General features: G+C 30.0%; 2 protein-coding genes and 1 pseudogene across 2 annotated transcripts in view; 2 read left to right on the plus strand and 1 right to left on the minus strand.

Moving 5' to 3' along the window:
* Window positions 1–24622: 24622 nt before the first annotated feature.
* On the minus strand, window positions 24623–28045 carry LOC113851890 (annotated as a pseudogene).
* A 29023-nt stretch (window positions 28046–57068) lies between these two features.
* On the plus strand, window positions 57069–57341 carry LOC113853105 (mini zinc finger protein 3). Its single transcript, XM_027483559.1, has one exon. The coding sequence runs from the start codon at window positions 57069–57071 to the stop codon at window positions 57339–57341; it is 273 nt and encodes a 90-aa protein (XP_027339360.1).
* A 13630-nt stretch (window positions 57342–70971) lies between these two features.
* Window positions 70972–72089, plus strand: part of LOC113851906 — a 4670-nt gene continuing 3552 nt past the window's right edge. Inside the window, exons 1-2 of the mRNA XM_027482208.1 lie at window positions 70972–71408; window positions 71478–72089. The exon at window positions 71478–72089 is cut by the window's right edge and continues 22 nt beyond it. Coding sequence (XP_027338009.1) covers window positions 70972–71408; window positions 71478–72089 — 1049 coding nt within the window. The remainder of the gene's footprint in view (window positions 71409–71477) is intronic.

A 72089-nucleotide genomic window follows, 5' to 3' on the forward strand; every position in this document is an offset into this window, starting at 1 on the left:
TTTTTCGCTCTAATAAAGGTATTAGTTAAGTTAACCTTGTGCACTGCAGTGAGAGAACTCTAAATTACTTTTTATGACACTTATTTATTTATACTCAAGTCACAAAATTTATTCTCCAGTAACCTTATATTAAAAAATAGTTTCTTAAATTACTTTATTCAAAAAAAAAGAAGAAAAAAAGCCAAGGTCGGTCGCGGTAACGGCTGGTGTGCCTCAAATTCAGTAGTAGCAAAAGGTTAGCCGTTAGCATTTTGGAGGCTCCACTTGTCAAAAATTTATTGGTACGTTGTTGTTTATCGGATGTTATCTGGTGTGAACTGAAACAATGTATCGTACGACTTTTAGGATAATCTGTCAAAATTATTGGTCGGTAAGATAAAGCTCCCTTTTCTTTCTCATTTATCGCTATTGTATAAAATTAAGAAATATAATTAATATTATAATTTTTATGAAAATTATTAATTAATAATTATACATTTAATATTTTATATTAATTAATTATAAAAGATGAAATTAAAATACATTTAAATTTTAATTATTATTATAAAACAAAACTTAAAATAAAAGAATGTTAAAATGTTAAATAAAAGAAAATAGAAACAATAATTTCTCTTACCAATAAACTTAAATTAATTATTTTTATTTTAAAAATTTGTATAGATTAATATATTTTATTTTAATGAATAATTCATTTTTTTTTCGATTTTAAAATCCCAACTTTATAAATTTAAACTTCTCATGATCAAATTCAGAGAAGCCTTTGGTTAAAATTCTAAATACATAATAAAAATTATTTAAGGTTTTGTTTCACCTTTTATCACGCTATCAAAAATAAAATGTTTAAATTTTATTTTATTATTAATAGCATAAAAAGTATGATAAAAAAACGAAAGAAATATACTTCAAAAAGTTCGTTATAATTATTCATATTTTAAAAACGCATATTTCATCTTTTAAAATACGACTCTAATTTTAATGATAAAATAAAAGATAATATAATGCCATAAAAATGAAATTAGTTATTATATTTGTGTTTTTTCTTTTAATTTTTTTTAAAGTTTTAGCTTCTTTATATTTATAATTATTTTTATATTTCTATTCTTTGTGGTTGACAGAAATAGATAGCCTACCAAGTACAGCCTGGATCAGAAACTCGCTAATTATGATAAATCAAATCACCCAATAAATAAGGGTTGCAGCATCCCTACCCTTTTGTGATGGGGTACAGATATATTATCGTTTAAATAAATAAAAACATTTTTTTTTTATAAAATATTCATTTACATATTATTATTATTCTATTAAATAAATTCATTTCTAAAGTATCAAATCAATTAATTGTTTAGCTAAATTAGTTATACTTTACACTTCAAAAAATAAGTTAGAAATACTAACAAAAAGATTAACGGTCAACTTTAACTTAATTAGTCCTTATTCTAAGTACTGAAAAGTCTTATAAATTTTCACAAAACTAAAGAGTCCATCTTCTCCTGAGTTACTTAAAGGTTAGGCTAAGAAGAGCTACCTTATTTTAAAAAGTATTAATTTGAAAAGAAATAAAATTATTTTGAAAATTTTACTATATTCATATTTTATTTTTTTATTTATATATTAAAAATCTTAATTAATATAAAAAAGAAAAAAAATTATTTTAAAAATTATTTTGATTTGACAAAGTTCAATTCTCGTTCCTACGTATCTCTAGAAAAATTAAAATTTTGTAATTCTATTTAAATATTATGAAATTGGTTGATTAAATTATGTTTAGTTAAAAAAAATTATTTTAAAATGAAAATTATTTTATAAGAATATAACATTTAGAATAGAAGATAACACACTTATACACTCATTATACAATAAGCAACATAAAATGAGAAAGAAAATCACAAAACTATATAATAAATCGTTGCAAAAAAAAGTACAGTAATTAAGGTGATGCATTTAAATTTATAAAAAAAATATTTGAATAAGTATTTTAATTCTAAATTTGATATCAAAGAAATCTAATATAGTTTAAGTTATACATAAATCTCTCAAAACTTATTCATGAATTGAAATCGATATAAATCGAACATCAATATCGCAAAATATTGTATAATAAAGAAGGAAAAATAAATTTAAATAATTAAATATTTTGGTCATTTAATTTATTAAAGTTAAAAATATGATTTAAATTTTTTAAATATAAAACTGATTTTATTTAATGAAAGGAGAAATATTTTAAAAAACAAATAAAAATATTTAAAATAATTAATAAAGACTAATTATTTAATTGAGAGAAATTTAAATATCATTTGATAAGTTTGTATTGCATGGAACTTAAGATAACGTTAGTAGTCTTAACGATTTAAAACGCTTCAAAGTAAAAATGTTACATCATAACGTTACAAATCATTGTATTAACATAATTATCAGCTTAATTTAATAAATCAATTAATATTTTGATAATTAAAAGAAAAATATCTAACAACTATATTTTGATGCGTTACATGTAAGTCTTATCAATTTATAATACATAATAACAAAAAAGCTACACATTAATGTTATAAATTGATGTAAATTATATATTATTTTTTATTTATTTACTATAAAATTAAATTGATAATGTAATTTGTTAATCATCAGCAATTTGAAATTATGAAATACAATAAAGGATAATAATGCTAAAGAACCAATAACATGAATAAATGATTAAGATACAAACAATAAAATAATATAAAAAATATGGTGAAAATAAATAATTTATACTATGATTAAATTAATTGTAATAATTAATTATTATTATTATTCCTGCAAAGGATACAATAGTTCACTGTAACTTCTGTTCTCGTGTACTACTATGACGTCCTCGTAGAATATTCCAGATTCTCCTTGTCCATAGGGGGAGGGTACCTGCAATGGCACTCCGACGGTCAAGTAAGTATTCGGTATAAAGTAATAAATGCTATTAAATATTCTCTAGTCTGCTTTACCTATCCTTCTTACTTTCCTTTTATATGCATAATATTGGGTTAATAGGCTTGATAAGTCACCCCTAAATTACCTTTTGATTAGTTTGATAATTAAATCTTCTTTATTTGATTAATAATCTTAATTAGCCTGTTAATCTATTTTGATGTGACTGAGGGGAGTGTGAGTATCGTCGGCCCAAGGTGAGGCCAAAAGGGTTAAGTACCTTCTGGCCTAAGACGAGGCCAAAAAGGTGTAGGTGTCCTTTGGCCTAAGATAAGGCCAAAAGGGTATTCAATTTTATGTTTAAGTGAAAATAATCGAGTTGTGTCTTATTCAGTACACTTGCCTCCCAAGCCCGAGGAAGTATGACGTAAGGGCTTTAATTAATATATTAACAGAAGTAAGGTTTCAACGAAATTAGGTGTTGGAGCTATGCCACCTTGGCGCCTTTTGTCTAGAGATGAGGCTGACGGGATATTAGGTACCTTTTGTCCAAGGATGAGGTTGAACGGGTGTTAGACACCTTTCATTTAAGCATAAGGCCGAATGAGTGTTAGGCGTCTTTCCTCCAAGGATGAGGTTGAAGTGGTGTTAGGTGTCATTCATCCAAGGATGAGGCCAAAGGGTGTTAGGCGCCTTTCATCCAAGGATGAGACCGAAAGGGTGTTAGGTGTCATTCATCCAAGTATGAAATAGACAAGTTTTATTTTCATGTTTACTTGTGTATTAATGGTAACTTTCAAAATAACGTTTAAAAATGAACATGTTAAACATGATTAGTATCCACGATATTTGTAATTTTTTAATGCCTCAGACCGAATACGTTATAGGCAGCAATCATTCGTTACTAGACAATAGCTGAGTGAGGTACGTGTCAGTGAACATTCAAACAGAATGGGTACTCGTAAATGTAAATTTTACCTTAACCGAGAGGGGTTGTTAGGAGAAAATAATCAAACTTTTAACCAAGCAAGGTACTTGGGAATATAGATACTAACCAAGATAGGTTATCCAGAAAAAGTAATTGAATCTTAATTGAGCAAGATATCCGAGAGATATTAATTCAACCTTAGCCGAGTGAGGACCTGGGAGGAAATATTGATTCAACCTTAGTCAAGTGAGGTACTCAAGAGGTAATATTTAATTCAACCTTAACCGAGTGAGGTACTCGAGAGGAAATTTTGATTCAACCTTAGTTGAGTGAGGTACTCGAGAGGGAATTTTGATTCAACCTTAGCCAGTGAGGTAAACCAATCTGCTAGTTGTCCTTGTTGGTGAGTATATGCCAGGTGTAGTGAAAACTAAGTAATTGAGCATTTAAATATGTGAATATGCGACAACAATGTAATATATGCATCACCGAATGGAAATGGAATCACATGATACTGGTTCACATATATGAAATTACCTTCTAAAGTAAAAGACTAAACTAGCAACCACCATTCATAGTCTAATGAATATCCTTGATAAAGTGAACTAATATTAACTACAACTGCTATAAAAAGAAATGAGCAACATGAAATTTCAAACATCAATTGCAGTATACAAAAAGTCAACAAAGGAAGAATATATTGTCAAATGAAACTTCACGTAGAAACAAGAAGGGCTGGGGAATATGTTGTACAGAAATAGTTCAAAAACACCAAGATGTGTCAATATTTCCTTTTAAATGTTTGTTTGTCCAAGTTGTCAAAGAGTTCAATTCCCTCAAGCAAAGTATCAAGTTTTGAGTCTTCTTAAAAAAAAATTGACAATAAGAGAGCTTTTGCCTCCACAAGTGAATCTTCCTGACTCCACTCAAATAGTCAGCATCCAAGTAGCTTCTAACCACTAGGATCTCTTACTAAAATCTAAAACTCTTCAACTTTAACATTGAAGTGTTCCAAACATTTAGAAATGAATTTCAATCCAACTATACCACATTAATCGCATTGCTCACCAGCTTCCAGAAACAAATCTTAACCCAAAAGCCAACCAGCTTCAAGCTTAACATCGGTTCAATCCTCCACTAAGCTACCTACCTCCCTCCCTCCCCTCTTCTACCTACCCCCTTTAATCTTCAAGGTTCCAAATACACAAAATTAAACCACCCCAAAAAGAAAAAAAAATAAAAATATAAAAATAGGACGAAAAGATAATGACAGCTTCCTTACATTTTCTTCCTATTCTGGTAAACATATGATAAAATGTCAGCAAGTAAAATGAAATCGTAAAAGGGTACCTCTGAGGAACAAGAGTTGCAGCCACACCGTTGTGCAGGCGGATCTCGGAGCTGTCGGCGGCAACCACCGAGGGAAGATTAGCATGAGTGGTCAAGAGAAGGTTCCGGTGGATCAAAAATCCAGTGCCAGAAACGCCATTGGAAGTTGCAGTGTTGGTGATTGTGGCCATGGCTTGGCCTTTTCCTGAGAAAATAGCAACTTTCATTCTTTCAGACTTGCTCACCCCTTTGCAGAAACACCATGATTCTCTCAGACTGAGACCACCCATGGCAATGTGTGTATTATTGGAGTAATGGGTATCTCCAAAGACTTCAACTTGGATCTAATCAGCGTGGCTTCTCAGTTCCAAGAACATGTGGTAACTAAACTAGTCAACAATGAAGAAGACACAAGTAATGTAGTAGAAACAGAAAAGTGCAAGTGCAATTTCAACTAGAGATTGGAGTAACTCTCTTCCCCCTTATCCTAGGACTTTCAATGTTGTCCTTGAACCTTGATGCTGATGAAATGGAACAAGAACATGGCTTTATTAAAGCTTGATAAGAAAGATATTATGCCAAAATATAACATACTCAGTCACACAGACCGCAAATACAAAAGTTGCACGTATTATTATTATTACTATTCCTAATGTTTGTTTAGGAAGAAAAAGAAAAAATGAATTTTTTTTAATCAGACTCAAGCGATTTTTCTTATGCTTTTATAAAAAATAGATTAATGATTTTTTATAGAAATAATTTTTATATAATTTAACATTAAATGTATAAAAAATATTTATTACACTTTTATATTTTTAATACAATTGATATGTTTTAATAAAATCTATCTTAATTTTTTATACTTAGGAAAATTAAATTTTTTATTTATAAAAATAAATATAAAAATTTTATTTTATTTCTATCACTCTTTTCTCTTATTTTCTTCTTCGCTATTTTATTTATCATCTTAACAAATTAAATTGTTGTTGGGTTTTCATTTTACAGGGAACAGAAATGAATAAACAGAGTAAAATAAAATGTTGAGACAACTATGCCTATGGAATTCCCATGTGGAAGGTGACTGTGCAAGTACAATCACGACTCAAACAGCATTCGTTATATCGGATTTGATTTAACTTCGTTGACTTTTATGGTTCATTCAGTAATCATATATTGCCCATAGGACTCCAACTCATCACTGGCTGATGATTATGAAAATAATCATTTAAAAGTAAATTCTTTTAATGATTAATGGTTCGATTCAGTCACTTTAAGATTATACTTAGTATTATGATTTATGGGACTTAATAACAATATTAACTTATTGGCTAATAATAACTCAGTAATTGATATCAATTTTTAATATTATTTTTTCTTCTGGATGAAAACAAGTTATTTAATATTTAGGACGTATATTACACTTTCTAATATTTTATTTTGGAAGGAAATCAGCAAATACTTTAATATCATTATTTTTTTCATCTAATACCATTTTATTTTTTATCATTATATTTTTTTTATACTTCAGATAAATAGTATCGTAATTTATAATATTAGATTTTAATATTTTATCGTTGGAAGCGTGTATTGTTTTTATGTTTTTTATACTTGTTGCAATTTTGTACTATATTTAATATTTTTAATTAATTCTTTATATTAGTTCAAAAAGTGTAAAAATTATATTTTAATTGACTAAAATTTAGATAATGAGAATTAGTATGAGAGGATTTAGATCCGCATCATGTATAAAAATAATGATAAACATTATTGGTATTGAATAAATATAAAAACATATATAAGATAGAAAGAAAAACTACGGAAGATCTAAATTATCGAAAGTTTTTATTATAATAAATATAAAATTAATTAAATAAAGCAAGGGAATTCAACAAAATAGGATATTATGTAAATATATAATTATAGTGTTTTGGGTGTAAGGAACAGGGTAACTGTGCAAAGCTCGATGACTCATTCTCTATTTTATTTGATAATGTAGAATAGTAGATGTTAAGAATATTCCCTACAATGAGAATTTTCGGCCATTTATGTGTTTTTTGTTGAGTAGGTGTTATATGGTAATCATCGTCTAAAATGTTTTATTACCTTTTTATATTTTTTATTACTTTTGTTTTCAAAGGTTGATCTCAAAACCATCTTAACAATAACAACACATCACAAGCCTAAATCAACCATGAAAATCTCTGTCAAAATAGAAATAACACCGAGAATATGTAGATACCTTCTTGTTACTATAATCATATTTTGAAATAACACATTATCGGACCTTGAGTTAAAATTTATACAATTGATACGCAAGGAATTCAAATTAATTTTTTTTTTTAATTTTCCAGTGAAACGTAAGCATGACAATTAAATTTAAATTTGTGTGTTGTTTGACCTCAACTAGACTTAGATAAAAAAAAAATATTCAAATTTAGCTAAATTTTGAGTATGAGTTTGGATTTTTCTTGACTTACAAAAGTAGGTGTAGATATAGTTCAAGGGATTTAACTAGTTGAAAATGTCTCAAAATTATATCAAATGTGAAATTTAGTAAAATAATATTTTTACTTTTTTAAAAAAACATAAATTTCTTTAATTCAAAATTTTTATAAAATAAATCAAGTTTACAAATTTTATACAATATAAATATTAATTACCTCATTACCTCACTGTATTATAATATAGAATATATGATTTAAAGCATTCATTATGAAAAAAATTTACATATATTATTTTTATGACAATATTATAAGAAATGGATAAATTTAATTTTTAAATAAAAATATTATTGAACGTGTTTTTTTTTTTATTAAGACACCTAATACAATTTGATCATAATTCATAAAAACTACATTCAGTCCTATTTATAAGGATCAACTATAAAAAAAAATTGTCCTAATTATAAGAAATAAAAATTTATTTTTAAATATATTAATTACTAAATTTCTTTTATACATTTAATTTATTATAAAGTTATATTAATGAAGTACTCACCTATTTCTTACATAAAAAACTGAATTATTTAATATGATGAACACTTTTAAAATAACATTAATATTTATAGTATATAATTAATTTTATTGATATTAGTGAATTAGTTGCTTTTTTCTAACAAATAGAACCGGAAATAGTATAATAGAGTTGAAACTTTACTCTCACTTTTTGTTTCCAACAACCTCTTCAAGCTATTAACTCAATCAAACTGACGATTTGTTGGCTTGGAAAAAATTGTAAAGCACAAAAAGTGAAAGGTTATCTTACCTAAATATTATAAATTCCCTATCCAATAACTAAAAATTTATTTAATAAACTTTTACTTAAATTATTATTTAAAGAATTAACAAAAGAGTGGAAAGAATAGGAATTGAGCAGTTATATTTAAGCCAAATAATAAAAAATTGAACGAATAAAAACTCTTATAATATTTCTCTAAACTTCGAAGTGAGAACCAAAATTAAAAGAGAAATCTTAGGGTTTGAAGATTTGAATAACCAAACTAAAATCTTGACAACAATACAACATTATATGTGTCTTTTATATTATTTTGTTTGTAAAATGGTCTTCTTGGTTGTGTATAGGCTTGAAAGGTTTGAAAAATGTATTTTTACCCATATAGACTTATTTTATTATGTATTGATAATTCCTAGCGAAAAAATTTTATATTTTATAATATCTGGAAAGAATATATATCAAAAATTGAAAATAGTATATATTTGAGTTTTAGATCACATCATTTTGACTTTTCATTTTTTGAAAAATAATTTATAGTAGCACATGTAATATTTTAAATGGGTTTCAATTATGAAGTGAGAGCCTTATTCTAAATTGATTATCTTACTTTTTTATAAAATCTTTTTTGATAATTTACCTCTTTAAAAAAATTTAATACTTTCTTTTATACGTAGAACAATCGTTATTATTAATTTTATGCGGAGAAATAATTAACTAATAATTTAGTTAAAAAAAATATTAATATCTTTTAATATTTAAAATATTAAAAGAATCACAACCATTAATTAAAAAAATATAAAATATTCTCTCAAATTTATAAATACAATAGCAATCACTCGTTATTGCTCCTTTTTCTTTTGTCAACTTGAACACTCGTTAATGTAACAACTCAGAGGGTTTTGGCTTAACAGCCTGTGCTTTAATCCAAAGTATTTTGCTTTCTATTTATGAAACAAGTGGCATATTATGCCTTTTTGCACATTTCAAAGCATTATCTCCTTTGCTACAAATGTTCTTCCTCCTCTCTACAAATTCAAATCCTTTGTTGTATTCTTTTTATAATTTTTTCTCATGTCTCGCTTGGTGAGCACGTTTCAAGCTGTTCTTTTGCACCCAAAAGCTACTCCATCATTTGCAACTCATTCATTGGCGATTCTGCATTTTTAATATCATTAGCACACTTTCATTAACCATTATTCCCCTGCTTTGCTTTACAATTTGTGAATATGAAATTAAGGATAAGAGTTTATTCTCATCCACTCTATTGTTTTATTTATTTGGAAAGGCTGATTTTGGATGAAAGAAAAATGTGAAAAACGGGTTTTGTGATTTTCTTTTCCTTTTTCTTCAATTGGATAATTTGTCTAATAGGGAGGGAGATGCAAGATAATGTGTGGGTCCCGCAGGCATGGTATTATTATTGCAAAAGTATATGTTGTTGTAATTTTTTATTCATCTAAATAATTAAATATTATTTATTTTATTTTTTCTTCTTGTTTTTATCTATCTTAACGACATATATTTTTAATTTTTTTTATTTTACATTTTTTAGGTCTAAGGAAATTAACAGTTAGTGGTCCTTCAACTAGCTAGTAGGCACACGTTCATTTGCCCTTGGAGTTAGTCATATTTAAAGCCTCTTTCAAGAGCAATAGTGCTTCTACGGTCTAGGCTGTCAAATCTACCATCTCCTTTAAGAAATTGATATGCGAAGTCAACGAAAATTGATAGTGGATATGTGTTTGACGGATTTAGATAACCCTCTAGTCAAGATTCATTTATTGGAATGAATTTAATTAAGGATGAATTCACATAATAAAATTTGAAGCTCACATAAACTAACAGGAATGGAGCGAAACAAGTTTGGAGAATTCAAGAGAAAATCATGACGACACAAGTTGTTTTTTAATTAACGATAGATGTCAAGTGATAAAAAATTTATAAATTGAATTCACTTAAATAATATTTATTTTATTTAAATTATTTGATATTTTCTTAAGTGAGTTTAAAAGAATTTAATTAACCTTAAACAAAGAGTATTGATTGAGAACTTTGTTATTTGCTTAAGCGAAATCAAATCTACTTAAGTAAATCTCAAAATTGCTTAAACAAACTTGATTCAGCTCAAGCAAAAATAGAATCGCTTTTTAGGTTGTGGAGTGATAATCTCTAACACATACTCCTTATCTTTCATAGGCTAAACTTGATCTTTCTTAGAATTTTTAGCATAATCTTCATTATATGCTCCTTCTTGCTCTTCTGATCCATCTCTTAGGCCCCCTCATTTAGCATTACTACATCATAATGTGAAAGTTTCATCTTAGTTAGGAAGGGCTATCTTCGAGTCATGAGACATTTACTACAAACTTTTCTGGTGTAGGCTATGCGAAAGTAGAAGTCTCTTCATGATGTTCATATAGAGTGAACTTATGGCCAAATTGTAAAACCCTTATTTTTATTTCCTTGTTTTTGAGAATAATAGAAATTCTAGTACAGGATTTTTCACTTAAGCGAGACAGATATTTTTGAACTAAGCTTTCTAGAGCGTTCTCGCTCAAGTGAGATAAGTCTCGCTCAAGCGAAAGAGGATAATATCGCCCTAACTATCCTCTTGCCCAGGCAAGAGTATAGCTCGCTCAAGCAAGAAGTAACTTGCCCAGGTGACTTCGCAGGAAAATTTGGTAGCTCTCTGGATCTATTCTCATACAAGCGAGAATACCTCTCGCCTAGGCGATGTAATGCTCCAGATTTTTGTAATAATGTGTTCATTAATATAAATTCGTGAGTTGTTATTTGGATGTGTATATATAGGTATATGTGGCGTTTGGATGCATGGTTTGATTTATGTGATGACATGAATGTGTGTTGTGTAGAATATGAGTATATGTGAGTATGTAAGTGTGTGATGATTTGAAATGTGAATATTGATTTGTGTATTGAACAGGATTAATTGGAAAAATAGCCTAATTGTGTGCTGCAGGGGCATTCTTGTTGTAGCGAGAAGATTCTGGCTATAACAAGAAGGTCATAAGCGAATGGTATGACTCTGTTGCGTTCTTATTGTAGCGAGAGGCTCCTTGCTGTAGTAAAAAGGCAATAGAGGAGGGTGCATTTTTTGGTGCAGTCTTACTGTAGCGAGAGGGTCTGCTGTAGCGAAATTCTGTAGAATCTAGAGTGTAATTTCCTCTGATATTTTCGCTGTAGCGAGAATATCGCGACCAGAAGGGTATTTGAGGGATTAGGGTTCGAGGAAATGTATTTTTCACATTTTATTTTCCTTCTTCTGCGATTCTCTTGACTCAAAATCCTATTTCACCGATTAAACTGCTTCCAAAATTGTTTGGGAGTTAGATTGAAGGTTGAAATCACGTTTGGAGCGTTTGGAGGTAAGTTTTATAGGTTAGGATTTTGATTTTTGTCCCTTTCTTTCATTTTCTCGATTTCTCATAGAGTTTTATGTGTTTAGGATGAAAATCCATGTGAGGAGCTATTTTACCGTTGATTTATTTTGTAGGTCTTCAATCCAAGGTAAGGAAGAACTCCATCCTATCTCATTGTACTTAGAATTTGTTTAATTTACTATGTATTGGAATGTGATGGAAATAAAACATAGAGAGATGTGTATTTGGATGAAATTGACTTGATTGTAACTGGGTGTAGTGGAAATTTTGTGTGGAACTTAGTGTTATTGGTATTGAGAAATGTTTGCATGATGGAGTGACTTGGTTGCAATAAGATTGTGATGAAAATGTGGTGTAATTGAGTGTAATATGATGAAATATGTGCAGACATGCCATTATTGACAATGAATAATATAAAATAAGTGAAAATGTGTGTGAATGACATGCTGAATGTGATTGAGTTTGAATTGATTGGAAACTATGATGGTTCAGCGATACACTGGAAGTGTGGAAGATAGGGGTGGTAGAAATACCTTGAGAAAAAGGAGGTGATGGTGACACCAACAGTGAGCGTAGGTGCACCACAGGCCACACACTCTTCCTGACTTGGTCTCTAACTAACACCTTTGCTTAAGGGGCTTAATACTGCACACGTTGTATCCGTGGAGCGGGAGCTATCTGGCGGCCATAAATGGTGTGAACTGAGTAAGTCCATGAGGTTGAGAGCATAAAAAAACTAGTGATCACAGCGCCATAGTGAGCGTGACTAACATGTAGTGAGCGCACGTGAGTGTTCCATGTAAATTGTTTGATGGTGTAGTGAGCGCATCGGTGTGTGAATGAGAATGGAATGATGAAATGATTACTTGTGTTTGTTGATAAATAATTTGAATTCTGTTAGAAAACGTATGGAATGGGTAAGGTGAGACTCTATACTTGTGTATATGTGTGTGATAGTGTAGTGTACTCACTTTTATATTTATTTTTCAGGTGCCCAAGACAATCAGCACCAAGCCAAATGAAGGGATGAATGAAATTACTATAGGACTTAAAAAGCTATTTTGAAAATTATGATGTATTTAGCTTAGTCCTGTAGCAATCATTTAATATAAACTTGTAATCTATCCTTATTTTTAAATACTTTATCGAACTATGTATTGGGAACCATTTGAATAAATTTTTTTATTATTCCCATTTTTGTGAAATGTATTTATTTGAAAATTAAATTAAGGTGTTGCAAGCGAGAATATCAAAAAAAGGCTGGAAAAACCATCATATGATTTTCTCACTCAAGCGAAAATGTACTCGCTCAAGCAAGAACTCGCTCGCTCAAGTGAGAACGCGTGGGTTTAAAGGGTATTTAAGGGAGTTCACGTTGAGAAATTTTATTTTTCACTAAAACCACCTCTCTCTCTCTCTCTTTCTTTCTCTGTTCTCTTTATTCTCTCCCTCATCCCTATAGAGAAAACCTCTAATAACTCTAGATCTCTCTCAAATCTAAACTCAAACGTCTATTCCATTGAATCTAAGGAGAATTCTAGTCCTTGAGTAGTGTTCTGGTCAAGAACAGAGTTTTTCTCTAGAGCCCACAAAGAACTAAGTTTAAGAGATCCATTTCTAGGTAAATGGAGTACCCAAACCCTAGATTTCTATTTATATACATATCTATATATATTGATTTTGAAAGAATTGAACCATCTCATTCCAAATAGAAAATCTATAAAGTTTTCTTGCAACTATATAGTGAAAATAGATTTTTGGTATAAAAAGAGTTTTTGATTTATTTAAAATCACTTAAAACATAGTTTATGGTTAAAATCACAAACGAGAATAAGTGTAAGAAGTTTTATAGACAAATTACTTTATAATATATATATATATATATATATATATATATATATACATGTATGTATAACTGATACTGTAAGTCATTATCTTTTTGAATAATATATGTGTTGAATGATAAAAAAAAAGTAGAAAATGTTAAACTTTAGAATAGAAGACTTTATTAAGATCAAGAGAGGTATTCTTCGGCAAATTATTTATGAATTGCGAGATTAGTCTGAGTTCGAAGGTGTTCAATTTTCAGTGTATTGTATTGGGCTTGTGATGATGTGTTTCCTATTTTATAACTATATGCATGATTTATTGATCTAGTTTGATTGATGAAAATTGTTTGGCTGTTTGAATGATGAAACGTGTTTTGCCATGTATATATGAACTAGACTAAGTTTAGGTGTATGAAGTATTAGACATGTTTTGTTTAATGAAATTATGAGAAAGAGATGAAAGAAAATATGTTATAAGTGAAAGATAAAGGAAAGAATTGGTGGGAATAATTGAGAATTGCTGAGAAGAATATGAGAAAAAGAAAAAGGAATAACCAATATGTGTGTCATAAAAACACTTATTAGTGCAATTATAATATGTGTTATAATACATTGACGGGTGAGATTATAACATATATGTTGTAATACATTGATTAGTGTGTTTGTAAGACATGTATTGGACAATATTGATTGATATAAATAGTGTGATTTTGATGTGCCAATGTTGAAATACCATATGGATAGTTCAAGGATATACTAGGGGTATAGGGTCTAGAGTTGATTATGAAAATCTGGAAGAATCAAAGTGGTAAATATTGCTCACTGATGTGTACACGATTAAAAGTAGGATGCATTTACAAGTCTCACATTCATTTCTTTTCTAAACTCCTACCTATACCTTTGCTAGGAAGGCCGTGAATGCCCATGTTGTATCTGTGTATGGTTTAGCTTACCGGTGACTATCCATGCTGTGTGAGTTCTTCGTAATTAGGGAAAGTGTGTTGGTAGCAATTTAGGGGCCCGATAGTACCTAGAATACTATTATAATGAAGTGTTCAAATTTGAAATGGATAAAGTATCACGAAATTATTGATTGGCTAATGATGTTTGGTTAAGTGTGGAGTAATGTGCATAAATGACTTTTGGTTGATTAAAATTGTATAAATAAATAAAGTGGTATGAGTTCAAGAATTGAAATTGATTGGGTTGATTACATAAGAAATGAAATATATATGGTAAAATGACAAATGATGTATATAAATAATTTTGTCTAGTTAAATTTGTTAAAAATGGAATCTGTATATTTTGTATATATTATATTAGAAAATGTTTCTACATTATTTTGATTATTTTATAAAATAAGAATTTTAGTGGAGCGAGAGATGCTCACCCTGACAAACATTTTCAAGTAAAAAAGAAATAAAGAAGCTCTATCCGTTAGGATCATACTCTCAAGGGATGATAGGAAAGGAAATGCTTATAGGATTTAAGTTTATAAGGAAAGCTGTAATAATATTGATTTGAGTTTATATTCAAAGTTATTTATAATATGTAATCATTGTAAATGATGATTCAAGGTTATATGTAATATTCAACAATTAATTGTTTGAATTTTAATTTATATCAACTTTAGTTAGAAATTTATTCTTCTAAAAAATAGTTTGTTTGTATCATGAATTCAATATATATATATATTATATATATATATTATATATATAAAATTTGAAATTCTAGCTTTCATTTTATCCATAAATTCAAACTATGAAAATACATTTTTATTTCATTATGAATGAGACTTTTATACCTACAAAGTTTTAAAATTTGTTGACTTTATCAGTTTATATTCATATGTTTGTGCAACTTTTCCAAATCTTTCAAATCCTTTACGAATTTCATGAAGTTTACTTCAAAATACTATGTATTATTAGGGAAAATTATTTGAATTATACTAAGAATGTTACACAAACAAACCAATGATCCTTTCATACCTTCAATTTGTAAAAAAAGACTTGTAATAACAATTTCAAATATAAGTTAAAATAATAAATGATACAAGAGTTACTTGTAAAAAGAATAATTCAGTGCATGTACAACTAATATTTTGTTGCCATCTACTACTATATGTGAGTGAGATGGCGTGAGATAGGATTCCATTAGTATCATATCAACCATGGATGTCGAGGATAATGGTCATGCTCTAGATGTTGGTAATGAGGAGGGTTGAGAAGAAGGTCCATTAGGCTGCTCCAGTGGTTGGTGTAATAATTTTTTTTATGAAGTGTCCATTAATGGATTTCTTCAATTTGATTGTTGATTTGGAGCAGTCATGACACTTTGGGAAGCACATAGAGCAATGATAAGAGCTAAGAATCCTAAAGGTTTTGTGGTTGTTGCAAAAATAAAGGGGGTTAAAGATGATAAAAGGATAAATTTCTTCTAAAATAATTGTGGCTATGTTCATAATTAACTTCTCTATTATGTTGTAAATGAGATATGTTCAAGACATGCAAACATCTTAGGTATGAGTGGTAAAGACTATGTTGGTAAAGAGTAAGGATGTCCAAATTTGGGGCAAAGTGTTCAAACTTCTCCTCTTGAACCTCATTGACTTCTTAACACAATTGTCTTATATGATCTATTATGGATGCATAAGGTGTCAGCTACGGTTGCATCCATAAATCTTATATTTTCTTTCTATGTTGCTGGTATTAGCAAAACTCCCTTTCTGCTAAGGTCATGGGGTTACCTAATAGGTAGAAATAATGTCCCTTTCATAAACCACCAGCCTCTAAACCCAGGACTTTCTCTCTATCTTGTCTTAGGTCAATGGTTATGCATTTGCGTAAAATTCTTTGACTATTTCTTTATGAACTTGGTTAAGGAGATTTTTCAAGTACTACAATTTCCTTATGATTATTCCTTGCTTAGAGTCTTTATACTATCTTTCCTCTAAGACCACCTTGCACTTAGGTAATAATTATTCCCTTGGTTGCAAATCAAGAAATCTATGATATTTTGTGCTGATTTTGAACCTAAAACTAACCCATTAAGGTTGTAAAATTGTGGCAATGGTTAAGTTGGTGTTTGTGTTGACTATTGTTACTCATTAATAAGTTCCTCATTTTGTTGGGAACCTTAGCCAATTCATGTCTTTGTCTTTTTCTTTGAGGGATGGACTTCTTAGGTGTTATCCTAAAATAATTGCAACAAAATTTGCAATAATACAGAGAATGTTAGATACTTCATACTGAGAGAAGAGAGGAATGCATTTAGGAATTATCTTATAAAGCCTCAACAATTTGATACTATGTTAAATTCACTTAAGCGAATGAAGACTCGCTGAAGCGACTATTTACTTAAGCTATATTTAGTTTGCTTGAGCAAATTTATGTCAATCAACAAATATAGTTTTGTGTGAAATTTGCTTAAGCGGGCCTTTTACTGCTTAAGTGAATTTCAAAGAGTAATGCCCAAAATACAGGAAAACCACAACAATCTTAGATAATTCATATTATCTATTTTTATCATACTTATTATATTATACTAAGACAACAATTCTAAAATGAATTTTGAAAATTCATGACCTATTAGTAATGGTTTAAATCACAAAAATTTTTACATCACATATGTCAACAAAAAGATAAAGTAAACATAAGAAAGGGATAATGAGATAACATATTTAATGACTTTGTTGTGTTTGTGGGGAAGAAAATGATTGAGATTTGAGGTAAGAGGAGAGTTTATAGAATGTAAAGAAGAGTAATTTTTTCCTCTTTAATTTCACTTTTAAAATCTTTAACTATCACAATATTCACTTAAGCAAGTGATACCTCGCTTAAGTGAGTGTTACTTATGTATATTCACTTAAGCGAATTTTTGCTCCATATTTGTGCTTAAGCAAGAGTTGTTCACTTAAGAAAATAAAGAATCACTTCATCACCTCTAAGTTTAACTAACCAAAATTGTGAGATTTTGGTGTCAAAGATAAGTATAGTGACATATTATTGACGAAATATACTTTAAGGTCTTTTATTCTATGAAAAACTCATACAAAGCATCTTCTATTAAGCATAGGGTGAGGAAAGGATCTATTTGACAAACAAAATTAGAATCTCCTATGCAATTTTCATCTTACAACATCTTGAAACACATTTATTTTATTCATTTTCTTTCGATTCTTAAAACATTTATGTTAGCTTAAAGGTACAATAATATTTGCTATTTTGTTTTCATTTTAGATTAGTTGATAGAGGAATCATTACATTGGATATTTTATCTTCATTTTGTTAGAATATAGATCAAATTACTAGTCAAAATGTCACATGGAAGCCAAGATTGGGTTAAAGTTTAAAAGTCTTGAAGAAATATTAGAATTTTGGAGTGAATAAAGATAGTAGGTTTCAAAGTTAGAAAATAATACTTTAACAGGTGAAAGGTAGATGATGTGTTTATTGTAAAAAGGGATGCCAAAAGGAAGATAATAGATATGCATAAGTTACTAAGCACTAACCTAACACTAGAACTAATTAGCAAGAATAAGACTTGTTTACCATAATCACTTGTTACAACTTCTAAAAACAACACATATGCTTACTACACATTGTAAGATAACTTAAGTCGAATCTCACAAGATTGTGACAGAAGTCATCATTTCAACGGCATAGAGCTAAAGCTGACTATACTTCTTCAACCATTATCTTGAATCTTAAATGGAAAAATAACGTTTCACTAAAAATTGAATTCAAATAATAAATTCAAAGTACACTTAGATAACAATTTACATGTATTCACAACATTTCACAAAAGCATAATAATGTGCATTGTGACGTGTTTCACTAAATAACAAAATATACAACAAACTTAAAAAATAAAATATAGTCAATTGCCTAAGACATATCATTTCATTATTGATGAATTGAATATATATATATATATATATATATATATATATTCCCTTTATATTTTAGTACATAAACCATGTATAATTGAATTGATTAAGGCTACTTCTACTTTTTGAGTCTTGATTAGGCCTTAATTCAATTATTTTAACATAGCACATATATTGGCATTGTTTAGTATTTGGGTTATAACTTGAGCTATAGACTTCATTTTAATGTGATTATTGCTTTATACTTAAGAGATGGACCTAGAAGTCCCATGAGAAATAAAAGGATGGATCTTGACATTTTAGAGCCAGAATTGGGTCTAAATAAGAAGTTAAAGAGGCAAAATGAAAATTTTGACCAGTATACAGTGTTAAAGTTATATCTTGGTTTACAAATATTTGATTGGACTCATTCCATTAACGTTTGAAAGCTAACATCTAGAGCTTTAATTCACCTTGAGACAACAAATCCAAACAAATACAAATCCTAAAGTGAAATCAAGGAGCTAGTTACACATTCATCTTAAGAGATTAGGTATTTAACAATTAGGATATCTCTTTCCTTAAATTATGATATCTTTTTAAATTTCAAAATCGGTACAATTTGATTTTCTAGATTTTTATTAAGATTGCTTATTATTAGGATTAGAATTTTTAGTTATTTGATTATTTTTTAAAAAAAAATTAAACTTATTAAAGGGAGAAAGGAAAAGAACACACATATATAATTTTCTTTTATTTTTGTGTCTTTTTCCTTATTCCCTCAACTTTGGATTTTAGTGTTCTTCCATTTATAGAAGAGAAAGTTTCATTATCTAAATAAGGATCAAAGAAATGTAACATTCTTAAGAATCAGTTTTAACATTTATTTTCAATTCAAGTTTTCTACTATATTCTCTTTTATTTAATTCATGAATTAAATTTATTTGTTCTAATTATAATTGAGAAGTAATTGATTCATCATTATTTGTTTGAAGTATATGAGTCAATTTTAAGAAATCAGGGTTAATTAAGTAGTACAGAAATTAATATATTTTAATTGAATTCTAGAGATTTTTAAATTTTAATGATTTTGTGTTCACTTGGTTTGGATTTACGTTTTATTTGAATTCAAATTTTAACCACCAAATTAAAATATTATTAATTTTAGATTAAATGATCGAGTGTCATTACTTTTTTCTTGATTCTTGAATAAGGTGTTTAATTATTTCATTAATTTACTTTTTTTTTTTATGATACTTGAGAGATGACTTTGATGGCTTATCTCATATTACAATAATTAGTTATATTTTGAGTACTATGACCGTGAATTAATTACCAGGAGCAATCTTAAACTAACAAATACAAAACTACTTTATTTTACCAGTCCTAAGTAAAGTGTCGCAACCGGGCAATCGCAACGGTACGACGGATGACAAACTCGTTCCAAAATATCAGAGGAGTCGCCACCAAAGTTTATTTTTAAGAAAAACTTTGGAAAAACTTAAATATAATACGATCTTTGAAACCAAAAAATGAGTTCGGGAGTCATTTACGTGTAGGGAAGGTATTAGCACCCTACAACGTTCGTTTAAAAAACGGTTACCTAAAATTAATTGTACAAAATTATTTTAATTTTGAAAAATATTTATTTAACCCCTAAACATTAATTATTTTATTTTAGAAGAAGAAATATTATTTATTGAAATATTATTCGGGTTATTTTAAAAAATATTTTGACTTGACGGGTACGGTTCCCGCTCCTACGTATCCCCGGATGCAATGGGGAACTCAAAGCCACGTAGTTCTATCTAAAAATTATGAAATTAGTTGATTATAATTAAGTTTAGTAAAAGAAAAATTTATTTTAGAATTAAAATCATTTTTCGTAAAAATTATAATGTTTAAGATACAAGATAATGCAGTTATACATGTACCCTACGAGAAAACAACACAGAAAGTGAAGGAAGATCACACAATTATACTGCAAATCATTAAGAAATATTTTATTCGTAAATGGAGTATTTGAATTTTAATTTTGATTACGATTAATATTGAAAGAAATTTAAGATAGCGTAAGCTATACATAAACTTCTTATAATTTATTAGACTATCGAAGGCAATGTAAATTACACATCGATATTATAAAAATTTATAAAATGAATAAATTATAGTAATTTAATTTATCAAAATTTGAAACATGACTTAAGAAAATAAAAAATAATAATTTTATTTGAATTGATTAAAGAAGATACTCATTTAATAAAAAATATTAAAAATTTTATTTGATAGATTTATATTATATAAAACCTAAGGTAACGTTGGTACACATAGATTTTGACAATTTATAACGCATAAAGGTAGAGTCGCTACACATTAGCATTATAAATTATTTCTTAATAAAATAATTTAGATTTAAATTAGTTGATTGATTTGTAGATTAGTGTTTAGAAGAGAAATACATCTTGCATTATTATTAAAGTGATTAACTAATTAATTAATGACAATATGTGATAAGTTAATATTGCATAAAGTCTTGGTAACGTAGGTACACATAGACTTTATCAATTTATAATACATGACGATAGAGAAGTTATACGTTAGTATTATAAATTGATACAATTATATTATTATTTATTAATTAATTATAAAAAAATAAGTAATTTAGTATTCACAATATAAAATAAAATAATCATAAATATAAAATTAAATCGCATTAATATGATACAAATATACAATAAATAAAATAAAAGATAACAATCCTAAAAAATAAGATATAAATAATGAAATATAAAAAAGGAAATAATTTAAAAAAAATTAACTCAGATATGATATTGTAAAGTAAACGGTATCAAGAGATTTTAAATAAATAAAATAATTTAAACAAAGTTAACATAAAAAAAATAAAATAAATAATAAAAACTCATTCATTAAATAAATTAATAATTATCATAATAACAAATAATAATGATGATGAATAAATAAATAAAACTAAAACAATAAATTAGATGTTGAACTAAATAATGATAAAAATAAAATAAATAAAAAAATTTGGACAAAAAAAAATAAAAAAATAAAAAAGGATAAAATAGTCTCAAATTTTAAATTTTCAGATTTGAGAGGGAAGGACTTTAGGGTTAGGGGTGTGCTTTTCTCCAAGAAAAACAAAAAAAGGTTATGAAAGGGTGGAGGTGAGGTTAATGGAGGCCATGGTTTTGAGTGGTGAAAGTTATTGAGAGTAAAAGGAAAAGGAATGAGACAAGGTAGGGAAAGAGTTTTTTTTTTATGGTGAGTTTTGTGTTTGTGGATGATGATAGATGGAGGAATGGGTGGAGAGGTGGTGAGACATGGATATTTGAAATGGTGGTTTAAAATATATTTTTTTTATTTGAGATTGATTTGATATAGGAAATGTTTATTCAAAATATAAATATGTATGAATAAGAAAAATGTGTAAAATGTATGATGAAGCTTACTTGATATTCTTGAAAATTTTTGCTTGCCTCTTGTTCTTCCTCCTTTCCACTAACCTTTCTTTCTCTCTATTTTCTCTTTTTCTCTCCCCGTTTTAGAAGGCCTCCTCTCAAATTTTTTTTTAACCTCCTCTGATGTCTCTCCCTGCTTCATGGTCCTTTTTTCCTTTTATTGTTAGGGTTTTCACCAAAAGGCCCAAAATTCTGAATTTTTCCTTTTTTATGTATAAAGTAACATTGGTTCAAGAATTTAATTATTTGTCATATTCTATTTTCCTTTTAAAAATTAATTTTGAAATTTTCCTATTTTATTAAGACAAATTTATTTTTTTTTAAAACCTTTTGATTCCATTCTTCTTTTGTAATATTAAAATTCAGATTTTTTATTTTTTTATTTTTTCATTTTTATTTAAAAAAAATTAAATCAAAATTTTAGTGTTCACAGTTGCCCCTCTTTACTCAGTTTTTATCAAAAAATATGTATGAACAAGTTTCATATTAAAGTGATAAAAATTGAGTAAAGAAATGAACTAATTTTGGTTTAAAAATGATAAGATACATAAAAAAAAAGTCAACACTAGAAGCTATTAGAGAAACCATGATTTTTGATGGTTTGTGCTTAACAAATAATAACAAGAATTATGAGACAACATTATGCTTTGACTAAAAACTAAGATTGCCCGGCAGATAATGGACTTTAGCCAAAAATAAAAGTTGCACGTAAAGTAAATCAAGTTCTAAACTTTTGACAATAAAGTAAAAGGAACCAGTCAGGTTCTGCAGTTTTGACAAAGAAGTGAAATGTGCTAGTTAGATGCTGAGTTTTTTGAGAGAAAAGTAAAATGTGTCATTTAGGTTCCGGACTTTGATAGAAAAGTGAAAGGTGTCAGTCAAGTTCTGAGACTTTAACAAAAAAGTGAAATGTGCCAGACAGGTTCTGGGCTTTGATAGAAGAGTGAAATGTACCAGGCAGGTTCTAGGCTTTGAGAGAAAAGTAAAATGTGCCAGTCAGGTTCTTGGCTTTGACAGAAAATAAAATGTGCCAGTTAGGTTCTGGGCGTTGACAGAAAAGCAAAAAATGCCAGTCAGATTCTAGGCTTTGACAGAAAAGTAAAATGTGCCAGTCAGGTTCTTGGCTTTGACAGAAAATAAAATGTGTCAGTCAGGTTTTGGGCGTTGACAGAAAAGCGAAAAATGCCAGTCAGATTCTGGGCTTTGACAGAAAAGTAAAATGTGCCAATCAGGTTCTGGGCTTTGAGAGAATGCGAAAGATGCTGTCAAGTTTTAGGCTTCGATAAAAACATAAAGGGACCAGGACAAGAAAGGTAAAAACAAAGACAGAAAAATAAAAGGTTGATCATGTTCTGGATTGCAAAAGAAAATAAAAGGATAGTCATTCTCTGAACTTTAATAGTAAGAGTAAGACAGAAAAATAAAGACATCAATCAACTTCTGAATTTTGATGAAAACTAAAGAACTCAGTTAGATCATAGTCTTGGACTGCACATAAAGATTGTAAATTAGATAATGAATTTAAATTAAACTTCACAAGGTGATAATAGATAAAAACAAATGCATGCTAATGTAATGATGCGGTTGCATAAACTGGATGAATGTTAACACTTGGAATGAAATTTATTGAATGATGAGGTCCAACGCAATAATAAGACTTATTAAATCAAAACAAGCTTTGTCCTTTTTATTTTATTTTATTATTATTTTTTTATTTTTTTCGGGGATGATAATTCTTCCAACCTTATCGAAACATGCACATCAAGGTTCATGAATGAGTGACTTCTTTAGTCAGGATCAATTCTTTCATGAAATTTGAGCTAGGTAAGACATTAATCAAATTGGACTGCCATCTATTTTTGCATCGTCAAGAGGAGTCAACTTCTTCTGTCATGCTAAACTTATCAGGAGATTCATCGAACTTACTGTGTGAATTTTTAAGCTTCCAACTGTAATCATATTTTCTTATTACCCTTTTAATAATTTGCATGTTTCCTTTTAGTACATAATTATTGGAATGACAATAAAAATTCTATTGAAGAAGTTGAGTAAACAAAGTGGTGTATATAAGCTGAATGGAAGGTGACTAAAGACAAAGATAAATATTTTTGGAACAAAGGAATGACTGTAATAAAGAAATGGTGAATTTACAAAGAAGACTTATGACATGAGTAACGAAAAAATACATCAAAGGATCGAAATGACTATGAAAATAGTGAAATATTATACCGATTAAGTGACGTCTTCCAGATGAACAGTGCTAATCTCTCATGTAAATTGATCATCCATTAACAAAACTGCCAAAATGAAATTACCCCAGTAAGGTATTTTGAATCCATCTTTCGTTTGACTCAACTTTAACCTCTCAAAATTTGCCCCAGTTTAGTATTTTAGTCGATCATATTTCTTGATTTGAAGCCCTTTCTTGCGACTGAAGTTAGTGCCCCTCTGAACCGTCTTTTTAGGTTTTCAGTTCAGTGTAGTATTTATTTGACCTTAACTTTTGCCTGAGCCGCTCTTTCGAGTTTTCAGCTCACCAGGTCGCTCTAACTTTTGCCTAGGTCGCCCTTTCGGGTTTTCAACCTAGCGAGCTCTTTTCTCTTTTTTTTTTTAAAAAATTATTTTTTCCTCTTTTTTAATTATTATATATATATTTTTTAAGCATAGTATTTTTTTACAGCATCAGAATTGATGGGGTTTGGAAGATCTTGTCCATCCATGTTTGTGAGGATTAGAGCCCCTCCTGAGAAAGCCTTTTTCACCACATATGGTCCTTCATAATTCGGGGACCACTTGCCACGATAATCTTTATGCGTTGGCAAAATCTTTTTAAGTACCATATCTCCCTCACTGAATTCTCTCGGGCGAACCTTTTTATCGAAAGCCTTCTTCATCCTCCTCTGGTATAGTTGACCGTGACATAACGCATTCAACCGTTTTCCTTCAATGAGATTCAATTGATCAAAACGAGATTGCACCCATTCTGCTTCTTCCAATTTGGTCTCCATTATTATCCTTAAAGAGGGAATTTCGACTTCAATAGGAAGTACTGCTTCCATTCCATATACCAAAGAGTATGGAGTTGCCCCAGTTGAAGTACGAACCGAAGTTCGGTATCCATGCAAGGCAAATGGCAGCATTTCATGCCAATCCCTGTATGTCACTACCATCTTTTGGATGATCTTTTTAATATTTTCATTGGCTGCTTCAACTGCTCCATTCATTTTTGGGCGATAGGGAGAGGAATTATGATGTCGAATCTTGAAGTTGTCACACAATTCTTTCATCATTTTGTTGTTCAAATTAGTGCCATTGTCTGTTATCAACTTGCTTGGGAGGCCATACCGACAGATCAAATCCTTTTTAATGAATCTCACCACCACATTTCGGGTCACACTAGCATACGAGGCAGCCTCAACCCATTTTGTGAAATAGTCAATAGCAACTAAAATGAAGCGGTGACCATTAGAGGCTTTAGGCTCAATGGGTCCAATTACATCAATTCCCCATATTGAAAAAGGCCAGGGCGATGATAAGACATTCAAATTTGTTGGAGGAACATTAATATTGTCAGCATATGTCTGACATTTATGACATGTCTTTACATAACGAAAGCAATCAGCCTCCATTGTCAACCAGTAATATCCCGCTCGTAGAATCTTCTTTGCCATAGCATGTCCATTGGCATGAGTCCCAAATGAGCCCTCATGAATCTCTTCCATGATCTTTTGTGCCTCTGAAGCATCTACACATCTAAGAAGAACCATATCATGATTCCTTTTGTAGAGCACATCTCTGTTTAGAAAGAAACTCATTGCTAACCTCCTCAACGTCTTTTTGTCATTTTCAGCAGCATTTAATGGATATTCTTGGTGTTTGAGGAAATTTTTAATGTCATTATACCAAGGTTTACCATCAGATTCTTCTTCAACCATTTGACAATAGGCAGGATGATCAAGCTATTGCATCTTTATGAATGGCATGTCTTCCTTTTGACTTACTACAAACATTGATGACAAAGTGGCTAAAGCATCGGCTAATTGATTCTCCTCACGAGGAATATGTTGGAAAATAATTTCGTCAAAATACCCCACCAATTCCTTGATATAGGCTTGATAAGGGATCAATTTGGCATCTCGGGTTTCCCATTCACCTTTCAGCTAGTGAATAACCAAAGCTGAGTCACCATATACCTCGAGAATTTTAATCTTTGACTCTATAGCTGCTTGAATTCCCATAGCACATGCTTCATATTCAGCTACATTATTCGTACAATCAAATAATAATCTAGCTGTGACTGGGATATATTGCCTCTCTGGGAAAATCAGTATAGCACCAATCCCGTGTCCAAGTGCATTAGAAGCACCATCAAACATCATGACCCATTCGTCTTTTACTGAAGATTCTTTTCTCGTTAAACAGCGCCATTATATTTTCATCAGGAAATTCATACTGTATTGACTGGTAATTATTCACCAGTTGATGAGCTAGAAAATCTGCGAGAGCACTGCTTTTGATTGCCATACAAAATATCATATTCTGACAATAGGACCTGCCAACGAGCAATCCTTCCAGTAAGGGCTGGTTTCTCAAAGATGTATTTGATTAGGTCCATTTTTGACACCAACCAAGTCGTGTGACTCAACATATATTGCCTCAATCTACGAGCTGCCCAAGCCAAGGCACAACAAGTTCGCTCTAACAAAGAGTATCTAGCTTCATAATCGGTGAATTTTTTTGCTCAAGTAATAAATGGCGTGCTCTTTCCGACTCGATTCATCATGTTGACCTAAAACACATCCCATGGATCCTTCTAACACTGTCAAATACATAATGAGCGGCCTTCCTGACACTGGCGGCACTAGTATCGGGGGATTTTGTAAATATTGCTTTATCTTCTCAAAAGCTTCTTGACAATCTTCATTCCATTCCATCGGCTGATTTTTCCGTAGCAACTTAAAAATTGGTTCACAAGTGGCAGTTAGTTGGCATATGAATCGAGCAATATAATTCAGTCTCCCCAAAAATCCGCGAACCTCCTTTTCAGTGCGAGGAGGCGGCATTTCCATGATTGCTTTTGCCTTGTCAGGATCAACCTCTATTCCCTTTTGACTTACTATAAATCCCAACAATTTGCCTGATTTCACCCCAAAGGTACATTTGGCAGGGTTCAAGCGTAATTTGAATTTCCTCAACCGCTCAAACAACTTGTGTAAATTCATAACATGGTCTTCTTCGGTCCTTGATTTGGCAATCATATCATCCACATAGACTTCAACCTCCTTATGCATCATATCATGAAATAATGTCACCATCGCCCTTTGATATGTTGCCCCGGCATTTTTCAAACCGAAAGGCATGACCTTGTAGCAAAAGGTGCCCCAAGGTGTAATGAATGTGGTTTTCTCCATATCCTCTTCAGCCATTTTGATCTGATTATAACCCAAGTAACCATCCATAAAAGAGAAAAATGAATGTTGAGCTGTATTATCTACTAGCATATCAATGTGAGGCAATGGAAAATCATCTTTAGGGCTGGCTCTATTTAGATCCCGATAGTCAACACACATCCGAACCTTTCCATCTTTCTTGGGAACTGGTACAATGTTAGCAACCCATTGAGGGTATTTGGCCACAGCAAGAAAACCTGCATCAAATTGCTTCTTGACCTCCTCTCTAATCTTCAATGACATCTCAGGCTTCATTCTTCTTAATTTCTGCTTAACTGGGAAACACTCTGGTTTTAGTGGCAATTTATGCTCAACTATGTCAACATCTAGACCTGGCATATCTTGATAAGACCATGCAAAGACATCATTATAATCATGCAAGAGTTTAATCAACTTGTCGCGCTCTTGTTTTTTCATGAGGGTGCCTATTTTGATTTCTCTCTTATCATCTTCAGTCCCTAAATTAATGGTCTCAATGGGTTCATCATGAGGTTGGGTCTCTTTCACTTCTTGATCGACCAATCTTAGAAATTCTGAGGGTAAATCAACATCACTATCATCTTCGACAGCTTGATTAATGAGACAATCAAAATTAGTGGATGAGATATTAGCACTGTTACTTGCAGACATGTTACTTTCGAATCTGCATTGTGCGAGAGTTGAGACAAAAAGAAAATAAACGACAAGATTCAACTGATAAAGAAAAAGACACGAAAGATTACTGAGAATTGTATTTCATTTAAATATACTTAAAAGGAAACATGTGTCCCAATTTACAAAACAAACTGATATTTCAAATTACAAAAAGAAATCATATATCAGCGTTTTAAAAAAGTAATGATATCCTAAAGCTTTGGAACAAAACAATAGGGTTAAATTCAAGGATTACTTCGAATAGCTATTAAAAATCACAGGTAACTCGATGATCTCCCAATTGCCAACTTCTGTGTTCAGCAGACAAAGTTGGTATTTGCAACTTTTCTTACTAAAATTTGGGATGATCCTTGTGTAGGGGTGAAACCTGGTGGATAGGTAGGAGTGGGTTGTGCTGGAGGTGCTTGAGTAGGGGTCCCCTCTGTGGCTCTTCTTTCTAAAGACTTAAGTGTCTCTAGGATCTATGTCATCTGTTCTTTCAGCTGATTGACACCGTTCCTCAGTTCTTCATTAAGGTCCTGTAACTCATCCATGATCCTTGTTTGAGCGCGAGTTCTATAAGGATGCTTTAGAAAATATTTCCCCGTTATATTTGTTTAATTTTTTTTTTTTGGAGAGTGATGCAATAAAAAAACGATGCAGTAAAAAAGAAGTTAACACAATGAAGAACATGTTTAAAGAGAAAATTGAAAACTTGAAGAAGCATTATAGTTGTTGAACATCTTTAAGTTTTTCTTTTAAACAAGCATTAATGTGGGATCATCACCAAAATATAAAATTTTCTTAATTCAAGTGATATCATCTCATTGCTACTTGATCCCATATTAATTTTCATTTTTCTTAGATATTCAAAAACTTTGTGATCCTCAACATACAAATACAACAAAAAATAAATAAATAAATAAAAAATAGATGAAAAATCTTTTATCCGTTTCATTGACACAAGGTCTTAGTGGTAATAAGGATTAATGTTAATTCTAAATGAACTAATAACTCACAAGGCACTTATATCAATGAAACAAATATTTGATAATGTATGCAAGAACAATATGAATCATTTCCTTTTTAAATTCCCCTTGAATTTATTTATTTATTTATTTATTTTACTTTTCAATAAATTTAAATTGACACTTAAAAGGGTAATGCTTCATATGACAATGCAATGATGCAAGAAATTATGCAAATTGTCATCCTTAACCGTATTTCAAAACCAATTTTAAATTTATTACAAGTGTCACAAGGATGGCAATAAGCATGATATTCAAATAAATGATATGCAATGATAAATGAAATGATGATGATGTAAGAAAAATTAATTAAGAGAATCATGTGAATTACTAGTCCTTATATTATTCCAAAATATAAAAAAAAATATTCTCCTTTTTTATTTAAAAACTTTAAGGCACTAATAATTCACATAATTTCTAAAAGAATAAATAAGAAAAGAATACCCCCTTTTTGTGTCCTATTTCAGGTCACCTAAAGAGTCTAACTTAAAGATCTACAACTTTCTTTTACGTGTAAAAACTCACAAAAGGTGGCTTGTAATCCTAAAAGGTCACTAGAGCTAAGATCCAATCCTTGATGTTGACCACAACAGTAGGGAGTCTACTAGATGCGGGACATCAAGAAAAGGTCAAACTCTAGCTAGGGTTTTCACGATAGCCAAATAGGACGTGCATCCAAAATGACACCGCTACATAACCCCTCTAATCCTAAGCATACTCAGATCCGGGTATAGGGCCCCGCTCAAAGTGTGTGATAAATGTGTAAGTGGTAGTGTATGAGGGAGCATACAAACCTTATCAACTCAACAAAAATAAAAAGCTGCAAAAATTAAACAACACAAGAATACAAATTATCAATAGTCATCTATCTTAGGGTTAACAATAATATTAAGAAAAATATATACAACAAGGTTAAGAAAATATATGCACGAAATAAATACACGAATAAAAGAAACATAATACAATTAATTCAAATAATAAAGAAAAAGAAAGGGATTAAACAAATAGAAACAAAATAATACAAATTTGCACAATCAATTATCAAAGGCTTGACTCTCTAAAAATTGTCCCCAGTGGAGTCGCCATTTGTTGCAACCGGGCGATCGCAACGGTACGACGGATGACAAACTCGTTCCAAAATATCAGAGGAGTCGCCACCAAAGTTTATTTTTAAGAAAAACTTTGGAAAAACTTAAATATAATACGATCTTTGAAACCAAAAAATGAGTTCGGGAGTCATTTACGTGTAGGGAAGGTATTAGCCCCCTACAATGTTCGTTTAAAAAACGGTTACCTAAAATTAATTGTACAAAATTATTCTAATTTTGAAAAATATTTATTTAACCCCTAAACATTAATTATTTTATTTTAGAAGAAGAAATATTATTTATTGAAATATTATTCGGGTTATTTTAAAAAATATTTTGACTTGACGGGTACGGTTCCCGCTCCTACGTATCCCCGGATGCAATGGGAAACTCAAAGCCACGTAGTTCTATCTAAAAATTATGAAATTAGTTGATTATAATTAAGTTTAGTAAAAGAAAAATTTATTTTAGAATTAAAATCATTTTTCGTAAAAATTATAATGTTTAGGATACAAGATAATGCAGTTATACATGTACCCTACGAGAAAACAATACAGAAAGTGAAGGAAGATCACACAACTATACTGCAAATCATTAAGAAATATTTTATTCGTAAATGGAGTATTTGAATTTTAATTTTGATTACGATTAATATTGAAAGAAATTTAAGATAGCGTAAGTTATACATAAACTTCTTATAATTTATTAGACTATCGAAGGCAATGTAAATTACACATCGATATTATAAAAATTTATAAAATGAATAAATTATAGTAATTTAATTTATCAAAATTTGAAACATGACTTAAGAAAATAAAAAATAATAATTTTATTTGAATTGATTAAAGAAGATACTCATTTAATAAAAAATATTAAAAATTTTATTTGATAGATTTATATTATATAAAACCTAAGGTAACGTTGGTACACATAGATTTTGACAATTTATAACGCATAAAGGTAGAGTCGCTACACATTAGCATTATAAATTATTTCTTAATAAAATAATTTAGATTTAAATTAGTTGATTGATTTGTAGATTAGTATTTAGAAGAGAAATACATCTTGCATTATTATTAAAGTGATTAACTAATTAATTAATGACAATATGTGATAAGTTAATATTGCATAAAGTCTTGGTAACGTAGGTACACATAGACTCTATCAATTTATAATACATGACGATAGAGAAGCTATACGTTAGTATTATAAATTGATACAATTATATTATTATTTATTAATTAATTATAAAAAAAAATAAGTAATTTAGTATTCACAATATAAAATAAAATAATCATAAATATAAAATTAAATCGCATTAATATGATACAAATATACAATAAATAAAATAAAAGATAACAATCCAAAAAAATAAGATATAAATAATGAAATATAAAAAAGGAAATAATTTAAAAAAAATCAACTCAGATATGATATTGTAAAGTAAACGGTATCAAGAGATTTTAAATAAATAAAATAATTTAAACAAAGTTAACATAAAAAAAATAAAAAAAATAATAAAAACTCATTCATTTAATAAATTAATAATTATCATAATAACAAATAATAATGATGATGAATAAATAAATAAAACTAAAACAATAAATTATATGTTGAACTAAATAATGATAAAAATAAAATAAAATAAAAAAATTCGGACAAAAAAATAATAAAAAAATAAAAAAAGGATAAAATAGTCTCAAATTTTAAATTTTCAGATTTGAGAGGGAAGGACTTTAGGGTTAGGGGTGTGCTTTTCTCCAAGAAAAACAAAAAAAAGGTTATGAAAGGGTGGAGGTGAGGTTAATGGAGGCCATGGTTTTGAGTGGTGAAGGTTATTGAGAGCAAAAGGAAGAGGAATGAGACAAGGTAGGGAAAGAGTTTTTTTTTTTTATGGTGAGTTTTGTGTTTGTGGATGATGATAGATGGAGGAATGGGTGGAGAGGTGGTGAGACATGGATATTTGAAATGGTGGTTTAAAATATATATTTTTTATTTGAGATTGATTTGATATAGGAAATGTTTATTCAAAATATAAATATGTATGAATAAGAAAAATGTGTAAAATGTATGATGAAGCTTACTTGATATTCTTGAAAATTTTTGCTTGCCTCTTGTTCTTCCTCCTTTCCACTAACCTTTCTTTCTCTCTATTTTCTCTTTTTCTCTCCCCGTTTTAGAATGCCTCCTCTCAAAAATTTTTTAGCCTCCTCTGATGTCTCCCCCTGCTCCATGGTCCTTTTTTCCTTTTATTGTTAGGGTTTTCACCAAAAGGCCCAAAATTCTGAATTTTTCCTTTTTTATGTATAAAGTAACATTGGTTCAAGAATTTAATTATTTGTCATATTCTATTTTCCTTTTAAAAATTAATTTTGAAATTTTCCTATTTTATTAAGACAATTTTTATTTTTTTTAAAACCTTTTGATTCCATTCTTCTTTTGTAATATTAAAATTCAGATTTTTTATTTTTTTATTTTTTCATTTTTATTTAAAAAAAAAATTTAAATCAAAATTTTTGTGTTCACAGTATCCAATGACCTGAAGTTGATCAGACTTCGCATAGGTCAACATGTAATCTTTGGTTCCCTGCAAATATCTCAAGACCTTCTTCACGGCTTTCCAATGACCCAAACATGGGTTGCTCAAGTATTTGCCCAAAGCATTAACAACATAAGCAATATCGGGACGAGTGCATATACATCAAACTCCCAATAGCGGAAGTATATGAAACTTTCTCCATTTTAAACAACTCTCTATCATCATGAGGACACTAAAAATTAGAGAGTTTCTTACCCCTTTGAACAGGTTCAACACATGGAGAGCAAGAATTCATATTAAACCTCTTGAGGATCCTATCAATGTACCCTTTCTGAGACAGTCTAAGAGTAACACGAGACCTATCACAACATATCTGGATGCCTAGAATAACAGAAGCATCATCAAGGTCTTTCATATCAAAATGGCTACTCAACATATTCTTTGTCTTATTAAAAGATATCATCAACATGTATGACAAAGATGATAAAATTGCTCCTACTCATCTTCAAGTAAATGCATAGATCTCAAGCATTTTCCTTGAAGTCAATAGAAGTGACCACTTGGTCAAACTTCAAGTACCACTGTCTAGAAACTTACTTCAAACCATAAATGGATTTTATTATTCTAGAATTAAATTCAAGTTATAACAAAATTTGATTTATGTTAGTTCACACAAAATATTCAACAATTTATCTCCCACTTGGACAACATAAATCAAAGTATTTTATTATTCTAAATTAATCAACAATATATGGCCATAACAAGATGATAAAATAAACTAACATAAACTATAAACATTTTAACAATGTATAAAATCATACTCGAAGGAGTAGTGATATCATACATTATAAGATACTTATATCATGTGACTCAACAACTCTAGTAGTATAAGTCGGACAATAAAATCTAGAACCCCTGGAGTCTACACAATACCCTACCAAGAAACTGCTAATTGATTTTATGAACAATAAAAGATAGTAGGCTTTCTCCGTCTTATCAAATTCCTTAAGTTTATTGCCTAAAGGCACTATTAAGATTTCACAATTTTGCGACAAATCTTTGCCAAAAAATTTGTCACTAATTTATCTGCAACGGATTTTGTGACTAAACTTACTTAATACTACTCATCTCAAGAACATTGTCTATAATGAACTTCATAATTACTAGACATATTTTATTAGAATGAGCCCATTTAACATGTTTTACTATAACCGCAGCGAAAGATTCAGGTGTAGAAACTTTAGATTTATTCTCAATAAGGGCAACATTCACATTAGAAAATGGCAAGAAACAATTTAACAGAGTCAACTCAATCCTCATAATTGGTCCTGTTCAAAGTTTTCACCGAAGTGGGCATAGACACTGATATGGGAAACAACAAAGTTTAATATATGCAATTAGCTCAAGTGCAACAATAATATGCCCATCACAAAATTTCTTACTTACTATGATCCCGCCTAAGGGTCCCGGATCACAATAAATAAGAAAGACGAATACAATGCACAAAACTTCATGTCACAAGAATCCTAACACCGATAGGGTATCAGTACAAAATTGACATAAACAAAACACAATTGCATAGTATTTTCAAATCACATTAATAACAATACATCGATAGGATATAATTATTATTAATGCAATATATATAATTATATAATTTACACAAGTCACGTATAAATGGTCTCACGATAGGTGAGATGACATTTATACAGAATAATCATGCATTCAGAATTAATTTAAATATGTATATTATGCATGAAATCATAATTATACTAAAATTACATCAAATAATTTATATAAAACTATTTTTTTTAACATGTATGACATTTAAAAAGAGAGTGAATAGTATAAAAAAATGTCATAAATATCAAATATTAGTATAATCATGTATATAAAAAAATTGGATCATATTCCATCAATACAATAATTATTTAATTAATTTAAGCACAAGTTAATTAATTAAAAAATATTTACAGTGCCCAAAAAATTATGAAAATTGTCCAAAAAATTTAATATCAAAATAATCCTCCACTCGATGCTCTCTCAGCCACGCGAGGGGGCTTCATACACTTAAAAAAAAAAAAAACCCATCAGCTTCAAAACGGGTCCAACAAATTCAGAAACTCGACCTAATTCAATCTTGCATTCTAAAGTACCAATTCATATTGTTACAAAGGGTGTATTTTGAACAACAAAAGAGAGTTTCAAAGGCTAAAACCCGTGCAGCCATGTAGGATTCAAAGTAATTGAGAATTCAAGCAACCTAAACAGTTTCTTTCAACGAGTAGGGTCCACTACGTTCTTTGTGATGTGTACAACAAAAATAAGGCAATGACAAACGCAAAATGAAAGAAAAAATAAATTCTCAATCTAAAATTGAACAAAATAATGAATTAATTATTAGATTATGTTCGTGTTCAATTTATTAACAAAAACCCTTAATCAATTTTTAAATAAACCTTTGCCCTGATGAAAGAATTTGAAAGAAAACGATTTTAGGGTTCATAGTTTCCAAAAAATTAATAAACTGAGAAATTCTCTTAACATACCCGATGAAAATTAACAATTTTTGGATATGATATGAATATAAGAAGAAAAAAAAAACCTAAATTATTTTCCAAATCCATACATAAAATTATAGCATTTTGGTTGCTCAAGGTTGGAAAATTATGATGTGTATTAAGTTGGCTCTGATACCATTTGAGGAATTTTAAATATAAAATCAAAGATAACACAATTATATATAATACACATCATAACAACTCAATACAATTCCAACTATATATAATTGAATAATTGCGTTAAACGCGTACCTGATGAGAACCCACGAGTCATAAGCAATCCTGATGAGAACCCATGAGTCATAAGTAATCCTTGTTTTGAGTGAGCGTGTACTACTCTCTTATCTCTTATCTCTCACTTTCCCTTCATTCTCTTATCCTCTTCATTCTAAGAAACTTCTCAAGGCTGAACTTCTTCCAGATCCAAGTGAGAACCTCTACCTAGTGCGGATCTAAGTAAGTTTTAGGGCTTGGTTTTTCTATTTCATCCCTTCTTTTCTTTTGATTCCTCTTCTTAAAGGTTCCTATTTTCTAATAGTGCAGAGATCTAAACCTTTGAGCTTTATTTATTTCTCTGAAACTCTTGTCGACCAGGGGAGCTTACCCTAAAAAGTCTTTACTACTATTGGGTATTCTGATATTGTTCATAATCTTGCTTTAGCTAAGAATGATTGACATATGAACAAACCTTAGGGTAGAACCCATAATATGTTTGACTGAGTGGAATCTCCTTTGTTCTGTGAATGATAGGAAATGATATCTATTTGAAATGATGTGGTAGAATATAAAATGATGAGAAGATGTGATGTGTTAAAAATGTGCAATATGTGCTTAAATATTTGATTTAATATTGTGAGCTATTTGGTTTTGTTGTGAAAATATATATGACTGTATTACTGAGACTGGTTGATAATGCTGTGAAATAATATGTTGAAATGCGTAATATATATTGTTGTGTTGCTTTATGTGGATTTGCACCATTCTAGAGCTAAGTTATGTGTTTAGTGGTTAAACACATAATAATAAGAGCCGAGTTACATGTTTAGATAGTTAGATGTGTAATGATAAGAGTTGAGTTACATGTTTAGATAGTTAGACGTGTAATGATAGGAGTCGAGTTGTGCTTTGTTTGGATCCAAACACTGGGATGGGTCGCTCCCAAATTGAAAAATAATTTGATGTATTAAATGGGTTGAGAATAGGTTGAACATACTGTATTAATTGGCTGAGATTGTTGTGTTATTTTATTGAGCATTGATGTATTAAATTGTATGTACATAAACCAATTTTATATTAATTTGCTAGTTATGATTGTTGTTGTGTAAGCTCACCCTTACATTTTATTTGTGTTGGTGTGTGTTGCTATAACCGTATTGTGGTACACGAGTAGATGTGACAGGTGGTGTGTCTGCAGGAATTTTATATATAAAATTAAAGATAACACAATTATATATAATACACATCATAACAACTCAATACAATTCCAACTATATATAATTGAATAATTGCGTTAAACGCGTACCTGATGAGAACCCACGAGTCATAAGCAATCCTGATGAGAACCCATGAATCATAAGTAATCCTTGTTTTGAGTGAGCGTGTACTACTCTCTTATCTGATTGCTATTATCCCACACTAGTAACTGTTTAATGGGGCAACAGTTATATAAGCCTAATCAGATGAGGGCAAGAACCTCTCACTGGGCATATAGAATAGTCTAACCCATCACAGACTATTCATCCTAAAAGCTCAATTACAAAATCTATATAATAATTATTATTATTATTATACACATTTATTTTATGTCATAATTAATAACAATATAACCATAATAATTTAATAATGCTAATCCACAAATTAATATAAATATTAATATTAATGTTAAAAAATCTAACAGTGTCTACTCCTCATGTTAGAAGGTCTGACAAAGGGACATATGGAGTTTAGCATGCTTTTGGGAAAGTTGTAGACCTACTTATTTTGTTAGTCTAGGCTCTTGGTGGCGTGTCTAGACTGTTTAGGCATGATCTTGAGACATGTAATTTTGTTTATAATCTGTATTTAAACACTATATTGAGTAAACCTTATGTAAATATTATTATAGAATGATTATGTATGTACATGTTTAGGATTGTATAATGATGTCTCGGAGTTCCCTTCCATTATTAAAACCATTAGCTTTTACTTTTCGGTAATTTTATGGAGTAAGTCTCAGATCTTTCTAAAATGTAGAAATTTTATACATGGGTGAATTGCATTAGTATGTCATGGACACTTCCTAAAAATTGGTCATGACACTGTAACTCTATAAATTGCTCCATATAATCCTCTACCTATCTCTTCCGTGAAGCCTCGAGTTGATTTCTCAAGTTCATCAAAGGAAAATGAACTTAAAGAACATTCTTCTGTAAATCACATATCCTCACATGAAGACAACAACTTTGTATATCTATAAACTTGGCGCCTATAAGTAATCCAAAGGGACACTGCAAAAACCAAACTTAATAAATGAAATGCTACCCAAAGTAAAAGCTACAATCATTATTAGATTTCTCTTAGAGAGAGAAGTACTTATCTTGGAGAGAGAGATTACATATAAAATTTTTAATTACACAAGTATAAGACTGATTTTAACTGACACTTGTGTGTCGTATTTTTATTTTACAAGATTGTGAACACATGGCAGCAAAAAAAGTGCTAGTTTTTATTCATCTGATATTGTTATTTTTATATTTAAAAAACATGTGTCGTCATTTATTAGACCGATACTAAGAATAAAAAAAATAAATAATATGGGTTAGCCATATTTTTTACGACACTTATTTATTCTTACCTACACAAAATTTGTTTTCTAATAACCCTGTATTGAGAAATAGTTTCTCAAATTACCCCATTTAGGCAAAAAAGCTATCGACCTATGTTCTCTTCTTTGATGCGAGCACTCTTGCGGTGAGGTTGAGAAAGAAATTTTTTATGGAAAGAGATTTGAGGCTGTAGAGAGGAGGATAAATTTTTTAGTTAAAATATAATATTTTTAAAGTAAAATTAATATATTCATATAAATTTAGTGTATTAATTATTTTATTATTATTATAAATAATATATAAATTTTTAATTTAAAATTAAAAAATATATTTTTCTTTTCTTAAAAAAATATCTTTTAAAGTTTTTTATTTTAAAAATAAAAAAATATACTCTTACTTTTCTTCCTCTCTACAAACCTTTTTAAAGCATTCTTTGAATTGTTTGATAATTAATGAACTTTGATCTGTGACTGAATTTATATTGTATTTAGGTTAGACTATTTTATTTAAAAATAGCTTATATTAATTTTTTAAAAAAGTATATTTATTTTTAAAAAAAATTAAATTTTGAGTTATTTAATTTTTTAAACAAATTAATGAGATAATAATAATAATAATAATTTATTTGAATGTTTAAATTTATTGATTTATTTACAAATTTAGGTTTATAAATCTGTTTAAAGGTATATTTTTAAAAAATTTTTAAAAATAATTTGTTACAAAATAAACTTTCAAATAAATTTACTGATTGTTGGCAAGTATATCAATTAAAATTTAATAAAATAGATTCTTAAATTGAGTTCATAATATTGTCTCATATTGATTATTTTTAATTACTAAGATAATTATGATTTAATTGTTAGAAGTTAAGGAATGCGTAAGAAAAATTTATAAGAAATTAAAGTAAAAAAATTATCAAGTGAAAATAGAATAAAGTAACTATTAACATAAAACTATTCGAGATAAAACTAGAATTTTTGAATTTATTTTTATATCTCTTTATATTCACTTTTAGTTTAACCTCAATTTTATTTTTCTATGATATCCAATTATTTATAGTAAATCTTATAACATCCAATAGTTGTGTAATATTAGTATTCTTTTTTCTAAATTATTATTCTCAGTGGTCATGCAAGACAAAAAGAAAGAAAAAATATAAAGATTTTATGAGTTTCTTAATTTAATAATCAATTAAACGAGAAAAATTAAGTTTGATTTACTCAATTCTTTGTCTCTTTTTTATCCTATAGTTTCATTAACTACATATGATACAATCACTTACAAAGACAATTAATTACGCTATGTTAAGAGTATTCAATAAGAAAACAAGGGGGAAAAAAATTATAAAGAAATTCATATTCATTCGAAAGTAATGCAAACGAAGAGAATCTAAAAGAGAAAGAGAGTGTGAATACCCAATTTTATCCGGGTCCCTTTCAAAAATGAATTTTAAAATAAAAAATAAAATATAATAATTTGATTTTTTAAAGAGGTTAAGAAAATAGATAAAAAACTAATTTAAAATTTCAATTCAAAATTTCAATTTTTAAAATATAAAATCAGATTTAGAAATGGTCAAAGTAGTTAGTAGATTTTTAGGAGAATGGATGAGAAGGAAAAAACTAATTACTGGTTATCGAAAAACAAGGGAGCCTTTATTAAAAAAATAGGATCTAAGGTTTTAGAAAATGCCTATAAATAGGAAGGTTAAGTCTTTAGAGAGAGGAGACTTTTAGGTGGATACCTTTTATTTTTTATGAAGACACTTTGAGAGTATAGAGAGAAAAAGAGAGAGAATTCAAGAGAGAGATCTCGAGAAACGAAAAGAAAGATGAGATTCAAGAGAGAGAGCTCAAGAAACGAAGAGAAAGAGAAAAGAGCTATTAGAAATCAACTAAAAGCTAAAGCATAGTCCTAAAGATCAATTAGAAAAAACATATATAGAAGGTTGAAGGAAAAGTTTACTCAAAAACTCTGAGTCATTACAAATGATTCAACAAAAAAAGAATCCACTTCTCTTTATCTTTCGGTAAGAATTATTATTTCCTTTTTCTTTTTGTTGTTCATTCTTTCTTTTACTCATCTTATCTCTATGTGTTTTCTCTTTTCTTTGTATTAAAATTTTTTCCTTTTGCAAACCCTAGTTTATCTAACCTAAAAACTTTTCCTTTTTTTATAAACCTACAAAATTTCTAATTTTCTTTTTAACTGTAAAATTTTCTTTTTTGTGAATCCTATTTTTTTTCTAACATGGAAAATTTGTTTGTTTTGTAAAAAAAAAAAAAAAAAAAAAGCCTAATTTTTTCTACCCAAAAAATTATTCTGTTTGCAAAACCCTAAAGAATATAATTTTTCTATAAAAACATGTTTTCAATGATAAACCCTCTTTCTTTTTTGCAAACCTAAAATACCTTAATGTTCTTTTAACCCTAAAAGTTCTATTTGCAAACCCTAAAAACAAAAAGCTAACCTTTTCTAATCTTAAAAAATATCTTTTTACAAATCTTAAAAACTCAGCCTTTCTTAATGCTAAAATTATTTCTTTTGTTCAATTTTTCCATCAAGATATATGCATGTTTTTTTGTGTTCTAAACAAAAAGGATGAATTTATTTCTTAAAAAATATAAAAATTAGTATTAAAAAATATTTTAAATCCATGCAATGGCCAAACAATTTTGATAGAGTGGTGGATCTACCTTCAACGTTGTTTGGATCGTAAGAGTTTATTGAGTAGCCGTATGCTAACTTAAACTCTGTGCAGGAGTGGATTTACTTAAAAAATAATAACAAAAAAAAATTAAGTTTTTCACAAAAAAAAGAAAAAAAATCTTTGAAACTTATTTTAACGCCCCATATTTTGATAATATAAATTGTCGATGTTTATATGTGTGAGAATGAGTATTGGAATGTGCACTCAAGTGCGTAATAATGATGTTTATGTGTATTAAGTATATGGATGTGTGTATTTATGTGTGCATGACTGGATTGGGCTAGAAATAGGCTAAGTGCTGGTGTAGAGCATTCTCGCTATAGCTAGAGATGTTTCGTTGTAGCGAAAGGACCTTAGGTGAAAGGCATGCGTTTGTTGCCTTCTTGCTGTAGCGAGAATATCTTGCTATAGCGACAATTTGGGGTGCATTTCTGGGTGCAGTCTCGCTGTAGCGAGAGGGTCTCGCCGTAGCGAGAGGGTCTCGCCGTAGCGAGAGGGTCTCGCCGTAGCGAGATTTTGCAGAAAGCAGGATGCAGTTTCGTCGGAGATTTTTGCTGTGGCGACAGAGGATGTCGCTGCAGTGAGAGATGCCTCGCTGTAGTGAGAGTGTCGCGATCTGAGGGGTTTTAAAAGGGGGTTTAGGGATTTGATTTTCATTTCTCAAATTCCTTTCTAAATCTCTTCAATCCTCTCGACCTAAAGCCCTATTCTACCGATTAATTGCCTCCAAAGCTATTCAGGAGCTTGATTGAAGGTTGAATCCGTGTGAGGAATGCTTGGAAGTGAGTTTTAATGGTTAGGGTTTCCATTTTTCAACCCTTTTCTCTATTTTTCGGTGTCCTTGGGTTCTCATGGAGTTCTTCCATGTGTTTTAGGCCGAAATCTGTGTGAAGAATACTCCCGTTGTCAAATCCGAGTGTGGGTCGTCAATTTAAGGTAAGGAGGGACTCTACCCTACTTTTTTTGTGTGTAATTCGTTGTTACTTTGTGGAAAATTGCAATGTGGCTGAGTTGGAGGGTAAAAAACGTGTAGAGAATGAAAGTTGATTGTGAAATGTGATGAGGGCTATGTGCCATGACGTGTGAATATCGTGTGTGAGGACGAGAGAATATGTATTGGATTGGAAATTGCTGTGTACGGTGACGTGTAAATGAATGTTAGCTACATGCCGTGAACTACTAGTGGATGTAAGCTATATGCCGTGCAATACAAATGAAAATGGGCTAGGTGCCGTGTATTATGGATAATTGTAGGCTATGTGTTGTGTACTGTGACATCAATGTGGACCTAGTGTCGTATATTGCGAATGAAATGTGGATTGGGTGTCGTGTGAGGCATGAGTGTTGCATGCGTGTAATGGGACGTGCTAACGCTGATATAATGTGCTGTAATGGGACGTGCTAACACCGGTATGATGTGCTGTAAAAAGGGTGTGCTAACGTCGGTATAATAGGCTGTGAATGGGGCGTGTAAGCGCTGATGTAATATGTTGTGGGTCATGCATATGAAATGTTGTTGGTGCCGTAAGAGTATGGATGTTTAATTGAAATAAACTATGTTGGAATGTGGCTGGCAAGTATATATATATATATATATATATATATATATATATATATATATATACATATATCTGTTTAAATGTATTTTTAAAATGATTTGAAGGTGAGACTCTATGATTGATTGTTGTGGTTTGGTAGTATAGAGTACTTACCCTTACATTCATTTTTCAAGTAATCAAGACGATCAGCACCGGACTCAGTGAAGGGGCGGATGAAACTGCTATAGGACTTAGGATTTTAATTTGAAAACTGTTGTATTTGAATAAGTCATGTAGCAACTATTAATGAAATTTGTAAACCCTTGCATTATTTGAAATATTGATGGATTTGGATTTAAAAATGGAAATTTAATTATTTTTGAATTTTTGAAAATTTCTATTTATTTGAAAAAAAATTTAAGGTGTTACACTTATCCAAAACACAATTTTCGAAAAAAGAACTACGTGTCAACTTTAATTCTTCTGTTGCATAAGGAAGATACGTAGGAGCGGAAACCTGACCAGTCAAGTCCAAATTTTTTTTATTTTTTTTCAAGTCTAAATTATTTTTAAGAAAATTTTAAACTAAGAGTAAGTCAAAGTAATTCTAAAAAAAATGAAATTATTGTGTTTATTTCAAAAAAATAAAAAATATCAAGATAAAATATTTTAAGATTGTTTTCTTTAATACAAAAATAAAAAAGGAAGAGTATTCTATAAATAATCCTTTATCTCAATTTAAATTAATTTTTTTAATTATAATTCTTTAGTTAAAAATAAAAAATGAACTTTTAGCTTAAGAAAAATAAAAAAAAATAAGTTAGATTTTATTTAAATTTATTTAATATGAAAATAAAAAATGAATAATATTTTATAAATAATCTATTTTCTAATTCTAATTAATTTTTTCAGTTCTTTATTTAAAAAATATATAAAAAAATGAAAAAATAAAGTTAGATCTATTTAAATTTATTAGAAAAAAGAATAATATTTTTATATATAATTCATTCCTTTAATTCAAATTTTTTAATTGTATTTATTTATAAAAAATATAAAATTAAAACTTAAAAGAAATTGTAAAAAATTAGAAAGAAGGCTAAAAAATAATAACAAATTTGAAAATAATAAAAAGAATATTAATAGTTTTCCTTTAGAGTGAAATAAATATTTTTAAATAAAATAATTTTTGCATAATTAATTAGAATGGTAACCATTTTAATTAACGGACGTCGTAAAGTGTTAATACCTTCCTTACACGTAAACAACTCCCTAGCCCAAATCTAGTTTTGAAGATTTTTTTAAAAAGAATTTTCTAATGTTTTCTTTAATAAACTTTGGTGGCGATTCCTTGTCATCTTCGTCCCATCGTGACCTCAATTGCGACAGAGAGGTAAGAGTTCTTGTTTCCAAAAAGCACTCTTGATCAATTGTTTAAACTCTGAAAATGTATAATTTATTTTTTACCAATGATCTCCACTTACAAACGACTCAAAAAGTCAATTAGGAAAAGTGTTTGTATCAAGTGTGTGAGGCCTTTTATATAGGGTGTAGAATTCAATAAAGGATAATGACTTGGCCTTTAAAATATATATTTTTTCACATGACTTATCAATAAAGAAAAATGTAATATATGTTGTCAAATTCAAAGTTTGAATTCTCTCACATGTCTTTTGAAAATTTCTAAATCAGTTACACTAGGAAAAAAAATGGTTGTACATACCTTTATTTGAGATTTTATTTTACTTTGGTAAACACACCAAATTTTTGATGTAGAGGGAGAGTAAAGGATTGTTGTATCCATAGGGGTTGCTAAATACTCATGTAATTTCTAATATCCTAATTAAAATAATAAATTCCTATGTATTTAGAAATGTATAACTAATTTTGAATTGATTTTTAGTTGGTTGAGTTCATTGAAAGTAACATGCAAAACACAATTAAAAGTGAATTAAACTAATATAATTAGATTAGGGATTGAATTTCATCACTCATTCCCCTCATACTTTGGCAATTACACACATTGTACATGTTCCATAGTTATATATTCACTCTTTTTATATTCTCTTGTTTTGATTCCTCGCACCTAAGTTTCTAAGAGTACTTCCCTGAATAATAATTCCTTATCAATTTAACAAACACTCCAGCATTACAATCAAGAGTTTTTTAAGTAAGCATACAACACATCAAAATTTATTCCTAGAGTTCCAACACATTGCGTGAGTTTCATTCAGACAAGGTTTCAAGATAGTTTTCCAACTCACTCTAGATTCCTAAATCATGAATCATTCCCTGTAAGGTAGAATCAAATATTACTAATAGAATGAAATCACCATAACTTATAGAAATGAACAATTATATTAAAAATACAAAAGTATTTAGAGTATGAAGATGACATCCAATTCTAATAGAAGTTTAGCTGCTCATGGCGTACATCAAAATAAGGAAAAGAAAGGAAAAATGTTAGAAATTAGTTTCCCAATGATCTTCATCTCTCTCCTAAGCCTCTTCCACTGTTTTACACTTCAAAATTAGGTCATCAAATGTGGGCCCTCCTTTCTCGAGCAAAGTTTTCTTTTTGTGAATTCTCACTCAGGCTAATAAGGGAGTTTTGCTCAAGTAAGAGTCAAACAGAAATCATCACTTGAGTGAGACTTGATCATAATAGATATTTAGCTTCTTTTTTCCTTCAATAGTCATCAAGCCTTACCCTAAAGAAAATGCACAAGAGAAATGGATCAAATATTTCTTCTTCTTAGACAAACAAAATAATAAATGTTGAATTTAAATGACTTCAAATTAAAAGGATGCTAAAATTTAAATTGCTTGAAATTGAAAGAAATTAAATTGCAAACTAAATGAAAGAAAGTAAATAAGTGTTCAAATATACATTGTAAACTACTAAAAATTGACACTTATCATCTAACATCCTTAATTTCTTATTCAGAATACATAAAATTTTATAACGAATGAAGAAAATTTAAAATGGGTTCTATATATGTATTTTAGCTTAGAGATTTGAATGAAAAGGGAAAATTAAATTTACTTTATCTTAATCTATGAAAACTCAAAGGTATTTAAAAATTTGAAAGTAATAATTTCAAAACATTAAGATTAAAAATGGAAATTAGAATTTACATCTCCATGATTTATCTAATTTATAGTATATACATATAAGTTCAAAACATTAACTATATTGTCTTTCAACAGAGTAAATTTCTATCTAAAACTTAATGTAACTAAAATTAAATGGGCAACGAATAATAGTACAAACACTCAAACAATGATTATAAGATTACTGGGTATTATAAATTTTTAAATTGATATCAAAAGTTTTACATATCTTTATCAATTTAAAATTAAAGCTGATTAAAAATATTACAATATTTAGAATAATCAAATTCTAACAGAGTAGTCTTTCCTACAACATCATTGAAGATATAATCTTAGAATGAATCAACCTTCCCTTTTTTTTTTCAATTTCATTTTCTAGAAAATAATTCGTAAATGTGAGTATTTCCGCCCCCACTGATTCCTTTATTAATAAATCATTCAAAATAACACAGGAAACGTAAATTATTGTCAAATATAGTAAATAGTATTAGTTCCAATGTTACATTAACAAAATCACAGTAGTAACAATCGTATCATTCATTCTTTAAATCACATAATATGCACACTGAGATAATATCGATTCATATATCATATTAACAAATGTTACAACAGATCAAATAGATTATCAATCATATCTTCATTACTTTAAAATAAACATTAGGTTCATATCATTTCAAACATTATCACACCAAGCAGTGCGTCATAATACATGCATAACCATATTAATTAATGCATTACAATGCATGCATTATAATTACACCTGTCGATATATTACAATACTTGTATTATAATCATATCAATCAATCTGTTATGATTCACCTATTACAAACACACATCTTATAATTTCATAGTCATTGCCCTTGGGATCCCTTGAGGTCTTTTATAAGTATAGATAGCTGCTTGTTAATGTAACATCCTTATTTATATATTTATTGTTATAACATTCTATGCTAGTTGTACGTGTGAATTGTTTGAATTTAGAGGAGTTTAATTGGTTTAAACTATAGGATATCTCACTGTAGTGAGATAGATAATCCGAAATCAAGCTCTTTGGAGCCTTCTCGTTGTAGCAAAAAAGTGTCGCTGTAGTGAGAAGTGGATAAGAATGATCCAACAGCACTTTCGCTGTAGCCAGGATTCTCGCTATATTGAGGATCTCTCATTGTAGCTAGAATGACAGACAATAAAGAAAAATATTGTTTGATTTTTTTGTTGCAGTGAGAGACAACTTGTTGTAGTGAGAATTTCTTGTTGTAACGAGAAACAACTCCTTGTAACTAGAATGTCGCGAGTTAAGGAGTATTTAAGAGTTTTCAACATAGAAAATATAGATTACAATCCAAGTTTTGACCTTCTCTCCACTTTTTCTGATCTCTCATCCTCTTCTCTCATAAAACCTCCCCTAAACTTTAATTTTCCTTCAAATCCGTGCTTAGAAGTTCAACCAATTGACTCAAAGTAAGTTCTTGGAGCTTAGTTCTCTAATTTTATTTTATTTTATTTTTCTATTTTTTACTTCTCAAAATGCTCTGTTTTGTCATACTTAGTAAAATCTTAGTTCTTTCACTAAAATCATTCGTAAATCTCCTTTCAAAACTTCATTTCATGGTAAGGATAGCTCTATTTTATCATTTTAAGCATAGTATTTCGTACTCATGAGAATACTTTTGTATATTTCCTTGTATCTAAATATATGATTGAATGATATGTAGGTATTATGAAAAGTTATAATGATATATATTTGGTTGATTTGAGAAGATTGTACTGTATGTTTGTTGTATATGATAAGGAGTTAGTTCGAAAATGTTTTGAGCAGGTATGATTCTTTAGTTGAATGATATTGGATTGTGGTGAAAGGTCAATGAAGTATGTTTGGCTAATCTTAGGTGTTAGTATTATATTCTTGTAGTATACGTGTTTTGGACTTGGTCTGAAAGTACTTTACAAAGCACGATCTCTTATCTGAGTAATGAGTTTGACACGAAAAAGAGTATGGAATGAGTTCAAGGTGATAAAAGGAACTAATATGAATAATTACAGGGATACATTAGGGGTATAGAGTTTGGAAATGATGTGTAAATTTAGGAGAAACGTAGGATAATGAGTGACATTCGCATATGTGTACACACATTTTCTGAGAGCGAATACATCACATGGCCTTACGCTTGTTTCCTAACTAGACTCTCGACTATACCTTTGCTAAGGGGCTTGTTATTATATACATAGTATTTGTGTACATGGGCTAATCGACAACTATTTACCTAGCTATGTAAGACCTCAAGAAGTGTTGGAGACATCAAATGTCTGTAATCACAATGCAATGAGAGAGCGTATTTGACAGAGAGCGTGATAAAATATGTATATAATTGTATATGAATTGTTGATACATTGTTTTGGGGTTGTTGTAGCAATATTTTCCTGAATTCCATGATTATATGTATATTATGAATAGTAACAATGATATTATGTTGTTTAATGAAAAGATAAGTGCTCATCCTTACTAAACATTTCAGGGAACAAGGATGACAATATCACAAAGACAGATTAGACTAGTAGATTATTCTATACATTGTATATTAAATTATGTATTTAGGGAGCATTAGCATTTCGTGTATATTAATTTTAATATAGACTATGATGATAGGCCCAGTAATGTATGGACTGTAGAGATAAATTTAAGTTATAATGTTCCTTTTTGGTTTCCATGTAAATAGTTACGTTCATCACAACTTTAATCTTTATATCTATCGAGGAATAGTTAAGTGTAACATCATCATTCTTTTATCTAAAAATAAAGAAATTTTTATAGCGAAAGGGAAAAATAAATTTTTTTTATTGTGTTATATAGATTTAAGACTTGAATAAAAAAAAAACTTACATTCCATTTTTGCGAAATCTTACATAATTTAAAAGTAATTAAAACACTCAAAAGGAATGGTTTCAAGATTTTAAAGTGATGAATAAATAGTTTGATATTAAACTATTATTTTGTTCATATATCACATACATAGAATTCTAAATCACCACTAAAAGCATTTCCAAATTATTCATTACAACAAAATTTACCAAAGTATAATAAATTCTAAAGTTTGACATCAAAGAAATATTTATATAACTTGGTCAATATAAAATATAATTAAGATGAAATATTATAATCTATCCAATTATTTTATTCCCTATATAGCAGTCTTCCTTCTAATACCACTCGTTTATGATCTTAGAACGGACCAAACCTTTTTATCTCTTCACTTTCATTACCTGAAAATATGAGTAAGGGTGAGTATCTCCCGCTCTACTAAATCTCTTTGCTCGACATAAAATTTATAGAATATAGAAAATATTAGCTAATACATTTCTAACACACATAAATTAACAATAACACTCAAAACACACAAATCATTATCATCATAGAGTACACACACAACAACTAATCAATCATTTTTACAAATATTTGTGACATGCATTCTTAAACTACTCTGTACGCCGTAATGCATTTAGTATACCATGTTAATCAATGTATCATAATACATGTGTCTTAATCGCACTCGTCGATACATTATAACACATATATCATAACTACATCAATCGACATGTTACAATGCATACATTATAATCATATGAGTACTACAATAATCCATATTTATCATACATTCACATTCATTGCACTTTCATATTCATTGTCCCTGAGATCCCTTGAGGACTTCATAGCATAGATAGCTGCTGGTTAGCCACAACAACATGGGTACACGTGTACCGACCTGACCTTTTTTAGTAAAGGTATAGTCAAGAGTCTCGCAGGAAATAAGTCTGTGGCCTGTGAATGCTTTCATTTTCAGCAATTCATTGTGCACCCATTTATACTTAGCATTCACCACCCTCATTTCCCTAAGATTTCCCTAATCTTCTCTAGACTCTGTACCCCGATTGATGTGTTTCTTGAGAAGATCTTCAAGAAAGACCAAAGAATTGGATCTCCAAGAGGTAGACAAGCCATGATATATGCTTCAAATCATGTATTCCAACAAAAAGAAGGAAGAAAATTGCAAATGGAAAGCAAGAAGATGGAATTATAATGCAGCACACCACTCCAAAGGATTGGAGATAAGCACCAATGCACTCACCACATGGAAGAATCCATGATAAGAGTATGGTTCTAAAATTTTCAATGAGAAAATTCAGAGAAAACTCACTCACTCAAGATGAGACTATGCTGAAAAATGTATCAAATGAATCTAAAATCTGAAAATTACAAAGAAGTTTAGCCTATATATAGGCAAGCTAACTCAAGGCCCAAAATGGTCTCTAGTGGACCTGAAAACAAGGAAAAGAAAGGGGATGGGGATTTGGGCTGAATACATGCTCTGAAACATGGCTCAATACAAGCCCAAAGAAAAATACGAAAGACTCCACCCCAAAGCCCAATGGGCTTCCCGAGCCCATGGCCAAAATACAAGGCCCAAAACAAACTATTCTAAGCATGAATAGTGCAAGTACAAAAGTATATATATGTGTGATCCGATGACTCCTAGGATCACATCACCAATGTATCTCTGTAGCTATCTATACTTACTATCAACATTTCTCAACTATTCTCATTCTTTTCCATATCCTTTTCATAGATAAATGTGTCATAATACGTGAGTCTTGATCATATAATTTAATGTATTACAATATATGTATTATGAGTACACCTTTTGATGTACCATAATACCTATATCATAATCACATCCATCAATCTATTCTAGCTCACGCATTATAATAACGTTTCTCACAATTTCATCATCATGTCAAATCATTTCATTTCATACATAAAACTCTTTCTTCTTTTGAGAACAATACAACACTTTTCATAATAACCTAATTTCAACATACCTCAGTCATCAACAAACATTCATCTAACATAGAAGATTCTCAAACAATTTCACACCCCATAGATCAATACAATGTGCAGGAGGTCAGACACCTCCAGACTCAGTCCAATCGTATAACCCAACATACACACTTTCTCAGTAATAACAAAGTGGTTTTTCCTAAAGTTCAATATCACTTGTTCATACATAAATAATAGTAAAATCTAAAAAAATTCCCTAGAAGCTTAGTTACTCATCTTTTCACTATAAAATCTTATCTAAATGATCTTTAGATTAAATTATTAGTTCCTCATACCAAAAATCATCTTTAGTAATACAATTTAGAGAATCATTGGGGTTTTATTACCCAAAACAAAATACTGAAGCTAGGGCTCAAAAAAGGGTTTTCGTGTCAAACTCTCTATCTTACACATTAGATTTTTAAGAAAACCTTAGTATTTTAGAATCCCAATAGAAACTTAACATTTTCGAACCAAAATACCAAGACGGAGATAGGGTTTGGGATCAATTCCCCTTACCTGAAAATGGGTCTCTCAGATCGAGCTTTGCTAGAGATCTAAGGGAGAGGCACAACGTCCTGGTAGAGGATATCGTCTTAGGGGTTAAGGTTTCCTTGAGTATCACAAAGTACAAACCTTTAGATCAGATAAAGTGGAGAAATAAGAACGAAGTTGAATAATCAAACTTAAAGAAACTTATTTGGATCTGAATGGTTGAACTCCCAAGCCCAGATTCGAAGGAAGATTAAAGTTTAGAGGAGGATTTATGAGAAGAGAAGGTGGAAGGTCAGAGATAATAGGAGAGAGATCAGGATTTTGGATTGTAATCCAAGTTTCCTAGGTTGAATGCCTTTAAATACCCCTTAACTTGTGATATTCTCCCTATAGCGAGAAATTCTTGCTAAACGAGCCCTCCTTTCGCTACAACGAAAAAACTAGACAGAATTTCCTTTTGCTGTCTGTCATTCTAGTTACAACAAGAGAATCCTCGCTACAGTAAGAGAGCATCAGAATGCTTGATTCTGGACATATCTTTCTCGCTATAGCGACCTAAAACTCATTTTTCTATGCAAGGACCACAAAGTTGAGGGTGTTACATTAAGCCTCCAAAAGTTGTAAATAATGTCTTTACTTTCCATGACCACGACCTTCTTGGGAGACCTACTCAGTATATTTTTGAGCGATTTTCAAGTATAGAGGTTGTGGCTGATTTAAGAGATCTATACCTTGGGGAGGATGATGACTTGACTCCTAAGGATCTTACAGAGATAAAGGGTTGACATAGCGATGATGACTAGAACTGAGCCTCAGTGTATGGATATGGATATAGATTGCTTTTAGGACTTAGTTATTTTGATATTGTAAATATTATATTGTATATATATGTGAATAAAATTTTGTACATGTATGTTTCAGTAATGTGTAATTATTAAGTCATGGTTTATCTTTTCACATTTTAATCCCTTTGTTAATTTTGTGAATGGATTTATTTGCGGCAAAGTTTTAAATTTCTTCAATATTTTATATTGTCTTTTTAATTAAAATTTATTTTATTTCCTCCATTTCTGCATAAATTATAATGTATTTTGAGAAGTCAAAATTTAGGGTGTCATAGTTAGCCGCAATAACATGGATACAACGTGTGCCGACCCGACCCTTTTTAGCAAAGGTATAGTCAAGAAATGAGTGTGTGTCCTGTGATGCCTTTCACTTTCACTTTGATAACATAAACAACTTTAATTTTTCATGTACACTCATTCACATCAATCCTCTATTCATAAATTTTTACTAATAAAATATTTTATCATCTAAGAGCAGTCAAACACTTTTTTTTTTATTAATAACATGAATTCACCAATTTCAACATACATTAACTATATATCATTCTAACATAGATAAATCATCCATCAATTTTACATCATACAAATTATTAAGATGTGTCGAAGATCGAACACTTTTGGACTCAAACCAATCACGCTATTTAACATATATTGAACTAAGCCACAGATACATTGCTAGAGATCACACTCTCTCAATTTTTTTTATACAAATAGTCTATCCTAGAGTTTAACATCGTCTACCATATATTGTTCGAAGTCATAATTTAACATTAACTATAAATATATTAATATTAAAAACATAAACTTCCTTAAAAACTTGGGTTTTCATGCTAAAAAATCCCATTCTTAGTACTGAAATCTTAATAAATATCGGGGCTTTACCATTCAAGGCAAGAATATTGAAATTTTTAAGTCAAAACACAAAATAAGAGTTAGGGTTTGGGATTAACTTTCCTTATTTAGAAGTAGGTATCTAAGACTACTTTTTTTACGAGATCTACAAAGAAATGAAAAGTTATGATAGGAGATGTTATCGAAGGACCAAGATTTTTCTTGGGATCAGAAGGAATAAGTGTTCAAGCTCAAATCTGGAAAATATTCAAAGTTTGGGAAAATTTTCTTTGGGAAGGGAAGGTGAGAGAACAGGGAGAAATGAGAGGGAAGCTTTTGGCTTCAAAAATGAAGTTTCTAAGATAGAAGTTCTTTAAATATTTCTTAAATTTGTGACTTTCTTACTACAGTAAGCAACTCTTGCTACAGTGAAAAAACTAGACAATAATTTTTCTTTATTATCTGTCATTCTAACTACAGCGAGAATCCTTGCTACACCGAGATTTTCTCTCTTGTTACAGTGAAAGAGCTGTTGGATCATCCTTACCCACTTCTAGCTACAGCAAGAACACTCCAGAGGGCCTAGACCATAATGCTCTTTCTCTCTATAGCGAGAAATTTTGCATCAAAATTTCTATTTTCCAAAAACAAGTTAAATAAATTGAGAGTGTTACATATCAACCCTCCAACAAGGTCGTACATAGTCACGAAGCACTCTCAAACTAATTGTTAAACAATATTGTGCTTCCTATTGTGCGTGACTTGCTTTCTATCAAATTTTCTTCAATTATAACCCAAATGCATCTTCAATTCACAAGTAATCTTCTCATGCTATATATTGTAACAAATGATAACAAAATCAGTATAATATATTAAATATAGGTCAAGTATATGAAAATAGTTATAACAATATTCTAAAATATAGGCTATGCTTGGTCAATAAGCTAGTAAAGCTATTTGTTAAATACAAACTGAAATGAGCTAGTAACTTTTGAAAGTTAGCTTTTTAAAAGTTATCTAAAGAAGATTTTAACTTTCAAAAGTTAGCTATTACTATTTTTATTACATTCTTACCATTCATTTTTTTTTAAAACAGACAACTTATCATTCACATTAAAATTCAGTATGTTACTCTTATTTTTATTTTGTTTTCTTTATCTTTATAATAGTTTTTTTCTTTTTTCTTTTTTCTTTTTTATTATTAATAATTAATAATATATTTTTTATACAAATAAATTAATTAAAAAATAATACTTTAAAAATTAAGACTATATATTATAAAAATAAAATGTTTAAATCAATTCATGTAATTTTTGATATAATATGTTAAAATTAATAATTTTAAAAATAAATTTAAGTTATTATTTATATTAATAATATTATTTTTATTAATAAGATAAATTAAAATCAGTTATATCTAATTTTAATATTATATAAATATGATATTATATGTTTTTTTAAGGCATTAAGCATAAATTAACCAATTCCACACTTAATTTGTCAAACTATTTAATTTCATAAGTTACTTATACTGTGATAAGCTTTCAGTTACAAGCCATAGACTTATCATTTACAAACTAGATGATCAAGGCAAAAAAAATAAATAAATTATATCAAGTAAGTCGATAAAGTTTTAGCTATAAAAGAAATTTAATCTTAACATGTTCACATATAATAATAATAATAATAATAATAATAATAATAATAATAATAATTATTATTATTATTATTATTATTATTTTACATTACATATTTATTTTATTTAAAAATTTTAAATTTGATGATTTAAAAATACAAATTTAAAGTTTTATATTTATTAATTTATTTATTAATAAAATTTTAACTCATTTAAACTATTTTATTATGAAATAAGCCATAAAATAAATATGTTATCCATCCCAACTTGTGACCATGGAGTTAGAAAAACATCAGTTGTTTAATAGCATTCAGTCCATCTTTGATAATTATTTTATTTTCTGAAAAATAATCATTTTAAATTTTTTAAAGAAATTGATAAAAAATAATTATTTCTTGAAATAAATCATATCAAATATACATTAAGATTAAAGTTAAATGACAATAGTTTAACATTATTTAAGTGCATCTTTAGATTTCCTTTTCAATTAATTCACTCAAACAAAATTCATTTTATTAATTTAAGTTATAATTTTTACGTTAAAATATAGTTTAATTTAATTTTTAGCAGTATTACCCACGTTAAGACTCAGTCAGTACTTACAAGATACTACTCTGGTACTTCAAAATTGAAGGGCCATATAGCAGTATCTCTCCCATATAAATCAATAAAAAAATAACCATGTATATAAATAAGAATTACATTATAATGATTTAAATGAGCACATAGTTTAGCTAGCACTGATGAAGGATATCTCATTTGAATTGAAAGCATGTTACAATATGCATAAAAGATCGATCGTTCACATTTGAATCAATTTGACAATACACGTCGTAAATAAACCAAATTTGCAGTACATAGAAACTCACGAGGGCATATTGTTTTTCCAAACGGAGATTAGTTAAATACGAATTTTTAATCATTAATATGTTTTTTAATTATTAAAAGAGATACATTCCTTTGTATTTAAGATGTATTTTAAAGGTATATATAAAATTAAAAAATAGCATATAATGTGACATATCACCAGAGAACTGATTTTTAATTCATTCGTATAACGTAAACTACGTGCACGCTTCTGATTGACAAGCACATGTGTCCTTCGTCCTCGTCACTTTCTCTAACGTGCACATGTTGTTGCCCCATTGTGTGCTTGTCCTTTTCTAGTTCTTCACCTTGATATGGCTTTGGTGGAGGCTCCTCATGCCTGCTTGCGCATGTATTACTCATGGCTTAAGTGAACAATCCAGACCTTTCAACATCAAAATTGTCTATGGCATTTATATTCTTCTTCCCCCACCATTCCCCAACCCAATGATATAAAATTTTCGAAATAATGCATATCTTGTGTAAAACACCCACTTTTCATTTTGATACTCGCTTTGTCTTTCTATTTTGTTGTCCTTCACTTCCTCCTATATTTTTGTAAAAGCCTCCTGTAAACTACATGTATCAGGTTCTTTGCAGAGAAAGGCACTTACTTTTCAACTTCTCAATACGAGAAATGGCTAGATTTATGACCCAATTTTTCATTTTTTCTCTTTTACCCTTTTCTCGCAATGACTTGAACAAGAAAAAGGAGCCTGGTGTGTGTAGACATACATAGTGCACTTTTGTTTTAGCTTAGCTTTGATGGTGGCCAGATAGTTCAAGAGCATATCAATGATGTTGAAATTTTGAAAAGTTATGATTGTCCTTGATTTGATCCAAAGGAAAGAAGAAAAGGGTGGTCATTCATGTATGATTGTGGGGAATGGTCTTATACCTATTAGAATCTTAGGTAATTAGACAAGAGTTGTTGTCACAGTTGCAAGGGCCACAACAAACTTCCTTTTAAGTATCAAATTGGACCCACTGAAGATATAAAATTAACATCTACGCTTTAGTTGGTAACTCTTAAACAGCTTAATCAATGAGTTTGACCAAAAAGCAATTCACTCCAATGTTACAATATATATAATTAGTTATCCTCATTACTTACCCGCGCGTGTAAATATATAAATATGGCCAAGCTTGTCTATTTTATTTTTAATTAAAACCCGATATCCATATTTTCTTCACTTTTGAATTGGTCCTTTAGAAACAGGTAAGCTATCAATTCTGAAAGACAATTCCAGTGTTATATGGTTAGTGTAAGGACAAGTATTCCCTCCTTTAGTTCCCATATTAAGTTTTGTCCGGTTCTCAATCAGAGGGCGCCACAATGCGGTATGGACACTTTCCTTTACTTAAACTTCTAAAAGAAACGAATGATCATTGTGTAAACATACTTCTACCTTTCTCTGGCATCATAACCAACTAAGAACCCCACCATTTCCACTTGGTGAAATGTCGTGCCTTCATTGGCTGAGAAAACTAATACTTTAGACAAAACTTGAATAAAGCTGTTTATATGCTTGTAATGTTGTTCTCAAATAAAAATTTGACATGTGTATTATTCTTTCATCATCTCATCTTCCTTTTTAACGTTTTCATTGTTGAGAGGTAAAAATATAATACATGCCATATTCATTTTTTCTTTTTTATAAAGAAGGACACTCCATATATCTAAAAATTTAAGTATCTAAGACCTTGTCTTAATACTTTAGGAACCAAGTGTAAGATATGTATCCTTAGTCCTTAGTTGAAATATAAGAGCACCAGAAAGTTGGTAAAACAAGGCTGCTCAGCACTGTCATCATGACCTTTATTTCCATCTTTTGTTCCTAGTGCTTTACCCAAATAAGCCACTTACGAATTTACACACTAGGGTTAGGGTTAGTCATGATCATCAAGCACTGACTCAAACATATATATAGAGCTAGAGCTATCTCGAGTAATCATCATCCAACTATCCGATTTCCTGGGTATATATATTTCGGGTTCCAACTTCCAATCAGTTTACTGTTTCGCCCAAAATACACACACACACACACACTCAGTCAAACATAGAGATTGAGTTTATTAGGGTTCTTACAATCAAGCATGAAGAAGAGACAAGTGGTGGTGAAAAGGGATGTGGCCAATACTACATCATCAGTGATGAGGAACATTCGATATGGGGAGTGCCAGAAGAATCATGCAGCAAATATTGGAGGGTATGCTGTGGATGGTTGCAGGGAGTTCATGGCAAGTACAGGGGAGGGAACTAGTGGGGCACTTACTTGTGCTGCTTGTGGCTGCCATCGGAACTTTCACAGAAAGGAAGTGCAAACTGAGGTTGTCTGTGAGTACTCTCCTCCTAATTCTGCTCGCTAAAGAAAAAGGAAGAAATAGAAATTACAAAAATAGAGTGCAGAGTTTGTGTATCAAATTAGTTGACTGATTGGATTTTTCTTTCTTTTGTGTTCTTGTAAGCGTGGATGATTGATTGACTGCCAATAGGGATATTTATTATTCTTGTGAAGAAAAATTTGTTGAGGGCTTGTGTTTTGGAATATTATAAATCCAGGTTTTCTATTCTTCTTTTCCCCAGCTTCTATTCTCTTTCTTCTTCTTCCTCTTCTGTTATTTTTTCATCTTTGTAACATTCTTCCTAAGGTAGGTTAAGAATCTCAGATAATTAAAGGTTAATAACGAGAAAGTATTTGATTAATCGGTTGAGGAACTAAGAAGTGGAAAATATATATACTCACAGTATAGAACTTTTAACCTATGTAGTAGCTATTTGATTTTTTATATTAATTATTTGGATCTTAAAGATATGTTTCGAGTTGGGAATAAAAGCCTAATTCCCGTATTGGTCATTGTATTGCAGTTAATTCATAAGTCAGGTGTCCAATTTTGAATATACAATCAAACTTGATTACCCTTTACATACATATATAGACTTACAGAAGTATAATTTCCAGTGAAACAACCTGTTCATGAATAGTGTAATAGTAGAGATATGGTTTACTGATTCCCGTTTATGATATATACATGTGTGCGTGAGCGTGCACTAAAAGGTGCATATATTTTATCAGTTGTTCAATTAGCTAGTGCTTGACCACTTCAAATATTATTTATGAATGTTCATTGTTCTATTCTTTCCATGCTTCCTCTCCCACTCCCGAGTGAGACAACTAAACAAAATTATTTAGCACTTAGAAGCACAGAAAATCGAGGGAAAAAAATGTTGGATGGTTTCTCAACGCCACCCTGTTTCTACATCATCAATTACAGTATAAATGTTTTATATGAAGCATAGTTGTGTAAAATTATCGATTCTGCTTAGAAAGCCAAAAGATATAAACTGCGTATTCTTCTTTGTCATGTCTTCAAGGCAAGAAAACAGGTTAGTGCCTACGTGTTGAAAATAAATTATCTTTGTCCCAATCATTTACTGTTTGAAATATTATATAATTCCTTAAGGCCCACTTGTATCCAATCATGTCAAGGATATGCCATAAAAATATTTCATTTGATATATTAATATATTAATTAAAGTTGACTAAAGGTAATTAGTATTGTTGTGGAGGTGACCACCCCTCTTTTGGGGTATAGTCAGTGGAATTGGTCATACACCACAAGGAAATTGTTTCAATAAAGGTAGAAAAATAAAGCAAAATCCAAGTAGCTTTAACAAGTTGGAAGTGGCACCTGCGCTTCCTAGCTTTTGCCTTGAGATGTATGGGCTCTTTAGTTGTTTATTATTGTTTGTAATGAACGAAAAATATGTATGTATCTTGTCTTTGAACGAATTTATCACCTTGATATGAGTGTAAATTAGCAATCTACTTCTTCCCATAAGATCTGAATGTTTATTTTATTGCTATATATACTAGTTAACTAGTAATCTGTAAGGAAAATATATTAATAAAAAAAAAAATGTACTTGATTAAGTGATCGACACAATCAGAATTTAGATTGTTATTGAAGTACGGAAACATTCTTAGTAACATTTTCCCCCTTCCTTTACAGAACTATATATCGGGGCTCTTCAAAAATAAAGTTATGGATGATAAATTGAAATTTGATATCATGCTTCGGAAGTATCATAAAAGGCAAAAGGTATTGATATGTTGTATCAAGTTTCCAGGCGCATTCTATTATTATAGGTGGATCAAATACCTATTGTCCAAACGCTTCTGAATAGAAAATTTACTAAAGGCCGATAAACCACTCAATATGGTGCCTAATATTGTTTCTTTTTAAGTTATGGATTCAAGGGGAGTACTTTTAGAGGGCCATCAATGTTTTTGATATAAAATAAAAATTCCCAATTTGGAATAGCCAATTAAATATGGCAGACATAACCAATCACTATGTTAGTCACACAAGCTTCATAAGGGTAATGTAGGAATCGTCAAATGTGCAAAAGAATAAGGATTTAATCATGCATGTGAGCCCCCTAATTAGGTATAGATGGATGGTTGGCCTTAAAATATGTCTACGCTTTGTCGGGGATAGATGAGAGTGCATGTCCTTGTTTGTCTTGCTCATCCTCACTTTCTGTAAATTTGGCTAATATTCTACAATGCAAGCTCATGAAAAGCATAAAAATCCCTTTGAGTCAAGCTCTACCATCTCCACTATTTCTATAATGTATCATGAGGGATGAAATAATGCCAACCAAAAGTGATTGAGTCCAGTCGCAGCTTCTTTTTTCTTTTTAATTTTTCACTTGTCTAATCATTGGCGTGATCTTGCTACTAGCTTTAGATGAAAATCAATGTGACAGCTGAACTTTGATGGTACTATATATTACTGGACTCTTCAAAATTGTGGGTGAGGTTCAAATTCAATCCCTTTCAAGCAGTCTTTCAAATATAACAAACTCAGTGAGATGATACAATGGTAATAAAAGATGAAAATGGATTTAACTGGAAGGTTGTAGAGTTTGTCTAATATTTTTCTTACATAAAGAAATTCGATCTTTCATATTCCCACTCACAATGATCTCATGCAAAATGAAGTACTAATGGTGATGATGATGATGAGATTGGTTATATGTTGCTATGCCATGCAAATGCAATCCTAAAAACATCACATGACTTCTGTATTTTACTAAATTTGAATTGACCCATGCATAGTTTGGATAATCTATGACAATTAAAAGATCAATTTTCTATTGCGTTCTAGCAATTTCTCACCCAACACATTGTTTTTCTAAAAGAAAGAGTTCAATAAATCAGTGCAACTATAAGAAAGTAGTTATCATTTCGTGTCATTTATACAAGTGTTTTTCATCAGTTTAATCTCATCGTCTTTTCATTCAATACACACGCATAACACTTGGAAGTTAGAACATAAAGTCCAAGTTTATAAGCATGAATGATATATAAATTATTTTTAAATTTGTAAAAATTTATTTACTCAGTTATATTTAGTCATTTTTATATTTGTTAACTTGATATTACAATAAGAATTATCATTGAATGTTATATGATTAATGAGATCTAGACAAATGAAAAAGTGATAAATTTAAATTGTCTAAAACTTGGTGCTTAAAACATAAACTTCAAGTTCATAAACATTTGTGTTAAATCACCTTTAGTATAACTATATTATAAAATTTAAATATAGATGACTTAGTACTTATTAAAAATATTTTAAAAAATTGAAAATTTGTCTGTATTTGATATTTTATTCCCACTTAATATAAAGATATTCTGGGTGATGATTTTTATAATGAAAATTAAATGAGGCAGAGAGAAAGTTTCGAGATAAAAATATATAAATATATAATTTCATTATTAAGAATGAAAAAAAATGTTAAGAACGAATTTTCAAAATTTATTTAAAAATGAATTAAGTAATTATTCTCCCGTAATTAACTAGTAAAATTGACATATCACATAGTGAAACAATGAGGAATTGAAAAGAAAATAAGGGAGAATGGATAGATTTTGTTTACATAACATAAAATTAAAATGAAAAGATGAAGAATTATTATATATTATAATAGATTTTTAATTATTTATGATAATATTTAACGGTTAAAATTTATTCTTTTTACATAAAAAAATTCATTTAATATATATGAATTTGCGTGCGTGACTGTGTTGTTTTGTATTCTTTCAAGCAAAATATGTCTAATGGCAGTATTTAGAGCTGATTTTAAATATTTATAAATAATAATTTTTATTAAAAATAAAATGTATAATATTTTTAATATAATAATGTTTTTCATTTTTATAATAAAAATATTATTTTTAATTACTTAAAATGAAAACCTTTAACTAAAGCTAACATTTTTCTTGTTTAATCGAATATATGATTTAATTATATTTCTTTCTTTGCAAACGAAAAGGGCTATCAGAAAAGGATGACAGATTGGAAGGAACTCGGCAAACAACCGCTTCGCTTACCTAACCTAACGAATAATCAACCATCATACTCACAAACTATTATATATATATCTACACTCTTACATTTTCACTCACCAATCTAAACTACGATAGGAAACAAAAATCGCAAATAAGAGAGTTTGATTAATCAATTTAATCAGCTAACTATAAATGATTTAATTACCATGTAAGTTTATTTGAATATATAAATTGTTAATTTTTTTATACTCATTATTATGCTAACAATACACTTACTTATTATTCATATAAATGAATTTATTCATTTATTTAATATATAAATTATCAATTTGATCATTTAATATCATAATTATTTTTATAATATATAACTATTTTTCATTTGTCTTTACAAATTACTTATCTGTTTTTTCTAAAAAATGGAATATATATATTAAAATTTTTTTTGATGTATAAAAAAATAGTTCATTGTTTAGAGGTGTTTGAAGGCTGGATGAAGGTTTTAAAATCAACTTAAAAATCTAAAATCATAATTAAATGTATAAAAAATAAAAAATATAAAAACATATTATTTCGTGTCTTTTTATATTATCTATTAATTCAACAGCTTATTTTACTGAATATTTTTAATTTAATAAGTTTGTATAACAGCTTTCAACTAAAAATTAATTTTCAACTAATATATTAACTATTTTGTGGCACAAATCCTGGACATACAATTATAATTTATGAATGATCATTTAAAATAAAAATATAATTATTATAAAGATAAATATCTAGGAATCCTCATGATCCATGAATAATACAAGTCATAATATTAACTAGAACTGTGTTATGAGTGTTACCTAGCTAAGGTACCTTGGTTGGTTCCCTTATCTCTAGGGCAAATTGGCACATGATCCTTCCCCTCTTGCGTCACATGGGTCTGCTCACAGAGGCAACAAGTACAGAGAGTTGTGTTGGTGATAATCATATAGTGGTTGGATTCAGCAGGCGACGCGTGAAATACACGTCGGTGCTGAATGTGTCATGTTTGCATTGCGACAAGAGGAATTAAACAGAACCACCGCTGTCCTCCATAGAACTCCCCTCCATCCCCCTAATTTGCATACAGAATCAATATGCTAGAGATTATAAGCTATACCAACAGCACTTATATATCTCATTGACATTCATAATTGAGTAAGTATTGTATTAACCATAATTGCAAGTAATTGTTCCACTGTTAATTAATATTGATGTATTTTCTCTCCAATACTTGATGAGTACTTTGGTGGCAATGCTTATTGTATAGAGGGATCCATTAAAATTAAGTAGATTAAGTTTGAGTCAGATTATACATTACTTTTTCTTGTGACAACATTTTGGCAAGTCAAAACGTAGTTCCACAATATATGGAACAGGCGCTTTGTTTATGTTGACCAACGAAGAATCACTAATATAGTGATAAATCTAACAGTTATATTATTTGATACTATCGTATGTTCTAAAAATTGATACGATTGTGATATTATGTATTATAATTTTTGTCTTTCACTTAATTTTTATTTACATAAATCTTAAAAATATACTATAAATATAACAGAAACATCTAAATATATTTACTTTTAATGGTCCATGAACCATTTTCTTAAATATAAACCAAAGTCATAAAAACCTGTTGGTGTGAACCAAAAACCAAACAGCTAATCATATCACTTATAAACTTCCCCAAAAATTACATTCGTACAATTCGTAAAATTTTATTTGCAGAAATTGTCTAAATAGTAGATCCCACATTGAGACCAAATAAATAAAAATAAAAATAATAATAGTAGTAGTAGTTCCCAGCCACGCCAAAGTAACTTGAGTACAATGAAATGTAGTCATTAAAAGTACGGCTAATCTGCCCAGCTACCATTTGCGAACTTGATCAAATTAGTGGTTTATAGATATATCCTAATCTTTTTCATCTACCTTACACTACATATACTCCAAAGGGTGCAACAAACGTAAAAGGTAGATCGATTCCAAATTTTAGTTATTATCGTTTCTTACTTAGGATTATGAATAAAGCATTAAAATGCAAAGGAAAAATTGATAATGTTGGTAATAGATTGTATCCTTGTTGAACCAGAGAAATCAAAAGAGGGGAAATCCCTGGGAAACGTCGTTCTAAGTAGTGTCAAAAGTAAAACAGATGTCCCTATACTTCTTCCTTTTTGGTCAATGGATCTCGCTTGTGTTATGGATGACCCATATCAGACTACAAGGACTAGGAACTAGAAATAGCCCAACCCAAAAGTTGATGACATAGCCTAAACTGATTGAAAATAAATGGTGTTTTTTTTTGTTTTTTTTTAATTAGCAAAAAAGGAGATGATGTCCGTTAACTTCGTGGTCATGCGCATGCGTTACTCAAAAGCAATATTTAAAGATGAGGTATAATCATAATAATAATAATAATACACTTTTTTTTATCACATTTTTAAAATATTTTTTTAATTGATTAATTTTTAAAAATTAAATAAATTTTTTAAATATAAATTTACAAGTGTTTTTTTTTAATGAAAAACTACCCAATAATAAAAAAAAAATATTGAAGAGTGTATTAAAAAAATTATTGGTATGCCAAAAGTTTCTAAAAAAAACTTCAAACTATTCTTTTGTAGTTTCTTATCTTGTTAAAGGTAAAACGAAAAAGACACATAGACCTACCATTTCTTTGGTAAAAAATGGTTTTTAAAAAGAAAAGAATGAGAAGTAGGCATGGAAATAGGCTAGGTTATGTCAAGCTTTGCATAAAATGGTTTGACCTATTTAATAATTTTAAAACCTAAGTCTGATATTACCTATCATAGACTTTTTATTAAGCCTAGTCTGACATTTTTTAAAAACTTGATTTGACTTATTAGCTTTTTTAATGGCCTACTTCATATTGAAACATTTAATAGGTCATTAACCTTCCTTGTAAATAGGTTTTTCAACTATTTAAATAGGTATGTTGTTTTTAAAAGTTATAAGGCTTATATCTAAATAAATTATCAAAAAAATGATTCAACACTTTAAATATGTATAATAAAATTACATATTTCTATTTATCAGTTTTAAATCACAGACGAAATAGTGCAATATAAATCAGTGTTATGCATATAAGATATGCAAAAGACTCTCGCAATTAAGTCTCTTTCTCTTAGAGGGTATGTAGTAGAGACTTTCTTCTAACGAAAAAGATTATGATTTTTAATTTAAAATTTTATTATTTTAAAATTTAATTAATTTAATATATTATTATATTATAATTTTTATATAAAATTATTTAATATATTATTATAAATTTTAAATAGGCCATTCTAATAAGTCTAATAGGTTTTTTCTTAAACTCAAGCCTGACTTATTTAATTAATTAAGTTTTTAAAAAGTCTAAATTAAACTTATTAATTAAATAGGCTTGGCCAAGCTAGACTTTAAAAAGGTTAAGTCGTGGCCCCAAGTAGACGGCCTGCTATTTCCTATTTCCCTTCCTAATGAGAAGTATGGATGTTAGAATCGGACTGGTTGGTTCAACTAAAAAACCAGTGAACTAGTATGATGGCTGGTCCAAATGGACCAGGGAACTATATACGTGAAAAATCAGTCAAAAACTATTAAAAATGACCCAAAATCGGTAAAAATTGACAGTTCTTTTGTTATAATTATTTTTTTCCTTTGTGAACTTGGACAAAATCTACCAAGAAAATCATTGAAAACGATATCATTTCCTCATTCTTCCTATTCTATGTGAGACTCTGAAACCACAAAATGCAAAACAAATTTGTGAAAGTGAGACATTGGGACCTTGTTGGAAGTAGAGTGATGTTGCTTTGATCCCAATTGAAAATCATTAACAGAACTTCCTGTGTTGGTTGCTACTACTTTTGTTCCACTTCTAGTGGCTCTTTTTTGTGTTATTTGCTACTGCAGCACTACTCCTTTCTAGTGGCCTAATGGACACTGTTGCAGTTTCACTCCATTCTAGTGATCTCTTTCTATTTCTAGTGAACATCTGCCTTTGTCCTTTTTGCGGTTTTGCTTGATTAGCAAGATTCTCTTCTAATGTCAAATGCTCAGGTTTGTTAATGACTCTATTGATCAACACTTCATTTTATTGATTATGATTTATCTAATGACAACTGGTTTGCTTTATTTATTCATATTTTTTTTGTGGTTTGATATGGACTTTATTAGTCTGCTCTTCTGATTTGCTGCTATTATTTGTAATTTGTTACTTAATTACAAGTTTTTAATTCTTCATGTCCTACTTAACTTTTACGATCACACTAGTTTTCTATAGGTGTAATAGAATGCTTGGATTCATGAATGTATGCAAGTCATGCTTTCCTCCGAATTCTTATATTTTATTAGTCAATCTATTTGTTAGGTGGAAAACCAAAAATGTAACTCCCTAAATTCTTAATACTTCAAAGTTAGCTATCAAATATATCGATGTCCATAAATTGTAAATGAATATTACATGGGAACTTGAGAATTGAAATAACCTTAGAAAAATTTATCGAAACAAAATTGATTAAAGCAGAAATTGGGTAATGTGAGTAGAGATTAAATACCAAAAAAAAATATTGATGATCTAAATTAGAATTATAGGAATTATATGAAGTCTCTTAGAACGAAAAATAAAAATATATATAATTACAAAATTTGACCAAAATATCCCTAAAAGGACTTAGAATGGTGGCTCATTTTGGACAAGCAAATGAATAAAATAAAATATGAAAATTTTATGGTAGTTGGGGCATAGGAAGAGCTTTCTTGATGTGCTAAAAAGGATCCCAAAAGGCAAGAAAAAATTGCCCAAAATTCCTTGAAAAGAGCCAAAAATTCACGTGAAAATGGGTAGGAAAATGTTTAGAAACTTTGGCAACAAGGTATGCAAATAATTAGGAACTAGTACACCTAATCATGCTTAAGAGATAAGCTTAGTACAAGTTAATTATGGCTTAATCTCAATTGGATAGGTATATTCCATGAGAACTAATTAAGTCAAGGGTGTAATGATTAAGGAATTTTGCTAAATTATTAGGAATTTTATTAATGATTGAATTTAGTTCTAACCCAAAGAAGTGTAACATCCCCATTTTTGTATTTATTATAATTGCATTTTATGCTAAATATGCACGCAATTGGATGTTGCAATTTATTCTCGCTATAGTGAGAATAAGGCGGTGGAATCAAGCTCTCTGGAGCGTTCTTGCTGCAGCGAAAAGTGGATAAGACTGCCCAAACCACCCCTTTACTACAGCAAGAGGTTTTTCCTGCAGCGAGAAATTTTGAATGGAGCAAAAATATCAAAAAAGCAGAGGAAAAACTTCATTTGATCTTTTCGCTGTAGCGAGAGCATCACGAGGCTGAGGGGTATTTAAGAGTTTTTCAACATGAAAACTTCATCTTTCACCTCCATTCACGTTCTCACCCAAAACTCTCTGAACTCTCACTTAATTCCCTCAGATTAAACCCCTTCAAACTCTAATTGTTCTTTGAATCTAAGGTTGTAAGTTTGTTCTAAGCAATTATAAGTAAATTTCTCTAAGTTTAACTCTATATTCACTGTTGGTTTCTCTTCATTTTATATTTCTGAAAGGTATCTTATGATATTTAAGAAAATCTCGATTCTAAGACATTAAACTTCATCAATCTTTTTTTAAATTTTCATTTCAAGGTAAGGGGAGCTATGCTCAAACACTAGGTTTTATTTATATGTGTAGTGATCTTGAAAGAATTGAGTTGTTATATTCCGGATATTAAATCTATAAAGTTTCACTGAAAGTATAGGGTGAGAATGGATTTTTAGTATAAGAGAGAATTTTAATTTATTTGAAATTGCTTAAAACTGAGTTTATAGTAAAAATAGTAAGCAAGAATGATTTTAAGAAGTTTAGAGACAAGTTATTCAAATTATAGATGCATAATTAATGTTGGAAGTTATCACTTCTTTGAATAGTATGTGTGTTAAATGATAAAAAGGTAGAAAATGTTAAACTTTAGGCTAGAAGACATATTTAAGATCAAGAGAATATGATCTCTAACTATATATTTCTGATTTGTACGATTGGGCTGAGTCTGAGAATGTTTGACCTTCAGCATATTGTGATGAATTGTATGATAATATGTTATTGTCTTGTGAATGTGCTGAAACAAAAGATTTGATAGTTGTGCGAGATTAGTGTGCCTATATAAGAATTACTAATGCATGAAATTGGAAAGTGTCCACGAAAGGTGTTGAAAATGAAATTTGTGGAACCTATGAAAATATTGAGAAAGTATGAAATTGATTGATTACAAAAAGATAATTTATGAAATTGAGAGTAATGTATGAAATTATGCATGTAGACTGAAAGTCGTGTATGTTATTAAATAAAAAGGAAAGTATGTGATTTGAATGATTGATCAATATGCATGGAGAAAAAGAAAAAAGAATACTAATACATGTGTTACGAAAATACCGATTGGTAAGATTATAATATTTGTGTTGTAATACATCGACGGGTCAGATTATAACACACAGGTTGTAATACATCGATTAGTGTGATTGTAACACTTGTATTAGGATGATATTATTATTGATATGCCACTGTTGAGATATGATAATGGAAAATTCAGAGATACACTTGGAGTATAGGGTCTGGAGCAGATTATGGAAATTTGGAGAAAATAAAAGTGGTAAATGTTGTTCACTGATGTGTACATAAGTAAAAGTGGGATGCATTTACAGGTCTTACACTCATTTCTTAATTGAACTCTTAACTATATATTTGCTATGAGGGTCATGAACGCACACGTTGTATCCGTATGTGGTTTGGCTGACCAGCGACTATCCATGCTGGCATAAGTCCTTCATACTTAGTAAGAATATATTGGCAATGATTTAGGGGCCCATGAGTACCTAGAGTACAGTTAATTGATGAAATGTTTAGATTTGAAATGGATAAGTGGCACAAAATTATGAACTAGATAATGATCTTTGGTTAAATGTGGAGAAACATGTGTAGGAGTGATGTTATTTGATTACAATTGTATAAATGAACAAATGAATAAAGCGGTATGATTTTAGGAATTAAAATTGATTGGATTGATTAAATGAGAAATGAATTATGTATGAATAATGGATGAATGGAGTAGATGGATAATTTTGTCTGATAAGAATTTGTTAAGAATAGAATGATTCTATTTTATTGCATGTTGTATTAAAATGTATTATTCTGATAATATTATAAAAAGAGAATTTAGTTAGGTGAGAAAAGCTCACCCTTACAACCATTTTCAGGTAAAGAAGAAATAAGTAAAGATGGATCTGTCCTAAGATCATGCTCGCAATGGATTATAGGAAGGGAACCGCTCTGTTAGGATTTAATTTATTTAGATATTGATTAAATTTCTACTTAGAGTTGATTACAATATGTAATTATTTTAAATGTTGATTTTGAAACTTATATATTTTGAGAAATTGGGTTGTGGATAATGATTCAAAGTACATGTACAATTTTTAGTAATTGATTGTTGATATCAAATTTAGCTTTACTCAAAGTGTAAATTTTAAATTTGTTCATTTTCATGGGTTCAAATTTGTAACATCCTATTTTTTTAATTTATTAATTTTGTATTTCGTGTGAATTGTTAATACATGATGTTTGAAATTAGGAGAGTTTTAGGTGTGTGAGTTTCAGGATTTCTCATTGTAGCAAAAAGTAAGCGTCCAAAATCAGGCTCTTTGACGCTCCTTTGCTGTAGGGAGGTGTCAGGCCTGTGATTTATTATTGAGTAATCTATAATATTTTATACTTGTTAAATGTTAATTGAAGGATTATTTGGTATTGGAATAGATTTAGATGGAGTTTGAAATTATTTAAAAAACAAAAAAAATGAACAGTACCGTATGAACAGTGTCAGATGAACAGTAAAACTGCCTATGGACAGTGCAAACCACGTATGAACAGTGAAAACCGCGTATGTACAGTGACTGCTGACGTCACATACACGTACAGTGCGTGTATAATACACGTGCACAGTATTTCTGGCGTGAATAGTGCCCTGAACAGTGTTTCCGGCATGAACAGTAAGGCGATGAACAGTTCGTTTCTCTTCTCCTCCTCTTTCTCATAGAAGTTCATGGTGTTCTTAGGAGAAACTTCATTCTAAAGCCGAATCTTCGGTGAATCTTGCATTAAAACAAGTAATATTCGGTAGATCTAGTGTGAATCATCTTTCTGAGGTCAGGAGAGTTTACTTTAACCTATGAACTACGTTTTGAACGGTTTAATATGCTATTTCAAGATGTTTTAATATGATTTTGTTAGATCTATTGAATAAAAGCTATTTTCTAAGCTGTAACTGCTGTTAATTGATTTAAAATGCTGAGATTTTGGCTGATCTACTATAAACTTGCCTTAATTGAGCTGTTAAAATAATTTTGGCGGTGTGCATCATGTTAAGATATGTTTTGCATCATTATAGAGCCGAGTTACATGTTTAGGTGGGTAGACATGTAATGGTAAGTTCATGCTGAGCTGTGCTGTCTGGATCCAGATACCGGAATGGGTCGCTCCCGGACCGGCTCGGTTCCTTCTGGATTACTTAGGCTGTGAAACTAGTTGGAGACCGTTTTCATGATGTGCATTAGATGGGCTGGAAATGCATGGGATTATTGCTGTGAGAAATATTTGGCTCTATATATATGATTTTATTTTAAGTTTGGTAAGCTCACCCTTGCATTTTTTCTATGTTGTTGTGTGCGTGTGTACTGCGATGATCGTACGGTGGTACGTGAGCAGATGTAGCAGGTGTTGCATCTACTTCACAGGCTGAGGGACCAGTGAAGAAATGTTAGAAGCTGGGGTCGAGTAATATTTCATCAAAGTCTTTTTTTTCCTTATATTTTGAGACTTCATGTAGAGGGAGCTACGTAGTATAATTTTGGGTATTTTGAATATTATGAACTAAATGTAATATTGTGTTGTTTTATTGGATATTTGTTGTAAGAAACTCTGTTTTATTTTGAATAAGAAGAGAATTTTATACTTATATTCTCTATACTTTATTTATTTTAAATAAGTTTGTGATGTAGAAACAATGTTCTCGGTTCCTTATAAAAGGGGTCGTAACATTTTAGTGGTATCAGAGCATGGTCTAGGTAAACCTACGGGGTGAGGTTGTTAGACGTTAGTTGTGCATATTAGACATGTGAATTTTAGCTGTGAATCATATATCATAATTTCTAATTATCAGGTTGTGAGGGAACGAGCTTGATCACCTCGGTTCTCAGACACGACAGATGTAGGAAATTTTGGTATATGATACTGGGGTGAGCTATAGGTGAGTCATACTGTGTGAATAAGAGGCTGTTGAGCTAAGTTGTAAATGATTGCTGAGATAAGTGTGTTCGCTATGCTGTGTGAATGCTGATATGATGTTATCCTCAGTGCTAACTGATTAAATTGTTATGATATACTAAATATGAATATATCACTGTAAGTTGAATCTGTGAATATAGTTATGTGATGGTATTGCTGAATGTATTAAACGTTAGTAAACTAAGCTAGTCTATATATTAGGATGGCTAAACCAAAAGATCTGCTACAAACCCTCCTCCTCCTGCTGACGTGAACCAAATGGCTCATGCCATGGAGGCCATGGCAGCCACTGTTAGGCAGAGTCTAGATATGATTCAGCAGCAGCAAGCTGCAAACCAAGCCACTGCTGCAGCACAGGCAGCAGCAGCTACTGCCTCAGCTGCACCTCCTTTTGAATACCATGGGTTGTCAGAGTTCAGGAAGAATGATCCTCCTCAATTCACGGGGGTGGATGGACCAGATGCTGCTGAACTCTGGATTAGGGAGATTGAGAAGATCTTCTTAACTATGGGTTGCGCCGAGGAGAGGAAGGTGTTATATGCTACTTATATGCTGACAGGGGATGCAGAGATGTGGTGGCACGGAGCTCATGCTATGCTGGAGGCCCAAGGTGAAGTCATCACTTGGGCTGTATTTAAAAGTAGTTTTCTGGGAAAGTTTTTCCCTTCCCATGTTCGTGCTACCAAAGAGCGGGAGTTTCTAAACTTGGTGCAAGGAAACTCATCAGTTTATGAGTATGCAATATAGTTTGAGCGGCTTTACAGATTTTATTCTCACCCGACCTCGGAGGAGTGGAGATGTCAGAGGTTTTCAGACGGGCTGAGAACTGACATAAAGAGGATTTTAATCCCACTAAGGATCACAGAATTTGCTGACTTGGTGGATCAAGCCACCATTATAGAGAGTCTTAATGCAGAGGATGTTGGTGGAGTTGGGAAGGCTCCATCTAGTAGAGCTGCTAGTAGCTATGGTAATGGAAGTAAGGGTGCTAAGAAGGGCCCCTACAGTCGGTCGCTACGCCAACAACAATCTCGACCATCTCAGTCGAGAGGATCGGCAGCATCAACCCCGGTGCCAATAGGGACTGCTACTTCTACATTTCAGCCTAGGGGAGCAACTTCTTCTGCTCCTAGAGCCTCAGTGCTGCAGATTGTCAGATGTTTCAGGTGTGGTGGGCCACACTACTTGAGCCAGTGCCCACAAGCTGATGTCAGGGTTTGCTTCTCGTGCCAGCAGCCAGGGCATCTTGCTAGGGACTGTCCTACGCCTAGTGGGGCAGTTTCATCTTCTGCTAGCGCCTTGCACGCTGTTAGGCCTAAAGCGACTAGGACTCCAACGACAACCAGATTGAGAGCAGAGGGACGTGTATTCACTAC

Source organism: Abrus precatorius, unplaced genomic scaffold (genome assembly GCF_003935025.1).
Source record: "Abrus precatorius isolate BTA unplaced genomic scaffold, Abrus_2018 Scaffold10, whole genome shotgun sequence".
In the NCBI taxonomy this organism is placed as follows: Eukaryota; Viridiplantae; Streptophyta; class Magnoliopsida; order Fabales; family Fabaceae; genus Abrus; species Abrus precatorius.

Excerpts from the sequence above, each read along its gene's own strand:
- LOC113853105 (XM_027483559.1), top strand. The coding sequence starts at position 57,069 with ATGAAGAAGAGACAAGTGGTGGTGAAAAGGGATGTGGCCAATACTACA.